This window comes from Papaver somniferum, chromosome 1, assembly GCF_003573695.1.
Source record: "Papaver somniferum cultivar HN1 chromosome 1, ASM357369v1, whole genome shotgun sequence".
NCBI classification, from domain to species: domain Eukaryota; kingdom Viridiplantae; phylum Streptophyta; class Magnoliopsida; order Ranunculales; family Papaveraceae; genus Papaver; species Papaver somniferum.
The window spans coordinates 61656093-61728181 of NC_039358.1; the positions used below are offsets into that span (position 1 = coordinate 61656093).

The 72089-nt window shown below is 36.3% G+C and overlaps 2 protein-coding genes and 1 long non-coding RNA gene across 4 annotated transcripts; all 3 read left to right on the forward strand.

The window, feature by feature from the left end:
* The first annotated feature begins 13773 nt into the window (after positions 1–13773).
* On the forward strand, positions 13774–20426 carry LOC113288774. The gene is made up of 3 exons (XR_003330703.1): positions 13774–14112; positions 15845–15929; positions 19685–20426. It is a non-coding gene; the product is annotated as an uncharacterized LOC113288774 (long non-coding RNA).
* A 6649-nt stretch (positions 20427–27075) lies between these two features.
* LOC113288781 (CDK5RAP1-like protein) lies at positions 27076–30042 on the forward strand. Its single transcript, XM_026537901.1, has 3 exons — positions 27076–27450; positions 27569–28635; positions 29481–30042. The coding sequence occupies exons 1-3, from the start codon at positions 27146–27148 to the stop codon at positions 29984–29986; spliced, it is 1878 nt and encodes a 625-aa protein (XP_026393686.1). The 5' UTR covers positions 27076–27145; the 3' UTR covers positions 29987–30042.
* A 9999-nt stretch (positions 30043–40041) lies between these two features.
* Positions 40042–46029, forward strand: LOC113288788 (3-epi-6-deoxocathasterone 23-monooxygenase-like). 2 transcript variants are annotated; one of them, XR_003330705.1, is made up of 9 exons: positions 40042–40784; positions 42390–42717; positions 42909–43058; positions 43168–43449; positions 44587–44676; positions 44770–44848; positions 44929–45041; positions 45164–45332; positions 45481–45605. XR_003330705.1 is itself a non-coding variant. In XM_026537912.1 (9 exons), the coding sequence occupies exons 1-9, from the start codon at positions 40525–40527 to the stop codon at positions 45805–45807; spliced, it is 1515 nt and encodes a 504-aa protein (XP_026393697.1). In that variant the 5' UTR covers positions 40042–40524; the 3' UTR covers positions 45808–46029. The 2 variants fall into 2 exon arrangements, 1 of the variants encoding a protein (XP_026393697.1); XM_026537912.1 differs by lacking the exon at positions 45164–45332 and adding an exon at positions 45720–46029.
* Positions 46030–72089: the final 26060 nt, after the last annotated feature.

Consider the following 72089-nt stretch of genomic DNA (forward strand, 5'->3'; position numbering starts at 1 on the left):
CGAAATAATTGAGCGAGATAATCACATCATTCGGAAGAATCATATTCTGCGAAATTCTGACACATTCTACGAAATTTTGAATCATTCTGCGAAATTCTGAATCATTCTGTGAAGTTCTGAATAATCTTGCGAAATTCTTGAATAATCCTGTGAAATTCTGAATAATTCTGCTAAATTCTGCGATATTATTGCGAAGTTCTGCAATATTATTCCGTATAGTTTTGTAAAGTACTTGTGCGAATATAATGCTTATGTGATGATTATGTTATGAAATGTGTATGCGATGTTTATGTTATGAAATGCTTATGCAATGCTTTTATGATGCGGGTATGATGTTTGTATGATGAGAATGCTTATCTATTGCAATGTATAACTAATATTTGCGTTACTTAGCTCATTTTGCACGCTAAAATTGATGTAGCTTTAAATTGCCTCCATTCTCCATTTCTCTGCCATTTTCTTTAGTGTATGCATTCCTCTTCGTGTAGTTATTGTTCCTCGCAAGTTCTTAGTTGTGTTTCATCTTTCTTTTTTCCTGGACTATTAGTATCTCATAACAGTATGATCATAATATCAAGTATGCGGCATTTTCACTGCCTCAGTTTCATTTCCATGTACATATTCGCAAGCTTGTTTGCTTACATATAATCATTCTCGCAATCTTACTTGCTTACTCATTTTCTTATGTGGTCTTATTTTGCCTTCCTAGTTAAAGGTCTTATTTTGCCACCTCTTGTCATTGCGACAAAATCGCAGGACGTCTTTGCACTTTCATGCAAAAACCCATTGATCTTGCCTTAAATTTTTCTTTTGTATTATTCCCTCTTCAGGATTGTTGCGACAATATGACATGCCTAAATATTCTTGCGAAAATAAAGCCCCATGACATTGCCGTCTTACGACGGAATCGCAGGACGTCTTCACACTTTCATGTAATGACCCATTGATCTCGTCATATCTTTTTCTCTAGTATTATTGCCTCTTAAGGATTGTTGCACAAATATGACAAGCCTTAATACCCTTGCGATTAAAAATCCTCATGACATTTGCGTCTTAAGACACTTATCATCTCCCTAATGGAGGGTTCCGCCCTTATCTCCCCCCTGGTTGCCCCTTCAAGGAGTCGTACTTCTACCATACAAGGTTAGCTCCTCCCATCCAGTCTTAACAACAACCAGTTGTTTTCGCAGCCTCTTATCCCTTTTTCCTATATGGCTTATGGTTACGAGACTGCACCCTAATTGGGGTTTTCTTCGGGTCGAGTGCAGTATAAGCCAAGACTTGTCAAGAATGGAAAGGTACGCTCCAGACGCCCCTGGCACTATTGACTCAACCGTGTACCTCGGCGCCTTGATCAGATTCTGCACTCCTTAGAAGCCAACCTAGTCGTCCAACCTAACAAAGCTTAGGTTAAAATCCAAGGTACCTCTCCTGGATGGGCTTTATTGACCCCAAATCTCCATGACTCAGGTTCCAGGGGCGGTGTAACCTTTTCGCTGAGTCATGCAACAGGTACCCCCTTCTATGACGTACTTTAGGTCTTACATTTGCCTCTTGCGAAATTTTATTCGCGAACTAGGGTGTACGCCATAAAGGTTCGCCTCTATCTGCGAAATTTTATTCGCGTTTCTTGTTTCTCTTTTTCGAAATGTTCGCGTTTCTTTATTCTCTCATTCATCTTTTCATTTCTGTCATCTCTTTCATTCATTCTTTCATTTCTGTCATCTCTTTCATTCATTCTTTCATTCTCATAATATTATATCATTTGAAGCAAAATAAATATTCAAGAGAAATTCTAATACATTGTAATTCTGAAATCTTTGTAGTTGTGAAATCTTTGTAATACATTTCTTTTATCAAAATTTCATTTAATTGCAAGTTCAAATCGTTTTTCTTTGTTTTGATTTCCTTTGTATAACTTGTTTCGTCTCATCCGATAAACATCTTTCATGGAAATGATCCTAATGAGGTCTTATGCAGCCTGTTGATGGAAGGTCTTACTAGCCTGTTGATGGAAGGTCTTATTTTGCCTCCTACTACTCTCCATGTTAGATATCATTCTCATTTGAAACAAAGCAAATTTTCAAGAGAAATATATAAATTGATCTTGCGAGATTTTTCTCGGTTTCTTTTGTAATTGTGGAATCTTTGTAATTCTGAAATTTCTGTAATTCTGCGATTATACCGCCTTTTGTAAATCAAATCAAAAATCTTTTATTTTCTGTAAAAGAAATATTCTAGAAATATATAAATCGAATTTTTTCGGTTTTTTTTTTTTTTTTTGTAATTTTGAAATCTTGAAATCTTAGTAATTTTTGTAATTTTTGAAATCTTGAAATTTTTGTTATCGTGCGATTGAATCGATTTTTGTAAATCAAATCTAAAATCTTTTTATTCGTTCTTAGTATAAAGTAAAATGTTCAAGGAAGTGGTACTTATATTTCATGTGAGTCGTTGTTGTTGTCAAAGAAGTGAATAAATGCCTTGAAATGTTGAATTTCACGCAACAAAAAGAAGTGTGAGAAGTGAGACTTCAACCCTTGACCTGCTTCTTGGATTTTCTCGCACCATACCAACTGTGCTAAGTCTCTCTTGCGAAGTAATCAAAGTTCTTGCGAAGTAATCAAATTCCAACTGTGTGAGAGGCACTTCTGTATAAATTTCGCGTAACAAAAATAATCATGCGAGAAGCAAGAATTGATCCCGCGACCTGCTGCTTGAATTCATGCCTCCTGACCAATTGTGCAAGCGTCTTCTTTGCGAAATATCTCTGCGAAATTATCATCAACTTTCTTTTGTGCGAAATAATCAAAGAAATATATGTGCGAAAAAATACGCATGTGTTGGGACTTGATCACACAACCATGAACTCATTAACTTCGCAAATGACCAATTGTGCTGCCTCTTGTTTGCGAAATAATGAAACAATATTGCAAAATTATTCATTTTTTTCGCTCTCTGTAAAAAAGAAGAAAACTATGTTCGCAGGTGAATTTGAACTTGCGACCACGAACGCACATAATGCTCTTTGGACCAATTGTGCAAGAACCTCTCTGCGAAATTAACGCATAACTTTTTTCCTTATTCTTTTATTCTCCCATGCAAATGAGAAGAAAATGAAAAATATGTGTCTCTGCAAATTCGAACCCGCGACCTATTTGTTGTTCGCTCTATACTTTGATTAGTTGTGCTTCATATCTTGAATTTATTCTGATCTTCTTCTCATTTTTTATCATTATTGATTGTTGTTCCTTCGCATATGATGTTGTGTATTCTTTTACTCTTAGAAGCTGAAGTTGTATTCATTATTGTATTCTTTTATTATTTCATGATGATTTTCTCTTCACCTCTATTTCATCGCACACATTTCCATTAGATTTATCTTATAGTAGTATTGAGACTTCGTTCATTACTCCTTGTCTTTGCTCCATTGTAGAGAAGATTAAGTTCCATTTCTTTGCATTGCGAACTTGTGGAACCATTTCTTCGCGTATTAATAATTTATGCTGGTAAGATCTCCAATTATGCATTGCTGCGAACAACAAATCAATTCTGTGAAAAATCTAGAGAAGTTTGTACTAAGCCTTGTCTTGTTTCAAGTGCTTTAGCTCTTTGTTCGCACGGAATGTTTCCCACTAATTTCTTCTTCGTGTACGTCTTAGAATTTATCTGCACCTAATTTCTTGTCCTCTCTTGGTCTACCTTTCATCCTTGAGTTTCCTTGCTTTACGCGATGCCTTCGCTCAGGTGAAATTAGGTGATGTTACTGCAAATCGGTTCTTCGTCTCTTCGCTACATCCATGGAAAGCACCACCATCAGATTCTGTTTTGTATCACCATCAGCACTTTTACGTGTATTTTGTTGTGGAAAGATGATTCTTCGCTCTTGTATAGATACATATCAATTGTTTAGGCTTTTCTTCTTCGAACCTGTGCCATCTGCATTGAATACTTTCGCACTCAAAATCTCCCACATATAGAATTTTGAACATATAAGTAAAGAGATGGAAAAGATTTTGTTCTGTTTGAACAATCAATAGATGATGATTCGTTATATTTCGCTCTTTGTATCACCATGACCTTTGATGCGGCTCTAACATCTATGTATCTTTTTCTTTTGATTTTGTGAACTTCTGATGGTATTTCTTGCTTGAAGAGCAGAATTGTTCGCTGGAGTTTCCCCTTTTGACCCTAAATTTTGTAGATCTAGATGCACAATAGCTAATTTATTTGAATCTCCTTCAAACCAACAAGAAACAGGTAGTGTTTCTAGCGCCAAAATGTAGTTGCAGGAAATCCTACAACACACCCCTTGTAATAATTTGTAGATCTAAACATAGAAATGATGATAAGAATGCTAAAATTGTAAAGAGACACAAGGTTTATGTGGTTCGATCAATATGATCTACATCCACGGGGTTAGGGATCTTCACTATGATTATTTGTAATTACATCTTGATTACATGGAGACTCCATTAATGAGTATTTGGAGCTCTAGGTTCTTGAAGGAAGGAAGAAGAATGAGATAATAACAATACAACCAATTCTACTTTCTCTCTCTACAGAATGTATCCTCTCCTAAAGTGTGTCTCTCTTTCTGATTATCTCTCTCCTTTCTCTCTCTTGCCTTTCTCTTTATATATGTGTTTACATAGTGGATGACAGCTAATGTACAACTAACATTTCCCCTAATTTCGGATCTGGCTTGCGGTATTTTCGCAAGCTTACAAATGTAACATTCGCAACATTCCTAATTTTCTCAAGATCATCAAACTTTTCTCATGTTTAAGTTGATGTCATCTGTTATGTCGTTTCTGAAATCATCCTGCGATGTCTTCGCGATGTGTTGTTAATAATTTCACAAGCATATTCTTCTGTGCCAGATTCTGATCCTACAAAAGAAGTATGCATCTAAGATGATTAAATAAATCTGATCAAGTTCTTATCAACTCATGTTAGACCCGTACATACTGTTTTCTAACTAGAGTTCAAGTCAAGCAAAGAAAGGAGTTTCAGGAAAAGACAGAAGATTTCGACTCAAAAATGGAATCTCAGTAGAAATAGGATTTGTCAAAGAAGAATGGACTGATCTCCATAATTAGTACATGCCCAAAAGAGTGAAAAATAGTTATATTTTCAATCCTATCTCAAAAGGGGATCTCTCAAGGAAAAGGAAAAGGAATAGGAATTAGAGCAAAAAGGGGAAATTAAGACAATTTGGCTCAGATAAGGAAACCTAGGCTTTTCCTCCTTCAAAAAATTCCTTTAAGTCGTGGTCAAGATCTTCCCCACTCGTGTAAAAACACTTTCCAAGACCAATGGGACGTTATCCATTCCCTCGGAATTTTTCAGAAGAAAAACTTGAAAAGAGAATTAGGGTTTTGACCAAAAAGCCCTAATTTCAAGAGTTCGACAAAGAAAGGGATTTCTCCAAAAAGTAAAGAGCCAAGCCCCTCACACGAGAAAGGATGCTTCTATATAGTATTGGGACGTCACATATTATCTCGGAATTTTTCGGAAGAGAAAATTAAAAGAGAATTAGGGTTTTGACGAAATAACCCTAATTCTGGAAAGATTGATGAAAATGGCTTTTTCTTCTTATAAAAGGAAGCCGAGCCTCTCCCCATTCTATTGGAAAATTATATACACCTATTTCAACCCTTTTTTTTGTCTCATCACTATTCAGAAAAAAAAAACGAGCTCATAAGGGATTTTGACCGAAATACCCTTATTTCACAATTTTGAGTATTTTCAAAGAAGAACGCCCTAATACATCCAGAGACCGAACAAGCGCTCATATACTCATTCCAAAGGACTCATACACGTGATTATTAAGTTCTCTAAGTGTTCAAAGAGGAACGAGATTGAAACTGAATCTAAAGGCAGAATTTCAGAGAAAATAAAGGGAATCTAGCTCAAAACGGGAAATTCGAGTTCATGATTTCCAAAAGCAAAAACAGCAACGAGCCAATCTCTCTTTAAAGATGGGACTATGCCTAGGGAAGATCCATACCTCTCCCATTCCAAAGAAAAATCAAGCTCATAGTGGTTTTTGATGAAAATACCCTTAGTTTCAAAAGTATGTATTTTCTCTAATAAAGAGGAGTCTGATTGGCACAAGGAATTAAACAATCTCTCATCACACAAGGTGCCGACCCCATAAGATAGATGCACACCTTCCAAGCCTCGTCAAGCCTCTCCAGAGTGTATGAAGGAGTCAGACGCAAAATTAGGGTTTAGGCAAAATACAAGTCTGAATTCAGAACTTCTCTGGGACAAATATTCTACATTTCCGAAAATGGAGTCCAGATTTTCTCATCATGAGTAACCAAACTCATGGATATTCAAGGATTCGTTCAGGTCTCTCATTCCTCTAGAGAGTCGAAGCTCAATTTTTATCCAAAAGAGAACAATTAGGATTTTGAACAATTATGCAAGTTATGCTCAGCCGCAATCAAGACAGCAGGAAAGACCGGTTCATCAAATCCTAATTCAAAGTGTTGGCGTATTTCAAAACATAACTATAAGTCATCATTAACTTGCGACCAAGTTTCAACTCTATCAAGGTATTTGCTTCAATCTCAATAATTGGGGACTAAGCCCTATCTCTCTTTCCTATGGGTGACTGCCGAGTAAGAAGGTACCATATGCAGACACAACTTCATACACAAGATTCACGTAAACCAATCTTTGCACACCTAGCATTTTGACGCAAGGTGGATCTTCCAATTAGATAACGAGACATCCCATGACTTTCAATTTTCATTAACTCAAGATATTATCTCCTTTCTACTATCCTATCCCAGCTTCACGGCTCATCACAACATTCGTCTACACGAGCAACGCTGAAAATTAGGGTTTTAACCAGATAAATCCTAATTGCAAATGGATTTCATAATGACAACACTACAACACTCGGATAAAAACTACCCAACATTAATATTCACGAGAAATTCCAAGTACAGAGTCGATTTCAAGTTCAGAATCAGAACAAACGAAGACTAAGCATAGATTCAAGGACTCTACAAGTCTAAAATAACGAGTGATTATAACTTCGCATCGCCTCTATCTATATACTCACCATAGAACAATCAAGTTTCTACTCTGAGTAGGGGACTTAATGTAGATGGTGAAACTTTGACAAGGGGAAAAAGCGTCATTTCAAGACGATAGACAAAACTCAACTCTCACGGGAGAGATTAAGCCCTTATTCCTCAAGGAACCCATAGCCACGATTTCTAGTATACGTCCTCGAGAGACACTGCTGGTCGTGATGCCATGACTCCTAGCACACATCCTCGACGAGATATTGCTGGTCACGTAGGTTTTATAGAGTGTAAAACTTCCCCAGTAGACTTATGAACCACAACAACCACAATTCCAGCATGTCATCGAGAGAAGGAGCTGATTGTGATGCCATGATTCCTAGTATACATCCTCGACGAGATACTTCTGGTCATGTAGGCTCTGTAGACGCGTAAAAACGTCCCCGGTGGACTTATGACCCAGAGCAGAGATATGTGTGTCTCCTGCAAGCACGACTCACCCTATTTGAGATCAAGGACTGATTCCTAGTATATCATCGCGAGATACACTGGTCATGCCTGCTATAGGCTCTACTCGACTTACTGAGGTTTCTGAATAATTCCTAGGACATTCCCGCGAGATACGATGGTTATTCTGCCTTCAGGCCCTTTCGACAGAATCCTAAAACATCTTTTCGAGATACACTGTTCTTGTTGTCCCCATTATATGGACACACAGTTGATTCCTAGCACATCTATGCGAGATACGTTGGTCAAAGACAAGTGAGCGAAAGTCTCGCAGAGGCATTAATCGGGCGTAAAAAGCCTTTTCTCTCTATCTAGAACGAGTCCCAGCAGAGAGATTCAGATCCGTTAAGAAAATCTTCATAGAGATTTTTATTCGTCTACAAAATCTCGGAGAGATTCAAGTCTCTCTGCAAAATCTCGGAGAGATTCAAGTCTCTCTGCAAATTCTCGGAGAGATTCAAATCTCTCTGCCAAAATCTCGGAGAGATTCAAATCTCTCTGCAAAATCTCGGAGAGATTCAAATCTCTCTGCAAAATCTCGGAGAGATTCAAATCTCTTAAGAAAATCTCAGATAAGGCTGAATATTCCCCATGGTAGGCACGAGCCTCATGTAGGAATAAAGTCTCCTCTCTATACGAATTCAGAGTTATCCCATGCCTTTTCACGTGACTCATCCTAGTCATTCTTACAAATCGGAGAATATCTCTCTATCTCAGCCAAATCGTCTAAAGAGAATATTTATCTCTTTCAACATGTCATCACGAAGGATGAATCATCTTCATACAAATGTGGGGATAATAATTAGGGTTTTGGTCTGGCGGTCTACGACACGTGTGTGAAATACCCGACTTATTTCTCATCGCAGAAGAGAGTAAAGGCGGTGGAATAATGAGATAAACTCAACCTAGCTTATCTCTATTTATTCCTGGAGAGTCGGGAGAATTGCTCCGCACGGCATTAAAAGCGGTCCTTATCTTCACCGAACTGAGATTAAAGAACTCATCTATAAATATGTCCTCTATTTTTCCAAGCTACAATCATCTTGCTCATAACCTTTCAGAGTAATTCTTCTTCAAACCCTGAAATTCTCTAATCTCTCTCTTCATCAGCTTCCCTCCCTAAGACCAGCCCTAAACTTCTTTCCTATGACTGTAGCAGCCTTTGAACGACCACTGTGCATGGTTTAGGTGAAGACTGTTCGTACTCAACCTCCCGTAACTCACTTTCAGAAACCCTAGAATCCCACTTCTAACTTCTCTCAGATTTTAGGTAATTACAGGATCACCTTGAATATCAAATAATATCTTTGAACAATTAAAGATAAGAATTATGTACATGTTCTCGACATCTATAACTTTCCTATTTGGCAAACCCTAATTCCAAATTCACACAAAACCATAAAGTGATATGTGAATGTTGAAAATCGGTTTTGCTCTTGGGACCTATTCTACCATGACTCCTAACATAGGTTAAGATCGGTTCTACTAAGTCTCCAAATATATGTAGGGATCGGTTCTACCATGACTTTCAATAATATCTAGGATCGGTTTTCCCAAGATTCCTAATATAGGTAAGGATCGGTTCTACTAAGACTCGCAACAATAGCTAGGATCGGTTCTACCATGTATTCCAAAGTAGGTAGGGATCGGTTCTACCTTGATTCTCAACATAAGTTAATATCGGTTCTACCAGAATTCCTACCTTAATTTCGAATTGTTCATCCAATAAATCTTCATAGAAAACCGACCAAAACACCTATTGATTTCTTTTCGATTACAAAACCAGTTTCGTATATGTACTTCTTTTAAACATATGTAATCAAGTATAATTTCATATAATAAAATAACACCTATATCCAATACACAATCAAGTAACGAGTTACATAGATTATGTCGATGTCGCATTTACGAAGTTCAAAAGGTAAACTGATACTTTGTAATTAAATATTTTTCCTTGAAACTTTGATCATACTAATATGACCAAGTCTAATACTAGAGTATTAAATATAACCTCGCAAGTTGTGTTTTCAACCTTAAACGACTTGAAAGTAATGATAGGAATGGAAACAAGTCAAGTCAGTATCACTTACCTCAAGTGGAAGGATGATGTCTTCATTGTAGTCGATACATCTTCACGTTCTTCAGGTCTTCAAGGTAATACTTCTGTTTCTCAATATTCTTAGACATTTCTAGTTTAACCTAAACGAAGTTGACTCTAGTACGTTTAATCAAGCGACTCGTAATTGAGTTTTGATACTAAAATATGACAACCAAACTTGACATACCAATGCTTGATGGTTAAACCGAGCAATACGCTAACACCTATACTTAAGAATTCTTCAATTAAAACAAACAATATCGGAGATAATTAATGCATCAAACCCTCTTCCAACTGGAAAAAAATCCATTATGATCACCATTCACCATTACCGGTATTCTGGCAAAAAAAAATCACACTTTTAACTAATCAAACCAAGCAGGGGAAAACCAAAAATTTGAATAAAAAACTCCCGACTAACAAAGTCATATGCGTAAGATATATCCAACATTAGCCCTACATTCCCACATCTTCGCTTCACTTTCATCTCATTTACAAGTTCAAAAGCCATAACTACTTGCCCTTCGATACTTTTTATCCTAACATAAGCCACCTTCTAAGGAGAAACTAGTTTGTATCAAACCACCCACCCTTGTTGTTATGATTTTAATGAAGTTTTGAAAATGACATTGCTTAACTTAACGGGCCTAAATTGATTGTGTTTTTTTGCACCTTGGACTTTGGGTAACATAACTAAAAAAATGGATTTGAGGCCTTTTGATATGAACGCACAACTGAGAGATGTGGAAACTAATTGGGGGATATGATAATAAGACACAATAGGGATATAAACGTAAATCAAAGTACCCCCATATCCAGGTAATTTAGATAATTCTTAATTCGCCCCTCACTAATCATGTTTAATGGTTAACGATAATTAACTAAGTTAACAGATTAGTTTGATAATGATTAGTATAAATCATAATCGCTTCACTTGGGTGGGAGTAGAAGGAACATTTTAGAGGTAATAGGAATTTGGTTAAAATGAGATAGTGAACAAAGAGATGTCTCTAAGTCTTCTGAACAAGGGTTGTATGTTGAATCTTCAGCTGATCTTGCATTCACCATTGTCACACCTGAAAAACAAAGTGCCGACATAGATGAAGTATTAATACCATCCCGACAACCGTTTTACCGTCAAGGTCTTCATAGTTTAAGCCATGCCGACAAATGTTACAAAATGTACACAAAATTGGTACTCCAAACTTACCGTGCCGACATTGTAAGTTATTTATCGAGCTCACCGGCACTATTTTTCAGCATTGAATACTTTTCAACTAACAACGCTGACACAATTTTTAGGAACGGTCTTCATCACTTCCGGCATGGCCTTCATCACTAATACAATGTCGGCGATGTAAAAAAAAAAGAACTCGAATTGAATACTTATCTTCATCACTCCCGGCATGGTCTTCATCACTTCCGGCATGATCTTCATTACTAATATAATACCGGCAATGTAAAAAAAAGAATTGTTTTCAAAGTGAGGAGCCGACAGAGAAGGGGAAGAGAATTTGAAAGGGAGTGGGAATATTTAGGTCTAATTTAGTTTTTATTTGTTTTAAAGGGTAATTTAGTATTTCCTCCCCTAAAAATCACCCCTTAGCAGAAACTATTGGATGGGGATATTAATTCATATCCCCTAATTAGTTTCAATATCCCTTCATTGTACGTTCTTTGGTGTGAATCTTCTTCTCCAACAGACTGAACTGCATTCGTGAAGTCCCTCTTAATGATATGCCAAGATTCTCTGTAAAAATACTTGAAAATCTATCATGATTAGGAGCACTCTCTGTATCCTTTTCAAATATAGGCCTTTTGATTTCTTCTTCATCAACAATAAATCTAACTTTACTTGATCTTTATTTGGGATGACATTAGAAATCACTTGAAGCAATGAATAACCATGTTAATATATTGATATTGAAATTTATTTTCAATGAATTTTACCATAGCATCATCAATCTCATCCTAATCAGACACAAGTAAACCGTTCTCATCTTCCGTTTCACAAATCAAGTTTCTTGATTGTCTAATCTTCAAATAGTATGAAAAAAGATGGTATTAGCAAATCCTTCATTGTTGATCCATCTAACTCTGGATTTTATCTCATCATAGTATTATAGTGCACATCTTTCACTGTAATCATTTTAAGATGCAACTGGATGTTCTAATGACTTTCATAATGAGAATCACTATATGAGATTAACATTATAGATTTTACTCTTTCCTCGGTTTCTTTTATCTTCATATGCACATTCCCAAATATAGCCCATTTCCATTCCTTCAATATTAGCTTCAGTTTATTAAATTTTTTGTATGAAAACAAAGGCCCGATCACCACCTAAAGCCTCACCCCAGCTAACTTCAACTACCTTCATAAATCCAAGGTGTTGTAATCACATAATTTGAAATTTGTGAGGAGCATGTTTTGGTTTTGGGATGTCGATATGAAAAGACGTGGGTACCCAAATACACCACAATCTTTAATTTATCCACCTATAAGTCCTCTTACCGAAAGTGATTGTCTATGGACAAAGTCGAGACAATACTACAAATCGGTATTCACACTTTGTGTGATCGTCTATGGATACGAGATCGAGACAATACACCAATCAAAGTGTGATTACTTGATAATAGGGTCGGACTTAACCAAACTCTATAGGATCACTATCAAGTAATACGGAGTTAACGTTTGTTTATTTTACTTCTAATTATAATAAACAATTATAATTACGAAAATAGAAAAGTAAAAGACACAACAATATTTTGTTAACGAGGAAACCGCAAATGCAGAAAACCCTCGGGACCTAGTCCAGAATTGAATACTCTCAGAATTAAGCCGTTATACAAAATCTAAACCAACTTCGTATAGTTGAGACCAAGCAACTAAACCAAGTTCACTTAGTTTCTTCAGTATCCATGCGCTTCCGACATTCAATAAGTGCATGCACTGGAACAATTCCTCTGGATCGTATTCCAAACATTAAAGGAACAACAAATATGTTTGGTAACAACTCTCTTGATTCTTTCAGATGAAGATATCTCAAGTCATATGCAAAGGCTCTTTCGTTTAACTAATAAACTCCTTTGTCTAGTTAGATCAATTTATCCAACAACTACCGAAGTAGCAGAGTTTATATTTGCAATCAATTAATATAAAATCAAACAAGAAACTATAAGGTGATGGCGATCTTACATAACTAAGCAATCAAATAAATCCGATTCTAGTTGGATCCCAGCCGATCAAGGTTTCTGCACACCCAAAGATATAGAAACCAAATAAGAAATTTTCTTTGTCTTCAAATCTTCTTTAATCTTCAATAAACACCTGCACAACACCACTTGAATCTCTTGTGATCAATTACACACAGAACGGAGTCTGTTAAAAATGGGTTATCACAAGACGTCTTTAGATCTACAAACAGTTCTAAAGATCTCGTCGATACTTCGATCTAGTTTGAGTGAATCTAATATCAGAAGAGAAGATTCTCAAGAATAAACAAACTAGGTGCAATCAAAGTTCAACAGCCGTTAGTCGATTAAATCAATCAAAAACTAAAATAAACTAAAATTATCTAGTTTCCCACCAATGGTACTTGTAGAGCTTCTTGATCCCACAGAAGTCTTTAAACGAACGGTCATAAGAGATTTTGCCTAATTAGGGTACTTTCCTCTCCGGATAGACGGCTCCACCAGAAACAAAAAAAAGATGAAGTTTGCCTGGCTCTTAGGATAGTTTGCTAGAAATGCGAACTTGGGTATTTATAGATGTAAAGGCTCTCAAGCACGTCAATGCTATTAGACTAGTCAAGAGACGAATTAACCGCTAATAACTCGACTAATTTGAGACGAACCATAATTAATAGAAATTAATCTAACAACGATCTAGAATCGAAATTTGTACCGCTAGATAGAACTCGAAAAGTTATACGAGGTGGACTACTCGAACGTGTCAATCGGATACCGGACGAAGAAGATATCATCAGATTTGTATGAAGGGAAAAAATAGTCATTTTGTATCTCAACTGCTTGGCTGACCTTTTCAATTCAATGGGTGCCTTTATAATTTTCGTTGGCCTTATCTCCACCAAATCGTGTCGAGGAGAATTCATTCTCTTATTTTCTTTCTTTCTCTTTCTTTCTTCTTCCCTATTCGTCTTCTCCTCCTCTCTGTCGATTCATCTTCTGCGATTCGAGATTAAATCTCTCGAGAATAGTTCTTTTAAAGCTTGTGGTTGTTGAATCTAGGGAGTTGGTATTAGTGTTGTGGCTGATTAAGCTTAGGCGGAGAAAAACTTGATGCTGTTGTAGATCGAAGTTAGGGTTTCTGAAAGATGAAGTTTGATTGAAGAATTATATGGAATTAAGTATGAAATCAACTAATTGAAGGTGGGTTTTGTGCATCGAGAGCAAAGAAGAAGAGTTGGTGTTCAATTCTCGATTTATAGGGAAGAAAAGGTAAATTGAAGATTTAATTTAAGCTTTCAATTTTGATTGATTTCCTTTATGAAATTGGGATTGTTTCGGTGTTATGTTTCATGGGTTTGTTTTTGATTAAGGTAGAGAAGATTGTTTAGGTTTAATTTTAGTTTCTCTAGGAAATCAGTTTTAAAGGTTAGGGTTTCAACGAACTGAGGATGAAGATTAGGATTTCTGAAATAGGTATCTCAGATAAGAATGATGAACTGAGAAGTGGTGGTTGAAGTTGAGTTATTGATTTAGGGTTTTACGATGAAGAATTAGAAATCAAAGTTTGAGTTCATAATTGGGGAATCAAGTGAACAGTTTTTGGGAAGGATGATGAGTTGGTAAATTAGGGCTGTTGTTGGTGATTAAAAATTAGAAGTCGGTGACCAGAGGATGATGAGGATGGGTGTTGTTGAGTAGATAAAGGATTGTATTACAGAGCACTTTTGGTGAAGAAATTGAAGTGGAAAGAGATGAGTTGTAATGAAGTGACAAAAGGTTGATTGAATGACTGTTAATGGTGTTGGAGGTATGTTATGGAACTGGTTCTTATGAAGCTCAGAGTTTTGTTGATATGGAATTAGATGAATGTTAGACAGGGAAGAATCCGTGGAAGAGATTATGGTAGTGATAGTGGAAATGATATTGCAACAAAAATGAGTTGAACTGAAGTGATCGACGACATTGGTGTTGTTGGTTGTTGAAGCTGATGGCTGCAATTGGGTTCGAGTCATGAGGTAAGGAACTGTGAATAATGAGATTTGCAGTGGAGGACAAGATGAAATGAACTGATGTTGTTGGTTAAGAATATGAAGAGTTGATGAAAGCAATGATTGAAGTATAGTTGAACCAATTATGTTAGTGTTGTAATGGAATTTGTAGCTGTAGTAAATGGAGCTAGTGAAGAGATTGGATCCGAGGTAGTGATGTTGAACTGAGATGAGTTGAGGCAGTCATTGTGTTACTACAACTGTTGGAATATAAATGAGCAGGAGATTGTGTTGTTGGGTTGAAGATGTAGTATTAATCTGAGTTAAGGGGGAATGGATTTGCAGTGTGTTTAGTGTTTGAAGTTGAGAGTGTAATGAGTATGTAATCAAGATAATAGTTAGAATTGGTGTAAGAGTTGTAGATGAATGTGCAAGCAGAATGGTTTTCTGTGTAAGGTTCTTGCATGTTAGTCAGCCAGTCAGCTCAGCTGACTCAGTGTAACTGAATGAGTTGAATCAGTTCGACTCAGAGCAGACTTAGTAGACCTTGACCGAGTTAACCCATTCACTTGACCTTGACCGGTTAACCAGACCTTGACCTGTTGACCTGACCTTGGACGTTAACTGTCAGTTGACCCAGTGACCATTATTGACCGTCAGTTAACCCAGTTGGACCAGGCCTTAGATTAATGAGCCGGGTTAGTGGACTTGGGCTTAGGCCTACCTTTCGTAGTTTGATACTTTGGACCCTTTATGGTCCGAACTAGCCTTTGATTCCTTCTACAAAGTTGTAGATATTCATAAGACATATCTAATGGACTATAGAACCAATCTAATTGGATTAGTAAACCTTTGATATGCTAAAGATAGAGAATGAAAGGTCTAGAACCATTAATGGGCTTAGAACCATTAGATAGTTCACTTAACCTATAATTAGAGAATTGTACGAGATTATGATTTGAGCATTGTATGAGCCTTTTGGCTAATTCTTATAGTGCTTATGTGATTAACAGTTAGTCGTTATTAACAACGATCGACTCAAAGGATTAACCAGTGGATTGAGAATCTTGAGGTAGGCGAGGCTTGTCTTCAGAACAGGTCGGAACTCTTGTAACTCTCTTATAATCATTAAGTTACTTTTTATGACGAGCATGAAGTGTCTTATTATTTTTGAGAAGGTTTGAATATAACTATATGTTCTGCAATACATGTTTGAGTGCAATTGAATGAGTGTTGCATATATGCATTGGTTAGTCTCCTCGCGAGGATTGTCTGTGTTCTCCACGGATTCTCGCTAAGCGTTTACACGTTGGGAAGGTCGCGCACTAGTACGTAGGTGAAGATCGGTACCCAATATTACTATAGGTCAAAGCAACCTATAGATTACATAGACCCTAGAAGTTGTCCGATGGCAGTTGTGGGTTGATATTACTATTTTATACCTATTTTATTATAGGGGGAATGACGCTCTGCCTTGAGGATACATGCGGGACACATCAGGGTATCACTGGGTAGCGGAGAATAATAGTCCCCCAGCTATCGAATATATGTGGGGAGATTGGTCGTTTTCATATCATGCTTGATTGTTCAGTCTTAGTATTTCGACTGGGTTACTATGATCTCGGCTCAGGAAGAAATTCTAGGTTCCTGGTAGGATGGGACCTATTGGGAACCTGTTGTGCGGGGTCGAGTCATAGTAATCAAACCTTCTTATATATTTTAGACTTAGATGGTGGCATCAGAATTTATGAGGAGTACGCATTCCACGAAAATATCATATGGTACCCGGATTCGTGCTATCATTTGAGACTGGAGTTATTCTAGCATCGTCTCCTTCATTAAGTGAGACGAGGTTGGGATGACACATTTTTAGGTTACTTTATTTCATCTCCGTAGATCCGTCCGGTGGTGGATCTTTTATAGATATTGTAAATGGACACAATATCTGGGGAGGTAAGTTGGAGTAATCTTCTGCTTTGTGTTGTGTGTAAGTGATGTACAAATATTTTCTCTAGTATAATTGTGAAGTATGTTAGTGATTACTTGAATGTTATAAAGGTATCCACTGAGCCCCCTTTTTGGGATGATGTGCACTCGTTCTCACTTCAGTTTTTTCAGTTATCAGAAGAGTTGGTGCTCGTGAAGATGTTCGTTTTCTTAACTTAAAGATTTACGTTGATACGAATCATATGAATCACTTTAGATATGTACACTCTGTTGTAACTCACAAATACATTATTTTATTGATAAAACTTGAGAGATTCTTCATTTACATTTGCTTGAGTGACGGGTTTAGTTTTGGGTTGAGTTTTGTATCAGATTTCTAATTTGGAATTTAATTATAGGATTTAGAGCCTTAATGCCTCATTATATATTTGATCTCTTAGATTAATAAGTAGCTTAATTTTGGGGCGTTACAAACTTGGTATCAGAGCTCACTATTAGATCTTACATGAGCGACAACAGGATTAGCCAGTGACAGATAGATTGTAAGACTAGTTTAGTACTGAGTTGGGTTTGTGAGATAAATCTTAATCACTAAAAACAACCAAGAACTAAAATATTTTTGAATTGATTGACTGTTTTGTTCAGCATGATGATTGCTTGCTTCTTGTTTTGTGTGTATATATTTATGAAATAAAAACTGTAGGATGAAACCAGTTACATGATAGTTTAGAAATTTCAATAGAGAAATAAAGATTAGTTAGTCTTAATTATTTAACACCTAAATAATCTAGCACTGGAGAATAGTGAGGTTTGTAATTCTGGTGTGTTTGTGTTGTCTTTGTTCGTAGGAAACCATCGTCGGGTCTTGCTAACCTGGACATGCCAACTACAAGCATGGATTACTATTCATATTATGAAGACTTGCTTCTATTAGTGAACTGTTAGATCCCAAATTTTGCTTAGAAACTAATAGAATACATTCTCTTGTATTTAGAACCATTAATCTATTAAATTAGAAATGAAGTTAAATTATGAAAGTAATTAAGAAGTTAGACCATTAGTGTTAATAATAATACATGATAAAGGGATCACTAATAATCATAACAAAAGTAATATTAACACTTATCAAATAGTACTGTAATGAATTTTATCTAATTAAAATCTCATTAGTAAATATTTAATGATTAAAGTAATAATTAGAATCAAGTAGCTAAAAAAAATTTATTAGTAATTCAGATTTTGTAAACTAAAAAAAATAAAATAAAAATACATTGTGCATTGAAACCAGATAGATAATATAAGACTTATTAGATTAGACCTAAGAACGTGCGGATATATTGCATAAATTAAAAAGACTAAAATTCTTAGTAATCTTATAACCAAATTTTCTTTAGTTCAATAGTTGATTTAGTAGATCATCAAAATTAAACAAACATACACGAGGAAGTAGTAATAGTATATGGATGCTTAGTACAATAATAGACTTGAAAGAAAATAAATTTGTATGTTAATATGATACTTTAAATTAATAGAAATATCTAAGGACTATTAAAATACATTACAATTTTACGCAGACTTAAATTGAAATAATGATAAGTTATCAGTGTTAATATTTAACAAGAAATAGTATACAAACTCGATATGAATAAATAAAATCAATTATATTAATCTTTACGTGAATGTAGAGTTATATTTAGAAAATTAAGATTTAGTTATCAACTGAACTATCAAAAAACTAATAACGATGATAATAAAGATATGGAGATTAGTACTGCTGATAATAGTATTTCAATAATTATGTTACTAGCAAATTTAAAAGTAGATAATATTTGGATAATTTATATATAGTATAATAGTAAGTTAAATATTTGATATTATAGATTTACGTGAAATCAAATTTGGATTAGCTATATGAATAAATGTATAACAAATATAGAACTACCTCAAATTAATAAATTACTAAATATTAAATTATAATCTTAGCGTGAAGAGCTTAGACATACTTATCTGTTAGAATCAAATTTACCGTAGTGAGCATAGAGACAATTTTTATTATGAAATAGAAAAATTAGTATTTTGAACTTAGAGCTACAAATTATAAAATTCTAGTTGTAGAAAGCCATATATGTTTGTGTTTCTTTTCTTGTTGTTTCGAACTCATTTTAAATGAGTTATCCTTTCGCGCGTTTGTAAGTATGAGCAGTACTTGCATTTAGTCGAGATGGGGAATTTTGAAGATTCAAGAGGATGGATCGATTCTCGATGACGAAAATTATATAAGGTGGGGAGAATGTAAAGTCCCTCAAGCACGTCAACGCTATTAGACCAGTCAAGAGACGAATTAACCGCTAATAACTCGACTAATTAGAGACGAACCATAATTAATAGAAATTAATCTAACAACGATCTAGAATCGAAATTTGTACCGCTAGATAGAACTCGAAAAGTTATACGAGGTGGACTACTCGAACGTGTCAATCGGATACCGGACGAAGAAGATATCATCAGATTTGTATGAAGGGAAAAAATAGTCATTTTGTATCTCAACTGCTTGGCTGCCCTTTTCAATTCAATGGGTGCCTTTATAATTTTCGTTGGCCTTATCTCCACCAAATCGTGTCGAGGAGAATTCATTCTCTTATTTTCTTTCTTTCTCTTTCTTTCTTCTTCCCTATTCGTCTTCTCCTCCTCTCTGTCGATTCATCTTCTGCGATTCGAGATTAAATCTCTCGAGAATAGTTCTTTTAAAGCTTGTGGTTGTTGAATCTAGGGAGTTGGTATTAGTGTTGTGGCTTGATAAGTGCATATTTCATATATATTTGGTGTCAATTCCATGCTAGTATTTGTTGGTTTTCTTGCAAATTATTGTATATTACGCTTGTTTTCTCTTATTTGTGTTTTGTTAGTTAAATGATCCAAAAGAAGTGAAACAACACTTAATTATGCAATAAAAGAAGATAGCTACAAGTGGAGAAGGGCCAAAGACCAAATTGAACTCATTTTGTAGAGAACGAGAAGACGAAGGCAATGGCGCAAGAACGGAGTCATTTCGACATCGTATGAAGAATTTATGGGCGAAAGAAGAATGAAGCTGGAACTAAACTGTCAGTCTTCCAGGAATGACAAGTGAATGAAGATAGCTAAGGGACACCCTCCTGTTAAGGGGCAGTCATCTTTCAAAGAAACTGCTAAAAGCAGTCACGTCTTTTACAAAAAGGGAAGCCAGAATTCAAATATTACTGAAGACCTCTACCTTATTACTCAGGGCACTCCTTCTTCCCTATTGGTAAACAAAACACATGGAATGGCAGTCAGAACTTGATGATCAAGATAATGGTGGATTTTGAATAAGAGATATTCGAGTTTCTGAGAGCATCATTTGGTTTCTGAAGGTGAGACAAAGCTTGGGTAAGTGACTGATTTCCATAAATCAGTGGTGATCGAGTTTGGGGAGAAATCAGGCGAGACAATAATGATGAACTGCTGTCAGGGACGGAGGAAGTAAGAGACAAATGGGGTCCGTCGACCCCACTGATTTTTGAAATTTGGTTAGATTAGGCTTGGTTTGTTCGTAAATATTGCATCCTGTGGGGTAAATATGATTGAAAAATTGAGATTATAATGGGGTCAAACAATCTTTTGTTGCTAATGGGGTCAAAGGGTCAAACTAACTCATTGATATAAAATGATATATTCTGTAGTTGAGATTAGAAAAACTTTCTTTAGTTGATCTTAAACTTTTTGTTGCTAATTGTGATTATAAAAACTATGGCAATTTAAAAGATAACAAGCAAATTATCGTTCTTTTTTTCTGTAGTTGATTCAAAAATGCGATACTCCATGAGGCCAGAGTAAGAGCATCGGAACTCATCCATCTCAACAATTTTGTTTTCTATTCGAATTTACAATATGTATATTCATAAACACTTATCCAATCCACTTCTCTTACGATGTTTCCGAGCATCCGAGCTAGCTGAATTTACTTCTGAACTAAGACATTATGGAACCTAAAATATGGTTGGAAGGTTAATGCGGTATATTCGAACCTAAAAACATACTCTCATAAAAGACGATGAGATGGCTTCTGATGTATTAATGGAGTTAATAAAACTCCAGGAGCACTTGTACTAAAAGTGAAATGCGACTAAAAATATATTTTTTTTGTTGCTATCAGGGAAAAAAAATTGACCCCAGAGTCCAAATGTCTTGGCTCTGTCACTGACTGCTGCCATTATCGGCCATTAATGGAGAGGGTCTGTTGGAAGAAATGATGAGATTGTGATGATGGAAGAGATCGAGAGATCGAGTTGGCCTCGGGTGGAGCTTTGATCGAAAGAACAGAGGGAAGATGGAGCTTGTTGCCATCGTGACCAGAAATCGAGAGCTCGAGTTTGACAGAATAACTGGAGCTGAACAAAGACAGCGAATGAAAATGGCTCGGTGATGATTGATGGAGATCGAGTTTGCGAAACAGAGTGATGAAGTTACCAGCGTTGATCGACGATGAAATAAGAATAGGTTGCTGCCATTAACGGTGATTGACAAGGAGTAATGAAGAATGGAGTTGTTAGATGACGTCATCCAGGGACCCACTTCTGAAGTTTAAACCCGTACAAATCAGAAGAAAAGAAAAAGCGAGCACGTGGTGGAGCCTGACTGCAGTAGTTCTGCAGATTGTCGACGCGTTTTGGAGAAAAAAATGATTTGGTCTAACGCGGCTAACTGTAGCTGGATAGGTCGACGGTGCAGATGAAGATACAAATGGTTACTCAGAGGATCGAACGGATCAGAAGCCATACACACGCTATTAGAATACATCGCGATGCACTCAATTATCAGCAGGATAAACTCCGCCGACTTTTGTTCTCTATCATGTACGAGTTTTGTGGATCCGCTACAGTACGGTGTCTAATTTTTAAAAGTTAAAGCTTAAGAAAATAGCCAAACAGTATGTGTGGGATGAGCCCTACTTGTGGAAATATTGTCCTGATCAGATTATCCGTAGGTGCGTACCAAACTCTGAATTTCAATCAATTCTGTCTTTTTGTCATTCTTATGCTTGTGGTGGTCACTTTGGTTCTAAAAGTACCGCTCTCAAAGTGATTGAGAGTGGCTTTTATTGGCCTACCCTATTTGAGGATGCATTTTCTTTTTGCAAATCTTGTGATAGATGTCAACGAACGGGCAATCTAGGTGCTCGAAATCAAACGCCACTCACACCGATTCTTCATGTTGAGATTTTCGATGTGTGGGGTATTGATTTTATGGGCCCTTTTGTTAAATCGAATGGAAAATATTATATACTTCTTGTTGTGGATTATGTTTCGAAATTGGTGGAATCTAAAGCCACCCCTACTAATGATTCTCAAGTTGTTTGTGAGTTTGTGAAGGAATATATTTTCTCTAGACATGGTACACCAAGAGTGGTTATCAGTGATGGAGGCTCGCACTTTAAGAAATCCTTCCATGCTTTCCTCAAGAAGTACAACATTATTCACAAGGTTGGCACGCCGTATCACCCACAAACTAGTGGGAAAGCTGAAATTTCAAATCGTGAAATCAAGTCCATTCTGGAGAAAACTGTCAATACTACAAGAGAAGATTGGAGCTTCAGGCTTAATGATGTACTTTGGGCGTATAGAACAACGTACAAAACACCAATTAGTATGTCTCCATATCGGTTGGTTTATGGAAAAGCTTGTCATCTCCCAGTTGAACCTGAGCATAAGGATTTTTGGGCGGTAAAGATGTACAACATGGAGTATGATGAAGCTAGGAAACAAAGGAAGCTACAAATCAATGAGCTAGAGGAAATACGTAATGATGCTTATGAGAGCTCTCGTATATACAAGGAAAAGACGAAGTTATTCCACGACAAAATGATTTCTCGAAAAAGTTTTGTTGTGGGACAAAAAGTTCTTTTATTTAATTCTCGTCTTAAGTTATTTTCCGTCAAGCTAAGGTCCCGATGGGTGGGACCATTTGTTGTTACTAATGTTTTTCCTCATGGTGCAGTTGAAATAACTAGTCCTAAAACTGGGAAAGTTTACAAGATCAACGGCCATAGACTGAAGCCATACTACGAGAACTTCACTACAGTGGATGTTGATGAGATTGAGCTTCGTGATTTGCTCCCTCTGGAGGAGTAATTTGGAGAATGCTAAGTCAGGCTGAGGACGTAAAACTAAGCGATAAATGGGAGGCAACGCATCGGTTTTGTATCTCTATATTTTGTATTTTATTTTTCTTAGCTTTTCATTTCATATTTTGCTTTCCCACCTTGATTTTACTTAGGATGAGTCAATTACATTGAGGACAATGTAAAGTTCAAGTGTGGGGGGAGTATTTTGCATATAGTTAGCTTTTGGAGTGAAAATTTTCAAAATTTTTGCATAAAACCTCCAACTTTTAGAGATTTTAGAGTCACTAGCATATTTCTAGGTATGTTTACATAGAGAATTCTGACCGACATAACTGAAGTTGGAAGTGTTAGGGAGCTACGTTCGGATTTCTTACAAATTGGAGTTTTAAATAATGGATTTAATCATGACGGTGATTCAAATTAGGAGCAGGGAGAAATGCATTATTAGAGTTGTTGATCAATAATTAGTGGAGACTACCTATTTTCATATCAACTGAGGCACCAGACCAAATTTTCTTTATAGCTGACTAAAGAGCTTTCTTTTGAGTGTGTGTCACCGTACGTTAATTCCGGGTAGAATGGTGAGCTACCCAACTTCCCATCAATAGAAGCACTACTCTTTGATCTCTTGAGTGCTAATTTTGTCAATCATGAGGGTGACGTCTATAGATGAAAACCACCTTCTTGTAGTTTGATTTGCAGTTAGCACCATTCTCTCTCTCGCCAACAACAGGTCCATAGAAACACATCATCATCAACAAGCGGAGCGACATCAAAATCTACAAGGAAAGTTGAAGACGTTTGAGGTTTACAAGCAACAATACAAGAAAAGAGGAGATTTCATATCCAAGTAAAGTGACACATAATGAGCAAATTTTATATACATGTTGAAGACTTACATATAAGGAGCGGGATTCTAGCTGATCTCACCCACAACTAAGAGTTGCTACGACCCAAAATCGCAGGCTTTGAGAATAAACAAATCTGTCTCACACAGACAAGTCTATCAAATGATCAATCTGTCTCCCACAGAAAAAACCTAAAGTTTTTGTTCCGTCTTTTGATAATAATCAAGGTGAACAGGAACCAATTGATAATCCGGTCTTATATTCCCGAAGAACAACCTAGATTAATCAATCACCTCACAACAATCTTAATCGTATGGTAGCGAAATAAGATGTTGTGGAATCACAAACAATGAGACGAAGATGTTTGTGATTAATTTTTATATCTTCCTATCGGAGATATCAAATCTCAATCCAATCAATCTGACTGTACTCGTATGATAGAAGATGCAAGATCAAATCACACAACTACGATAAAAGTAGTATCGATCTGGCTTCACAATCCCAATGAAGTCTTTAAATCGTTAACCTGGTTTTAGAAGAAGAAAACCAAAGGTTAAAGGAGAACCGATTCTAGTACGCAAACTAGTATCACAAGTAAGGTGTGGGGATTAGTTTTGCACAATACTAGATGTCTCCTCTATATAGTCTTTCAAATCAGAATTTTGCCTTGGTAACAAAGCAATCAATATTCACCGTTAGATGAAAACCTGATTTAGATTCAAGCTAATATTTCTCAACCGTTAGATCGAAAACTTAGCTTGTTATACACAAATGAACTGCACGCTTCTAGGTTTGTTAACCGTACCCAAATGTGTACATTGTTGGTTCAACAACAGTTAACCAAAAGGTTATCCATATGAGCATTTCATATCAACCATGTTCTTCTTCACCATAACTAGTTCAAATGACTCAAATGAACTAGTTAGAGAGTTGTTCAATTGCAAGGAAATCTTATGTAACTACACAAGACACAATTGAAGCAAAGATGATTTGATTCACTTGAATCGGTTCATGAACTTTTATGGCCACGGTTTGCAAACTGCATTCCTTAGTCATTTTAAAGTTTAAGTTCAGAAATCATCTTCAGATATATAACCTTCTTAAGTTCGCACACTAGGTTTGCGTACTTAAGCAACCGGCAGAGTTTACAAACTCCAGTAGAAAATCTTGGCAAGAGACCTTCCGCCGGTTCGCGGACTGGGTTCGCGGTCTGGTACTCACGCAACTAGTTTGTCAACTCCAGCAGAATTTCTCGGGATGAGAAGTTCGGCAGTTCGCGGACTTGGCAACAAGCCATTCTTCCGGTTTCTCTTGATCGACAAAGTTCGCAAACTTTGGCTCAAGGAATAGGACTTATGCATATATGTGTTTCCACAACAATTCTTATGTCCATTATTGGTTATGTAATCTAAACTCTCATTTCAATTATTGAAACATTCTTAGAGGACGTTATATAGTTGTTACATCATTTCTCGTCAAAGCAATTTTCAAGATGATTGAAACATATCATGACTTTCGTCACTAGGTAAAGATAAACTTGGTCGAAGCGAAAAGCTTACCAGCACATATTTCGAGATATATAGATAGGCGAGGTATACTCGGCTCGAAATACCAAATGTGTATAATCTAAGTTTATATATATAGCATACGACTTTTTGTCTCAAGAAGTAGGAGATAGAGTAGATAGACTTTTGAGTGACAGATAAGTTCAAGTATTCACATACCTTTTTGTCGAGAAGTTCCACCGGTTCCTTGAGTAGTTCTTCTACTTGTATGATGAATCTCCATGAAGTCCTTGAGCTCAACTACACTTTCTATCCTAGTCCGAGACTTAGCTATAATAGACTAGAAATCAAGACTTATAGTTTTGATCACTAACATTGACAAACATGCTTGAGATAGCAACACATGTGATTTCGACCGAGTAATGCTCTAACATAACCTATACGAAGTTGTCTCTAGTACATAATCAAGCGACTGTTAGATGAGTTTTGATTCACTAAAATATGACAACCAAACTTGACATACCAACGCTTGGTGGGTTCAACCGAGCTATGCTCTAACACGATACAACCACCTAACAAAGGAGAATGAACATACACCACCCTTAATTAAGCCCACCTGTACCCCATTCACAATAAAGTTATAATCGATCCATATTAAAACCTGCTCTGTCTAAATTACATAGTATTTTTTTATTGCCATATGTTGACAATTTGACCAAGAAAAATTCTAAAAATTACTTGGTTAAAAAATAAAAATTACTTAGATATTTTATCCCATTTCCTAAAAATTGAATTCTTTTTTACAGCGCGTTCTGTTCGGGGAATTGGGACCTAAGGAATTCCATTCCTATGGAATGAGCTCAATTCCACCAACCGGACAGCACCAAAGATCTCGAAATCGGATTCGACACTTCCGAATTTTATGTTCTTTTTCCTATAAACGGAACGATGGAAAGTAATCTCATTCCAGGAATCCAATTCCTGGAAGTGAATTACCGTGTAATCTAAGTTTCTTGCCACAACTCTCCAAAAACTCAAATTTACTTTTTCCTCTTTTTTCCCTTCTTTCTCACTCCTTCTTCTTCATCAAAAAACCCAACAACAACAACCTTTCTTTGCTCATATCGGTCCATTTTGGACCGGATCTGAGCAAATTTCTTCACTATTTCTTGTTTTCTAGGTTAGTTAGTAATTTTTAATTTAATTTTTATTATGTTTTCTACTTATCTACACCATTATGGTGGTTTTATCTACTCTTTTGAGGTTTATCTTCGCTTTAATAGCGGTTCTTGGTTATTGGGTTGGGTTCTAAGATCGATAGTGATGCTCTCCAACAAAGAAATCTTCATCTTCATCGGTGATTTCTTTGACGACGGAAACTTCATCACTAGTTACAAGAGATTTGAGAAAATCACTCCTATTTTGCACATGTATTTCTAAAGAAGGTAAACAAACTAAATGGTTGGGATTTACTTCCGAGAAAAACCATTCTTCCTCCGATTTAATCGGATCTTATTCATACTTGTATTTGTCTTACTCCCGTAATCCTTCTCTTTCTCTTATCGGATTTTTCGGTATTGTACTTTTACGATATGTTCTTGTTACGTTGTATTCTCTTATTTTTTGATCTTAAACTCATTGTAACCTCGAATTTACATTAATGAAAAGCTTCCTTATAACTTGAACGTTGTTAGAGTAGTCCAGTCCCCCAATGGGCCAAAGCTTACTTTGTTTGATACGGAAGTAAGCTAAATCCCAAAGTATGACCCAGGCCTTAGATTGAGGTTGCGACGGAGAACTGGAACAAGGTGAAAAACCGTCCATCTCTGTTGCCCTATCCATTTCTTGCTCTGAATTCTCACTTCTCTTCTCATGGCTTCCTCCGTTTCCTCCTTCTCATCTCTTCTAAACCAACCACATTCATCAATCTTCATCAAAATCCAGAAATATCGTTATCTGAATCTCTGTTTCCTCTCAAACAAATCCCATTTTAACCCTTCTTATTCTCCTCTTCGAACACTCAGATGTACTTCTTCTCTAAATTTTCCCCGAAACTTCTCACAACTCCAACCTTCTTCTTCTTCCACCTCCAATAGCAACATCAAAAATGGTCCGACTCTCCATGATTTCATGTCTCGTGCCGTAGCTGCTGCTTCAGATGTTCAACCAGCTGCACTGTAAGTAGCTAGGGTTTTATTGGTTGAATATGTTACATTTAGCTGATTTTTTCTTCTGATTAATCACTTAGGGTTCAAAATTATTGCCTAATTTATTTTTTATCTGCACTATTTGTAGTCCAGTTACTCCAGTATCTACCTCAGAAGTTCTACCGAGGGGTCGTATATACCATGAGACATATGGGTGTCAAATGAATATTAATGATATGGAAATCGTCTTAGCAATTATGAAGAAATCTGGATACGATGAAATTGTAGCAGAACCCGAGAGTGCAGAAGTCATTTTTATCAATACTTGTGCAATTAGGGACAATGCTGAGCAGAAAGTGTGGCAGAGGCTTAACTATTTCTGGTTTCTTAAGCGACAATGGAAGGGAAATGTTGCTACTGGAAGGTCTCTGTCAAAGCATCCTCCTAAAGTAGTTGTGTTAGGGTGTATGGCGGAGAGGTTGAAAGATAAGATACTTGATTCAGATAAGATGGTTGATGTCGTTTGCGGACCTGATGCTTATAGGGATTTGCCGCGTTTATTAGAAGAGGTTGATTATGGTCAAAAGGGGATTAACACTCTTCTTTCCCTTGAAGAAACTTATGCTGATATTAGTCCTGTTAGAGTTGCAAAGAACTCAATTTCTGCATTTGTGTCTGTGATGAGGGGTTGCAATAATATGTGCTCGTTTTGCATTGTGCCTTTCACTAGAGGCAGAGAGAGATCCCGTCCTGTAGAATCGATCATGAGAGAGGTAGGCGAGCTTTTGAATGAGGGGGTGAAGGAGATAATGCTTCTTGGTCAGAATGTGAATAGCTACAATGATGCTTCTGGCCTTGAAAGTGATGCTGAACCAGACGCTACATGGGCATTAAGTGAGGGGTTTTCCAGCAGGTGCAAGGTCAAGAAGACGGGATTGCGCTTTGCTGATCTTTTGGATAGACTGTCAATAGAGTTCCCTGAGATTCGATTCAGATATACGTCTCCACATCCCAAAGATTTCCCAGATGAATTTCTGTATTTAATGCGAGACAGGCATAATATTTGCAAGAGCATCCATTTGCCTGCTCAAACAGGGAGTACAACAGCACTTGAAAGAATGCGCCGGGGATACACCAGAGAAGCATACTTAGATCTCGTGCAAAAAATTCGGCGTATCGTACCTGATGTTGGGATTAGCAGTGATTTCATATGTGGTAAGAATTAATATCCCACTAGAATTTTTTCGTAGTCATATCTCAGTTGTCTTATGACTTTCTTAGCGGCCATTTAATAAATCTGCACTATGTGCACCATAGATTCAAACACTGTCTCTGAACCTTCATTGAAGTTATACAACACAGTTATAGAGAATTTCATTGAACTAGTCTCTCGTATAACACTAACTGATCTGCTTATACACAATTCTCAACCACGTCACTTTTGTAGCCACCTACCTTTTTTTCTAGACCGTATTTGTTGGTATTTACTCAATCAGAAAAAGTGTGTAGGCCATGACTGTACTTATTAGAACCCTTGAACTAGTTGACTTCTGATACTGGATTTCTTTGGTGATTCTTCAAAATCAGGACATGGAAACTATTTTATTCTTTTGTATTCCTTTTGCTATATGGTAGGGAAATCTGTGTGGAATCTGAGTTCTGGCTCAGCTACTTTATTTGTTAAGTTTGATTTTTGGTTTATGAAGGGTTTTCATTTTTTATGTAATATGAGTTTCCTACTTCACATCTGATTTTCTTATCCCTGTATTTTGCTTTTGAACCAAACAAATTGTATATTACTTTTCTATCAGTAAATGTTTCCTTTACCCAAATGCTGAAGCCTTGAACCATTTTTGGAAATCCATATTTTTCAGCATCAGATAGTGTCTCTTTTCTATGCATTTGAGCCTGTCAGAGCAATATACCGTACTAGCATTTTGCTTACTTCACACTCTGATGCCCATGCTACACAAATTGACTTTAGCTACCTGATAGCTTATTTTGGTTGCTGAAGTGGGGCTTCCTTTCGGTATCTTACTTGAATTTATACCTCTTTACAGGATTTTGTGGAGAAACAGAAGAAGAACATGCTGACACAATAAGCCTCCTAAAAGCTGTTGGTTATGATATGGCATACATGTTTGCATATAGCATGAGAGAGAAAACCCATGCCCACAGAAATTACACTGACGATGTACCCGAAGATGTGAAGCAGAGAAGGTTGGCTGAAATGATCCAGACATTCCGTGAAACGACTGGCCAGTGCTACGACTCCCAAGTTGGAACCGTCCAACTTGTATTAGTTGAAGGACCTAACAAGCGAGCTCCAGAGACAGAGCTCATTGGCAAGAGTGACAGAGGTCATAGAGTAATTTTCAAAAATGTTCCAATCCCACATTTCAATGAAAATAGTGAGAAACAGCTTGCAAAAGTTGGTGATTTCGTCGAAGTTCGGATCTTGAAATCAACAACAGCTTCACTATTTGGAGAATCACTTGCTGTAACAAAATTAAGCTCGTTTTATGAGAGTCCAGATGTAGCTGTTGCTTGTTCAGGCAGAACTTGATGACTTTTTGTTGTTGCATCTATATCTATATACATTTCCCATCTTCATAAGGCAAATTGTTTTCCACGGCAACAAGCAGTATAGTAGTGGCATATCCAGCTTCAGTTTTTAGGAGTAACCCTCTTTGGGATCCACAGAGAATACCATAAATAAATGTTTTTAAGTTTATCTGATTACCCATTACAGTACTTCGCTTCGCTGTTATTCCCGGCTAAATTACCGGTCTGCCGCTGCGGACGGACTTGTTGATTCTTTTCTTTTCCAAATGGTCCACACTACTTTCATATGATTTGGTAGAAAAAGGTATTGTGGACGTGATAGTTTCAAGTGCAACCCCATCCATCGTCTCTGGCATTTTCAAATGCCAATATATTCTTTTCCCCACTCTTCCCAGATATCAAACCAAAATAACATGGATATGAATGATAGGGGAAAAGATAATCATGCTGTGAAAGGTTGCCTTCCATCTTTTGGGGTTTGTAGGGTTTAGGCTCGATGGACAGGTTGCCTTCCATAAATCTTTTGGGATTCTATATTTTGTACATACAAGGTCCATTCCTATTGGATGGGCAACTTTTAGATGTTGTCCATTTTGCTCCCATTATGGAAAGAGTAAATGTGAAAAACAGATAAACAAACCAACAAATTTGAGAGGTTGCCATTGCGATCCAAATAAGAGACGCGCAGTTTAAACTAAGTTGTTGTATATCTTAGTGACTAGATCTAATGGCTTTTTTTGAATTTTCTGAAATACTCATATCTCATTCACTTCGATCACACTTTCTTTACACTATCCTACACCATCTCTAATCTTTCACAAAATTTCCCAAATTCATATTTGTATCTAAAAAGGCAAGCGGTACGCAACAAAAAAAAACCTTCCAATAAAGTTTTCGGTTCAAGTTTACAATGGACGAAAATGAATCAGTACGCTATAAATGGTTGCTAGTAATGAGGAACACGTTTTATAACAAAAATTTCACCGAATTTTGTGAAGAAATGGGTAACATACATCATCGTGATAGTGATGGGTTATCTTGCCGTTTTCGTACTATTAACTTTGATCATACAAATGTACCGATGCGGAACAAAAAAAAAAAAAACGGTGAGGGCACTCCAGATGTGATAAGAAGAAATTCGTTTCTCAATTTCCAAAAATTTATAATTCGTGTACTCTTTTAGTAAAATTATTTTTCCCAACCTTGCAGGAAGAAAATGTTGAGAAGAAAAATTTATAATCTCAAATGTCTGCTTTCCCTAACCATCCATGGTTGGTTACTAGGATATATGCTACTCCACAACCACCGACAAGAAAAGATTTTTGGATGAACTTCAACTCTATCATCCCTGAGCATAACCTCACATGGCTATTGATGGGAGACTTCAATGACATCACATGTCAAGAGGAAAAAAAAGGGTGACAACCCTGTCACTACGTCACAAACTCAACACTTTCTAAATATGATTAATCTGAATGGTCTCATTGATCTGGGATTTCAAGGAGACCCTTTCTCATGGTCCAATAGGCAAGTTGGAGATGCTTTCATCATGGAAAGACTTGATTGAGGGTTATGCAACCAGCTGTGGCTTGATACTCATCCTGGAGCACTAATTAAAAATTCACCTCGTATCGCCTCAGACCATGCACCAATAACCATGTTAAGAACTACATCATTTAGAGTGGAACACATGTGGTTCTTACATCCACACTTCAAGACCACAGTGGTAGAATCCTGGAGCCAAAGTCAATATCCATCCTCACTGCTAAACTTGCTAAGAAAGCTACAATATAGGCCACATCTCTGAGGCAATGGGCCAAAGTAATTTTTGGGAATCTTCCTTTACTTATCAAAGCAGCGGAAAACTCGATCCAACATGCACAACACCAATGTGCCATATTATCAGGCCCTTCATTGATGTTTTGGCTACAAAAAGAACAGAAAGCTCGAAATACACATCTGGTTTTCGCACATTGCCAAGAAGTGTACTTGAAACAACATTCTCGAATACAATGGTTGCAACAGGGAAACCTAAACACAAAATACTTCCACACTCAAGACTCGATTCACAGAAGGCATAACCATATTCATCAATTCATGACGGACCAAGGTACTTGGACTCAAACACCTCAAGAAGTAACTGATATCATTGTTGGTTTTTTTATAATCAATAAAGGGCACCATCAACAAAAATATATTGGAACTTATTCGAGGATATTCATCCAAGATTAACGGCCAACCAATGTGGGAGGCTAACCACCACTCCAGCTATGAGGAATTCGAGATAACAATGAAATCCATTGGGTCAGATCAAGCGCCAAGGTCCAGACGGATATATGGGTAAATTCTATAAAGAACTACTAGATATCAATGGAACAGATTTGTGGGCTATGGTGGAACATTTCTTCAAGCACAACCATCTCCAACACCCAATAAACGGCACCAACATCGTCGTCATACCAAAACGTGCAAACCTAACTAGTCCATCCCATTTCCGACCAATTGGATTATGTAACGTGGCCTACAAAGTGATAGCCAAAATCTTGGTAAAAAGATTGAGACCTATCCTTCAGTTCTTTATGAAAAAACGGGGGTCTAACAACCACACCCAATATTTCGTTTAGGCAATCTATATGTACTAACTCCAATATAATTCCAAGAGAATCATCTAGACAGTCAGACTCAATCAAGGAAAATATATCCAAGAGTTATATCTCAATTTCTCAAATCAATCTGCAATCGAACAAACAGGAATCTGTGAGCCGGATCAATATGAGAAATAACTTGGATGGTACCAAAGACTAATATCCAAGCGTCAATCAATTTCAATCAACGACCAAAGGTTGGATTTACCAAGTGATTGAACTACGCACAACCTGTGATATTTCAATTACATAGAAAATATAATGCGGAAAAGAAATAACACAGACACCAGAAATTTTGTTAACGAGGAAATCGCAAATGCAGAAAAACCCCGGGAGTCCGGGACCTAGTCCAGATTTGAACACCATACTTTATTAAGCCGCTACAGACTCTAGCCTACTACAAGTTAACTTCGGACTGGAATGTAGTTGAGCCCTAACCAATCTCAAACTGATTAAGGTACAGTCGCGTTCCTTACGCTTCTGAATCCCAGCAGGACTCTACGCACTTGATTCCCTTAGATGATCTCACCCAACTAAGAGTTGCTACGACCTAAAGTCGAGGACTTGATAAACAAATCTATCTCACACAGAAAGGTCTATTAGAATAGATAAATCTGTCTCCCACAGAAATACCTACGAAGTTTTTGTTCCGTCTTTTGATAAATCAAGGTGAACAGGAACCAATTGATAATCCGGTCTTATATTCTCGAAGAACAGCCTAGAAATATCAATTACCTCACAACAACTTAACTTTATGGTAGTAGAACAAGTTATTGTGGAATCACAAAGAATGAGACGAAGAGATTTGTGACTACTTTTTCATATCTTACCTATCGGAGATAAATATCGAGAAAATCTTAGAGAAGATAGTACTCAATACGATAGAACAAAGTAAGATCAGAGCACGCAACTACAAAGAAAATAATTGGGTCTGGCTTCAGAATTCCAATGAAGTCTTTAAGTCATTAACCTATAATGGTTATAAGAAAAACCTAGGTTAAAGTAGAATCGACTCTAGTCGCAACTAGTATCACACTGAGGTGTGGGGATTAGGTTTCCCAATTGCTAAAGTTCTCCCTTATATAGTCTTCAAATCAGGGTTTGCAATCAATGTTACTTTGGTAACAAAGCATTCAATATTCACCGTTAGATGAAACCTGATTTAAGATTCAGTCTAATATCTTTCCACCGTTAGATGTAATTTAGATTGTTACACACAAATGAAATATACATTCATTTAGATATGGGTAACCGTACCTAAACGTGTATATTGAGTTGGATCCATAACAGTTAAACGAAGTTAGCCATATGAACACTTTTCTCTTAACCTTGTTCATCTTAACACTTATAGATCAATTGATAATTAAATGAATCTAATTTTGTTACTCATAGAGTTGTTCAATTGTTTATATATTCTCATAGAAGTACACAAGACACAATTGAAGCAAAATCGGATTGATTCAAAAGAATCAGTTCATGAACATTTTAGCCACGATTTGCAAAGATTGCATTCCTTAATTTATTAATGTATTTGTTCATTAGTATGAAATTATATTTAACCGATTTAAGAACTTGTACCACTTAAGTTTGCAAACGGGTATGCGAACTTAAGTTCCGGACATTGGTCACAAGCCAACAGTTTACAAATGGGTACGCAAACTTTATCTCTAGACCAAATTCAGTTGAAACCGTTTGCGAACGGGTACGCAAACTTGGTTCCCGGACTTCAACAGTTAAATCAGTTTGCGAACGGGTATGCAAACTTAAGTACCCTGACTTAAACAGTTGAATAAGTTTGCGAACGGGTATGAAAACTTCCGGTCCTGAATTCCGTCAAAACAGTTCGTACACTAAGTACACAAACCGTAATGTATCCAGACATGGTTTTAGCTATTAACTCCCATTTCAATCATTGAAACATTCTTAGAAGATGAAAATATTTGTCTCACACAAACTATTAGCTTATAAGCAATTTTCAAGTGATCAAATGATCAATACGAAACATTCCGAGCCTGACTGTCTCACACAAATCATGTAAGATGTTACTAGGTGATTTTCACATAATCATATTTTGACTTTCGTCAAGAATAATGGTGAACGTTGTTAAAGCAAAAAGCTTACCAACACATATTTCGAGAAAGATATAAGCGAGTTAAACTCAACTCGAAATATGAAATGTGTATAATGTAAAGTCTATACGACTTTTGTATCAATAAGAGATAGAATATAATAGACTTCTGAGTGATAGATGAGTACAAGTCTCCACATACCTTTTGTTGATGAAGTTCCACAAGATCCTCTTAGCAGTTCTTCATCTTCAATCGATGAACGCCGTGGAGTCTAAAGCTCAACTACATATTCTATCCTAATCCGAGACATAGCTATAAGTAGACTAGAAATCAAGACTTCTAGTTTTGAAAATTAAACTTGACAAACAAGCTTGAGATAAAAACGCTTGCGAGTTCGACCGAGCAGTGTTCTAACACATTATAAGCCCGTTTCAAAGTGCATTTGTACCAAACAGGGCAATCCATGATAATATTGCCATCGTTGCAGAGCTTTTCCATCATAACAGATCCTCACCACCTACCAAACATCCAAATAAGGCTATGAAATTAGATATCAAAAAGGCTTTTGATAGTCTCGACTGGGGTTTTGTAAAAGCTACGTTCACAAAGATAGGTTTTCCAAGCAAATTTCTTGATTATGCATCTCGACGGTCACATATGCTATCAACATCAACGACACGGATCAAGGCAACATCCAACCAACTCGAGGATTACGACAAGGCGACCCATTATCCCCATACATCTTCATCATATGTGCTGAAATATTATCAACAAATCTAGGGAAACTTGAGATGCAATGGAGGTTAGAAGGATTGCGAATATCCAATAAAGGTCCACTTATACTGCATTTAATGTACGCTGATGACTTGATCATCACATGCATGGCCAAGCCTGAACCTGCTCTACATTGCAACAAATCCTACATGCATACTCAACTTCAGCGAGGCAAGAGATTAATAGAGACAAGTCGAGCATCATTCATCATCCAAAACTATGGACAGATACAATCCAAGAATTGGAAGCAACTTTTCACATATGTCCCACCTCGGAACCACCTAAGTATGTGAGGGTCACTTTCATGAAGGGAAGATATTCAGCACGTATTCAAAGAGTGTTGAGGTTTTATTTACTTAAATTGAGAGAAAATAGATATGTGTAAAAAGTATTGTGATTTAAGGTAAAAAAATAATTGAGTGATTTAAATAAACCAAGAAAATCATACGTTAGATGTTGGCAACAGAGGCTAAGCCGCCTGCGGATAGAGCTGAATCCCAAAAGGCTGAAATTCAGCTTATGGCGTCTGATGTTCAACCGCGCATCCTGACTTTTACTACGGGTATCTAGTTTTTATTCGATGCAAAAGTAACAGTTCATTAATTAGTTTTCGAAACACAACACCAGACTGACTACATCTTCTCTTACAGTTTAAGCTATATCTTCTGGGATGATATCAAAAAAATCAAAAGATGATTTTTCAGTTCTATCTTTGTTCGCTATTACATGAGCTGCACTGTTTCCTTTTTATTAACATAACTAACAGTATTCCTATTACCAAAATAAGTTTTGAGCAAGTGCTTCATCTCTTCTACTATCCCCTGGTTCATCCGATATACAAAAGGGATTGTATTGTTGATATAGTTAACTACATTTAAACAGTTTGATTCAAAGACAACATTCTCCAAGTCCATATCTTTGACCCATATGATTGCTTCATTCACGTCCATGCATTCAGTCTGTTCTGGATCTACTCCTCCATTGAATTGTCTGTCCCTGATGCTCCAACAAAATCCTGTACAATCACGCAGTATTAGCCCAATTCCAAATGTTTTTGAGAAATCATTAAAGGAAGCATTTATATTAATTTTCGGTTGATTACATGTTGGTGGAGACCATGTTTGAATATTGCAAGCAATAGTATTTGTGTTTTTGTTCTTGTGACTCACATAACAAAGACAAATAATATTTCTAATACTTTTTAGATTAAAAGAGTTGTGTATCTTCATGTTTTGAAAAATTTTGATGCATCTGGTTTTCCAAAAATACCAAGTTGTGATCATCATATTGAGAATCCCAAATTCCCATGATTCCACAACTCAGTTGTAAGAATTAATGAAACAACTGATTATCTAATTCTTAATTGATATATGATTAGTATAAATATTGTGAACACTAATATTCAAGGCTAGCCAAATGGGTCTTGCTTCTTCACGATCATTAATTAAGTGTGCAGATACTCAACTTCCTTATTGCATAGGGGACAAGTTTTCTTAACGCCGTATTTATAATGGCTTAGTTTTTCTCTAGTTGGGACAATGTCTTTCAGACATTTCCATATGAAAAGTTTCACTTTGTGTGGAGCTTTAGTTTTCCATAGTTTTTTCCAAACCTGCTTAGGAATGAGTTGATATTGTTGATTCATGTGATGATAATCTGCAGTTTAAAGCCTGATATTTGGTTCCCAATACATGGTATCTTCACCAACCTGAACTAGATGCATTTTAAGAATGAGTTCTGCAGTGCTTTCATTGAATGGAGATTTTATGAAAGGAATGTCCCGTTTTCTAGGATTTTGAAAAATTAGATCTGAAACATGGACAACTCTGGCTGACTCTGGGAAGTCATTATTAGGAACATGAGGTTCATCTAAACCTTTAACCCATTTATCAAACCAAACAAGTGTTTTATTTCTACACCTAATGTCCCATCTATGAAATTTCCTGACATTTTTCAATCCTTTTTCTATTCCTTTCCAGATTCAGGAGGAGTTATTGTGAGGGCTCTGAAGATGTAAGAAATCACAGTATGGGGAATATTTAGGCTTGAGAATTTTTGACCCATAATTGATCCTCCTCTGTGCATAATCTTCATGCTAATTTTGTTATTAATAAATTATTATATTGTTGTAGATTCTTAAATGTCAGTCCTCCTTCACTTTTAGAATGACACACTGAATCCAAGGCTATAAAATTAATTTCTTTATTATTGTTATGACCCCACCAAAATCTCCTTTGAATTGAACCAAGTTCTTGCAGTATATGCTTTGGTAATCTGAAATTACTCATGTAATGAGCTCGAATAGAGTTTAAACTGCTTTTATTAGTGTTGTCCTGGCTGCTTGATTAAGAGTTTTAGAACTCCATCTTTGTAGACTGTTCTGAAAAGCATCTTGTTTGGAGTTGAAGGAAGAAGTTTATGATTTTCCTAGGAGAATTGGTAATCCTAGATACTTATCTGATGAACAAAGTTTCTTGACTCCAATAGTATTAACTATTTGGATTTTTTGTTCTTGAGATATATCTCATGCTATAAATGTTGCTGACTTGGTAAAATTGATCATCTGACAAGACAGTTCAACAAAATCTTTAAGAATTTTAAGGATATGATGAATGCTGGCAGGGTCTTCCAAAAAGAAAAGGAGGCAGTCATCTGCACAGAGTAATTGGTTAACTGAAAGAGCATTGTTGACCACTCTAATACCTTTTATGATCTTATTTTCTTCAACAGAGTTCAAACTTCTAGTGAAAAACTCCATTGCTATTATGAAAAGATATGGAGATATAAGGGGTCTCCTTGACGAAGATCTTTAGTGGTAGTGTAAGACTCACAAGAGCTGCCATTTAGCTTAACAAAGATGGAAGTAGTAGAAATATATTGTTGTATAAGAATTCTCTAGTCTTCACAGAAGCCTAAAGATTACAACATTTTATCAAGGAATGGCCACTCTAATCTGTCGAAATCCTTCAACATATCTATCTTAAGAGCAACTTGTCCTAATTTTTTCCTTGATTTGTTCATTGAATGAATTATTTCATGGGCAATGATGATGTTATCATTCATGAATCTTTGTGGAACATAGGCTGCCTGGGCTGGGGAGATGATTTGTCCAATGAGTGGCTTCGTACGGCTTACTAAGGTCTTGGAGATGATCTTGTAAGTGACATTACATAGTCCAATTGTCCTATAATCATTAGGAGTTGATGGATGTTTGGTTTTAAGGATTGGATTAGACATATAGTCATTTTATTCAATTGATTCAACATTTTTTTGGTAGAGAAGGAAGTCTTTCACCATCCTGACCATATCATCTTTTACTATATGCTATTGAGAATGAAAAAATCCTACTAGATACCCATCAGAGCCTGGAGCATTCCAACTTGCTATACTCTGAACAATACTGTGAATCTCATCTATAAAAGGAATTTCTATTAGAGATTCATTTTCTTCTTGAGTTATTATTGGTTGTATAAGATTGAATGAAGAGTGTTGCAGAGTTGGAGCAGTAGTTGTAGCTATTGCAGAAGTGGGAATAATGACCAATTCTTCTCTGGTGTAATACTATTTACCGTTGTGATCTCTAAGAGCTGTAATATTATTTCTGGATCTTCTCCTATTAGCTAGAGAGTGGATGTATGAAGTGTTTTTGTCAGCATCTTGAATCCAATGATCTCTTGATTTCTATTGCCAGAAACCCGCCTCATTTCTTTTCCAATAATGTAATTCATCTATAATATTATGAATTTGAGAACTAACTTGGTCACTGTGAGGAATACATTGAAGATGAAATATATGACTTTTTAGCTGAGTAATATGTTGATTAATTTTCCAAAGTGCTCTCTATTCCATCTAGCCAGACTTTTCCTAGTATGATTGAGCTTCTGATTTAAGTTAGATTGTGAAATAGTATCTCAAAACATTGAGATTAGTTGAGAGCATGTAGGATCTGCGGCTATCTAGTCCTACCGCAAAATACATTTTACCATAGTGACAATTATTTTACCTATCTAGCCCTACCGCAAAATACATTTTACCATAGTGACAATTATTCTACCCATCCACATGTCTAACCAAAATACTTTATTTGCCAAGTTCACAGGAACTTCCCTAAGTAAAAAAGAGAGTTGCTTTGCACTCTCATGTGTTTAAAACGACGTTCTCGTGCAGCAAAAATTCAATAACATATTTCAGATAACAATCAGCATAGACCAGCATTAAATCTATGATAAGCAAAACTACCTCCTTCTTTAGTTATAGGGAACAATATTTCAAATGAATGTTAAAATCTTGCCAGTTTTCATATCTAGGTAAAATGATCTTGTCAGCTTGTTCTGTTACTGTTGGAATTTCAATTGAAACAGACATGTATCAATTTTGTTTAATGAAAATTCTTTAGAAGGTTTTGTTTCCATTCCATTGTATTGATTTTAAGTCCCCAAAATCCACTGTGTTTGTTTGGATAAGTTACCTAATAGAGTAAAGACAAAATGCATAAGTGTGTCCTATTATCTTTACTACAAATAGAGACCCACCCCCTCCCTACCCTTCATTATCTCACACCCCCGTCTCTCTCATTCTCTCTCTCTCTGGTAGAACCATACTGCATGTAAATGTAAAGATGGGCTAAGCTAGATAGGTAACTAATTAATGGCGTAATTAAAGAAAAAAAATCATTTTTATTTATCAATAAAGAGAAATTTTTGAGTGAGTTGGGACTTGGATACTGCTAATAAATGGTGCTATTAATGAAAAATCTTCTTTCATCTTAAGTTCATGTACAAGAAGAGATTTGCATGAGTTGGAACTTCAAAAGTTCAAATACTTGATTTATTTCCTTATCTGAAAGAGAAAAAAAGAATCCATAACTGCTGGAATATTTCTTGTTTCTTCAAATTTAGGGGTCTTCATTTTGTGTTACATATAGATATGTAACCAAAATTTTGATAGCTATATAGGAGAGCAGCCAGTATTAGGGTTTATAATTAGGTGCTATAAGTTCTTGAGTTGAGTAGTAATACAAACTACAGTTATCTTCTTTTGGGTGGGAGAAAATGATGAAGAGCTGGGTATTATTAGGATTCTGGGTTCTGGTTATTATAAGTGTTGGATATTGGTGGTGGAGGAAATACAGTAGCAAAAGGATGAAGAAAAAAGAAAAACAGCAAGGAGAGATTAACAGTCATGGTGATGATGGTGGTGGTACAATTCCAAAGGGAAGTTCAGGATGGCCATTCATAGGAGAAACTCTTGACTTCATTTCTTGTGGATATACTTCTAGACCTGTTAGCTTCATGGACAAACGCGTACCCTTGTAAGTCATTCATTATTCATCCGTTCATCTCTTGTTATTTTCTTTTCTATATTCCTCTTCCTCTTTTAATTCGTTTTAAGTTATGGCCGGAATATCACAGTCTTTGTTAGAACATAGGACTAGTTTACACGGCGAGTTATCCCGGTGGCAATAAAACACCTTTAGGATGGACCACGGTTAGGTAAGTTTTATAGATTTTCAGAGTAATTAATCCAGGTTTCTTAGAGCATCTTGACTAAATTCATGATGATTTTGATTATTAAATGCATAGTTCTAAATACTAACACTATCATTAACTATTAGTAAATCAATAAATTTAGTGGTTAGGTATCATTTTGTTTAATTAACCAGCTAATGACCACCAAATAATTATTAGTATTTTTCTACTTTTTCACTGTGCTTTATTCGTTCTATTGCTGTTTTTATCACAAGATGATAAAATTGCTGATGAATTAATAGGAGAATTATTTTTTTGGAAAGAAGCTTACAATAGGAGTGCAGTTATTTCTCTGCAATCCTAGAGAAGTAGATATACTAGACCTAATATTACTTCTTCAGGCATAGATCACTGTCTCTTAACTGATGAGTCTCCTTCATATGACCTAACTTTCTCTTCTTATCTTTCTTTTTATTTCAACAACAAGAAAAAAAATGAAGAAATTATTGTTGGAAGGGGGAAAATATACAAATATGAAAAGAGAAGTCATTCTGACCCTAATCAGTAAGTTCGCGAATGATTCGCGAATCATTCACGAATTTTTCCGTATCACGAATTTTACCGTCTTATTCACGTACGTTTGCAACTCCGAACCCAAGTCGCGTATTATGTGGCATTCCCGGATTATTCGCGAATCATTCACGAATTTTACGTATCCCGAATGATACGTCCGCTTAATTCGCCATAAATTCTTTAGCTTTTACTTTTCAAAGACTCCATTTTTTGGGCTTTACTGCCTCCCGAGCATACACGACCGAATATTAGACGTGTTGTAATTTTTAAGAAACAAAAACGACTGAACAAATTTGAAGGTGAAGGTGAGAGAGATCTCAAACTCACTAACCAAGCATCTAAACCACCATACGACGTCCTCTTGGATAACCAATGTTGTATATATTATTAATATCATCATATTGAGTTTATTTTTTCCTTAAATAACTCACACATGCATAAAAATTGGTCTATGACCTTATAAATACAAATTATTTGTTATATATAGATACCGAATTTTCAGAGCCGAACTCACATTTACAAATCGAATTATACACGTACGTATGCCGTTCCGAATTAATGACGAATCACGTCCCGTTGACCGAATTTTGGACCGAATTTGGATTTTACAAAACCGTATAATACTCGTACGTTTGCCGTTCCGTACGTTTGCCGAATCCCGAATTGCTAACTAGGATTCTGACTCCTTTATGCTTCCAAAATGCAGTTGTTGTTGTTTACTACAACTTTTATACATAGCATAGGTCATGTATAACCTCTCACTACAATCATTTCACACAACATGCCAACATGGGGGTCCTTGATTTCATTCATTTCATGGAATCCATTAAAAATCTTAGTAATTTTATTGATTAGTGTTCTTAATTTTTTTGCAGGTATGGAAAAGTATTCAAGTCACATCTTTTGGGTAGACCTATAATTGTATCAACAGACCCTGATGTGAACAAATTTGTTTTACAGAACATAAATGGGAATACATTTGTTCCATACTATCCGAAATCTATTACAGAATTATTTGGTAAATCTTCGATACTCCAAATGAATGGTATTCCGCAAAGAAGAGTGCATGGGTTGATTGGTGGTTTTCTTAAATCGCCTCAGCTTAAAGCTAGAATTACAAAAGAAATTGAGAATTTTGTTGGTCTCACCATGAATACTTGGACGAGTAATCGAACAATTTACATCCAAGAAGAAACCAAAAACGTGGGTACATTCATCACTGTATGCTTCATTTTTACCATGACAAGTTATTTTCTCGACTTAGTTAAGCCGAAAATTCAGAAGTTAATTTGGGAACATAATTTTTTTGCATGTGACACTTCTCCGTTAGGGGGGTCGTAAAAAGAAAGTGATGAATTCTATTGAAGATTTTGCTTGTGTTTTTTTCTTAACAGATTACGTTTCCGGTACTGGTTAGGGTTTTGATGAGTGTAAGTCCAGGGAAAGATATGGAGTTTCTGAGAAGAGAATTTGGAGAATTCATTAAAGGCTTGGTTTGTTTACCTATTAAACTTCCAGGTACCAGGCTATACAAATCTTTGAAGGTAACATAACAAAAACACCCACTTCTAGTTTTTCATTTACAAAAATGATATCTACAAGAGTATTCCAAATAGTGTAATGCATGCTGTTTTGCATGTTAATGTCTTTTAGGCTAAGGAGAGGTTGATGAAAATGGTGAAAGAAGTACTTGAGAAGAAGAAAATGAAGATGGAAACAAGCAAAGATGAAGATGAGGGTTTTGTTGTAGCTGATGCGGCAGATGCTTTGCTGCTTGATTCTGGAGAATCTAATGATATGCAAAGACTGCCACTGGATTTCATAAAGGGCAATCTAATTGAGATGATGATCCCTGGTGAAGACTCTGTCCCTATGGTTATGACTCTTGCCGTTAAATATCTCAGCCACAATCAACTCGCTTTACAACAACTAAAGGTCAGTTTTTACACCTACAAATTTTAATCTGACTCTTGATTGCTCAGTGGGCCCCGAATGTCGGATTAACTATTTGGAGTGGGTGGGCCCACAGGGTAAATGTTTGACTTTGGGTAAATTCTTGCATGGAAATAGTCCAACATGCGCACGAGTGCAAACGTAACGGAATTTCGGAGATACGGAAATGGTGTCGTTAGGACCCCGCAGTAAAGAAAAATGTCTTTTTCGGTTTTTACATTTTGGTCCAAATTTTGGTACAACTTTTTATTGCGCTCGTGTTCGTGTTCTCATGTAATCACAGGACCACGTACGTCGTACACCTCATCCCATTATGACGAAACGAAAGTACTTGCAGATGGTGGTTGACCGTTAGATCAGATGATCAACAACCCTAATTAGTCGGATATACGTAGTTATGGTGATAATTATGACTAGTAGCCAAGGAAAGATGATGGTCCATCAAGTGGGGACGACTAGGGCTGCACAAACGGTAGGGTGGGTAGGATATGGCCTATACCCGCCACCCTACCCGTTTATTGGCGGTTAAGAAAATCTTTACCCGTCACCCTACCCGCCAAATAGTAGATAGGGTAGGATACGGTTAAAAAACTGGCGGGTAGGGTAGGGTTGGCGGGTATGGGTAGGGTATGTGCACTCCTAGTAAGAATTGCTCGAAGACCAGTAGAGTAGGATAATTTCGAGCTTTACCCGCCACCCTACCCGTTTATTGGCGGTTAAGAAAATCTTCACCCGCCACCCTACCCGCCAAATAGTGGATAGGGTAGGATACGGTTAAAAGACTGGCGGGTAGGGTAGGGTTGACGGATATGGGTAGGGTACCCCTAGGGACGACTGTAAGTAATATCTAGGGAGGCCCATCTTATATCACGGTGTCATTCTAGTGTACCCTTGTAATTAGTCTCGCACGACAACTTTGTCCCCTTAATAAACACTGAATAAAAGTTATTGCAGTAAATTAGCCAACCGTGTCATCAACCAATGATTTTATCACTATGTTACAGTGATATCAAAAGATATTATTAACATTAGTCTCAAAGGTTGTTGAGTGAGTCTTTTGATTATTTGTATCAGTATCGACAGTATTGACGTTCGAGTATGTTTATGATTCTTATGTAGGATGAAAATATGGAGTTAAAGAAGCAAAAGGCTAATCTTGGTGAAGATTATGTTTGGACTGATTACATGTCATTGCCATTTACTCAAAATGTGAGTTCTAAATTGGAAAACAGATATGATTTTAAAGTAGTTTAACTCTTAATGATGTTTATAGTTTATGTTGGATCCAAATTATTATTACAGGTGATTAGTGAAACTCTGAGAATGGCAAACATAATCAATGGGGTCTGGAGAAAAGCTCTCAAGGATGTTCAAATCAAAGGTAAAAAATAATTTACAGATCAAAGGAATTTAATTATTAACTTATCTACTGAACAGAATTTATGAATTAATAATTTGCAGGTTACTTGATACCTAAGGGATGGTGTGTGTTAGCTTCTTTTAGTTCAGTTCACATGGATGAAGAGAATTATGAAAACCCTTATGAATTTGATCCTTGGAGGTGGCAGCAACAGGTATGTTAATTCACATATGCTTAGATGATTATGTTTGGTTAATTAAATTCAAAAGAAGTCCACTAATCAATATTCCAATGTGTCCAGTACTTTTTGAACATGTATGGTAATCATTTACGCAGAGTTAAAGTCCCATAAATGTTGAATCAAATTATATTGGCTTACTCAATTCTTGTTAGCATTCCGATTCCAACACTTACGTGAGGTGCTTTGGTCAAAAAAGTCTCCAAAAAGAGTAAAGCAGCCGCTTCGTATTCAAAAAGCCTAAAGTGAGAACAACACTCCAACTAGGTAGTCGCCACTCAGTAGTAGTACTAGTTGCAGTCGGATTTGGATTCCAATGATGAATCTATGCGCTTTATTTGCTGCTACTTTCTGGGTTTAGGCACCACCAATTATGCAACTAAAATGCAAGTTTTCTCTTGGAAATTATTCACAGAATAAACAAGGAAGAAGTGGCAACTGTTTTACACCATTTGGAGGTGGTCATCGACTTTGTCCGGGACTTGAATTCTCAAGACTAGAAATTGCGATCTTTCTGCATCATCTTGTAACTCGTTTCAGGTACACTAGCAGACTAAATTACTCACTTGCCTACCGTCATAAAAGCATATTAGAGCATCCAATTTCCTGAATGACCTTATATATTAACTGTAATATGTAATTTTGTTACTGCAGATGGGTGATTGACGAGGAAGATTATATCGTCAACTTTCCAACTGTGAAGATGAGGCGAAAACTACCAATCACTGTCACACCATTATAGTTATACATGGTCACCTGATGCAGAGGGTATGGTATATGTATGGGTCGAGTGTGTTTTTTTGGGGACATAATGGGTTCAGTTTTATCTAATCATTATTAGCATAGGCCCAGTTTCCATCGTTCAAAAAACATGTCATGTAAAAAGTCTGTAAGGGAAAAGACTGAAATGATCAAAATCTAAAACAGACAGCAATTTCTATAAATAAAAAGTGGATCGTTCCATGAATGAATGAATGGGATTGATCATCAAAGGGTTGTTGATAAGGGTGGGTCTCCATTGTTGCTTTCTAAATTGACATGAGGTAGGAATCCAAGGGGGCGCACATAGCATGGCATGTTTAGCTGCGATTTTCCTACCACCAACTGATGCGACGTTTTTCAGCTTATTGGCACGGTTGGAATCTTCTGTAACAGCACTGAAAAGGGATCACAACTAAGCAACAACCGAACTAGAATATGACCCATGCCGTCACAGTGTTGCAGTTAAAGCATGGAAATCTAATTTCTTGTTATTTGGGTGTCAATTTTTGGTTGTTCAATTCGAAGTCCTAACGGAAAATTGGGTTATAGTAGTGGATGGAAAAACATATAAGAGTGGGGGTGCTCCCAACTTCAAAGATCTTTCAGTTCTTTTAGACAATAATTCGACATTTCCCAATATAAATTAGTGGGTATAACAGGTTAATGAATTATGCCTTTAGGATTCAATGAAGCCTAACACCGTGATCAAATTCAAGGATTGTACTTCTTTGATCCTGTCAAGAACACACTGTTTAACACCGTTTAACATTATGATGATAACATTAGAGCAGAAGAAAACAATTAGTTTTGATGATTTTTTCAAAGAAACAAACACCGGTATTAGAGGAGTTGCATGTCCATTGGAGATGTCTTTTCATCTCCAACAAACACCTTTAAGAGGCAACCATGTGGCTACTGGGAAGAGATGCGTCCATTCAAATTCCAATGAAATTGGAACTAGGTTCCCAAACTAAAACCAATCCTAGTGGTAGCAGCAAATAAAATGCATATGTTTACGAAAATATTCAACACCAACTCCTAACCTTTTTTTAAACCGTGAATGGACTCATCATTTGGAAGTGTCCAAGTTAAAGTCATAAGTGTTCTTGAACAAAATATCTTTGTGGATAACATGCAAATCGTTATCCCCATAGCAAGGCAGAATCAAAAATCTTGCTACAGGGATGTAAGTCTAGCTAGGGGATGCAATTAAGCATAAACAGTTTGGATCTCAATTTCTTTAAAAAAGAATCAGGCTTGTATCCGGTTGAGTTGAGCGTGCAGCATCGACCTAGCTTTTTCCTGCCTCATAATTCTTGCTAGTAACTTTGTTATTCCTACGATTATATTGTTGGAATTTTTGAGTCAAAAATTATTTGTGAGTGAAAGTTGTTTTCAAATTTTAAATTCCAAGAGGTGTGTTTGAGTCATGCCTCTTCATCCATTAGACACTTAATGAATAGGTGTCAAGGAGAGTCACCATCGAATATGGGGTGTTACTTATTGTAGATGGGGAAATTCAGATAAGGGGCAAAAGTGTCACTTCAAAATCAGAGGAAAAATGGTACTTCTTGTTAGAGCGTTGCTCGGTCGAACTCACAAGTGTTGCCATCTCAGGCTTGTTGTCAAATTTAGTTGTCAAAACTATATCTTGATTTCTAGTCTACATTTAGTCAAGTCTCGGATCAGGATAGAAGTGTGTAGTTGAGTATCGGTATCACTGCGTTCTACCGTTTGAAGGCGAAGATCAGCAGAAGCCCTGGAGAACTTCTTCATTAAAGGTAAGTGAAGATTGAATCACCTATTACTCAAGTTTTCACCTTTCTATCTATGAGACATTATCGCATGACTAAATTAGACAGTACATGCATAACAGAAATTTCGAGTCACGTTTATCTTGAATATATCATTCTCGAAATATGCTAAGCTTAAGAACATTTGTTCATACTTAATGAATTTGGTTAAGAACAATTTATTATTTATGACCTAATTATGATTCAAGATTTAATCATTTGAAAATAGCCTGGAATAGTGATATGTGTCATTGATGTTATTCGAGAATGTTTCATATTGATCATTAGAGAGATATATGACTACTGTAAATCTGGATACAGGACAGTATGCATACCAGTTCACATACTGGAACAACTGTTATGAGTCCAGAGCCGCAGTACATGTACCGGCATAACTATAATTTGGTGGCGATTTTTTGGTAGGCATACACGGTATCCATACCATAAAAAGTCTGTGAATTCGTGAAAGGTACGCATACCTAGTATGCAAACCGGAAAAGATCTGTTGGTTTCAAAACCGGAAAGGTACCCATACCCAGTATGCATGCCATGAAAAATTTGAGTTCCAGATCTTGTTTTTGTCTTAAGGGTAAGCATACCCGGTACACGTACTGTGACAAGTGTTAGAGCACTGCTTGGTCGAACTCGCAAGCGTTGCTATCTCAAGCTTGTTTGTCAAGTTTAGGTGATCAAAACTATAAGTCTTGATTTCTAGTCTACTTATAGCTATGTCTCAGACTAGGATAGAATGTGTAGTTGAGCTTTACACTTCACGACGTTCATCGATTGAAGACGAAGATCTACCGAGGAGAGCTTGGAGGAACTTCATCAACAAAAGGTATGTGTAGACTAAAACTTATCTATCACTCAGAAGTTTATTCTATTTTATCTCCTATTGATACTAAGTCGTAGAGCTATATAGACTTTACATTATACACAATTGATATTTCGAGATGAGTTTAACTCGTTTATATCTTTCTTGAAATATATGTTGGAAAGATTTTTGCTTTAACTACGTTCATCATTATTCTTGACGAGTTAAGTTGGAAACGATTTATTTGTTGGAAACTAAATAACGAGTCAAAAGATGATCATGTGAAAATTTCCTTGAAATATCCTACATGATTTGTGTGAGACAGTCATTTGATGTAGACTCGGAATATTTTGTGTTGATCATTCAATCATTTGAAAATTACTTATAAGCTAATAGTTTGTGTGAGGAAGCTATTATCGTCTTCCAAGGATGTTTCAATGATTAAAATGGGAGTTTAGAACAATTAACCATTTTATGGATATAACACAGTTTGCATGCCAGTATGCAAACTGTTGTAGTGTGATTCAGGTCCATGAACCAAGTATGCATACCAGTATGCGAACGGTTTTAACTGTCAAAGTACGGGAACCAAGTTTGTATACCCGTCTGCGAACGGTTTCACCTGAGTTAGGTCCAGAACGATAGTATGCGTACCCATTTGCGAACTGTCGTACATGACCAATGTCCGGAACTTAAGTTTGCATACGCGTTTGCAAACTAAGTTGGTTTAAGTTCTAAAATCGGTTAAGTATGATTTCATACTCATGAAAAAATACTTATATAAATTAAGGAATGCAATCTTTGCAAACCGTGTCTAATATGTTCATGAACTGATTCTTTTGAATTAATCCGATTTTGTTTCAATTGTGTCTTGTATACTTATGGGAATATAAACAATTGAGAAACTCTATGAGTAACGCAATTAGATTCATTTGATTATCCTTTGATCTAGAAGTGTTAGATGAATGAGGTTAATAGAAAAGTGTTCATATGGCTAACTTCGGTTAACTATTATTAATTAATCCAACTCAATATACACGTTTAGGTACGGTTACCCATATCTAAATGAAGGTATATTTCATTTGTGTATAACAAGCTAAGACCATCTTACTTGGAGAGATATTGCTTTGGTTTTAAGCAAACTTAGCTTGAATCTTAAATTAGGATTTCATCTAATGGTGAATATTGATTTCTTTGTTTCAAAGATATCAAACCCTGATTTGAAGACTATTTAAGGGAGAACTCTAGAAACTGGAAAACCTAATGCCCACACCTCCTGTGTGATACTAGTTTCATACTAGAGTCGATTCTCCTTTAACCTAGTTTTTTCCTAAAACCATTATAGGTTAACGAGTTGAAGACTTCGTTGGGATTCTGATGCCAGACTGAACTATTTCTCTGTAGTTGCGTGTTTTGATCTTACTTGTTCTATCGTATTGAGTACTATCTTCTCTAAGATTGGCTCGAGATTTATCTCTGATATCTAAGATATAAAAAGTACTCATAAAGTTCTTCGTCTCATTCTTAGTGATTCCAAAATAACTTGTTCTACTACCATATAGTTTGTGAGGTGATTGATATTTCTAGGTTGTTCTTCGGGAATATAAGACCCGATTATCAATTGGTTCCTGTTCACCTTGATTTATCAAAAGACGGAACAAAAACTTCGTAGGTATTTCTGTGGGAGACAGATTTATCTATCAGAATAGACTTTTCTGTGGGAGACAAATTTGTTTATCAAGTCTTCGACTTTGGGTCGTAGCAACTCTTAGTTGTGGGTGAGATCATCAAAGGGAATCAAGTGCGTAGAGTCCTGCTGGGATTTAGAGGCGTAAGGAACGCGACCGTACCTTAATCGGTGTGAGACTTGGTTAGGGCTCAACTACATTCCAGTCTGAAGTTAACTTGTAGTAGGCCAGTGTCTATAGCGGCTTAATACACTGTGGTGTTCAAATATGGACTAGGTCCCGGGGTTTTTCTGCATTTGTAGTTTCCTCGTTAACAAAACTTCTGGTGTATCCTTTATTTCTTTTCGGCATTATATTTTCTATATAATTGAAATATCACAGGTTATGCGTAGTTCAATCAATTGGTAAATTCAACCTTTGGTTGTTCATTGAAAATGATTGACACTTGAACATTGGTTTTTGATACCATTCAAGTTATTTCTCATATCAATCAGGCTCACAAAATTCTATATGTTTAATTTCATGTTGTATTGAGAAATTGAGATATAACTCTTGGATGTTTTTCCTTGATTGAGTATGGATGTCTAGTTGATTATATTGGAATTATATTGTGGTTAGTCCATACAGATTGCCGAACGAAATATTGGGTGTGGTTGTTAGACCCCCGCTTTTTCAATTGGTATCATAGCAGGCAAACACGTTTAGCACCTCATAAGTTTTTGTTTGTAACAATCTGACTCTATGGACAGTAGTGTTATCTCTGACAAACGCATCACCAGAGACAAAAGTTATGTTTCTATGAAATCTATTAAAGGGAAAGACTTGTCAATCTCGCATATAGATGAACATTATGTTCCCACGAAACAGACAAGTATTGATATGTGTTATCCTGATTATCTTACTAACGAGTCTGACTATGAAGTAGAAAGGGAAGCAGCCCAAGAAAGTGCAGCGATTCTAAAACTTGTTAGAATCCAGTCAGCTGAAATCAATATGCTGAAACACAAAGTCAATATGATGATTGGTATGGTAAAAGATCGTGATTCTCAATTAAGGGTTCTTCGTGAGGAAAATATTGTAGTTTGTTCATCTCGAACCTTACTCGAGGCTAAACTTAACGAAGATGCCCTGGAAATAGAACGTCTATTGAATAATCTCTTTATTCAATGCAAATGATGCTCTATGGAGTCCACTATACCAATTGCTTCTGACTTAACACTGATGTTAGAAAATATGACTACAAGTAATCATGTTTCTCTAATGAAACTTGTTTCAGAAGCAAAATTGCAAACCCTTCCTATTTTTAAAGAGGTGCTTGGGTCGTTCACTGATCAAGGAAACTCGACATCTCATGGAAGGAAGAAATCCTTTAACGATGTTGCTAATCCTACACATTCTAATCACCCTCGTGATCAGAAAGTATGTCTCTTTTGTGATTCAAAAGGACATGTTCAACGAAAGATAAAATTGAGGTTGAATGACAACTATTTTGGTCGACTTCCACACACCTTATATTTAATACTCAAAGGTGTAACTGACATTCAGATGTCTAAACCTATTGGTTTTAGTACTCTCCCTGTGAATTCTACCAGGAATGTCAGTTCAATCTGCTCATCGAACGTTCAAACTAATTATAATATTAATACAAATCGGTCAAGGAGATTTCAGAAAGATCCATCTCAACTTAAGGTGAAGGATGATGTTCAAGATGTGAGAAAGGCACCGGTATGTGAAAACAACAATGGAGATATGCAGGACAACCTAAATATGATAATTGAAGGATACAAGGATCTTATCAACAGGCTGTCAAAATCCTCCAAACAAACTTCTTCTAGTAAGGATTCAAACTTAGTCTCATACTTTGATGATAATAAGTTTTATGATACTTTTTCACATCAAAAATGGTTTCTTCCGAAAATTAGAAGAAAAAAGAGGATCAACCATGAACAATATTGATTTGATGAGCACAAAGCTCATACTTGTGTTAATTAATCACAAGGGTTGAATTCTTACTTAAAAAAATCATGTTGAGTAAGATATGCTAATAATCAGGTATACTTATTGGTAAAATGCTTTCTGATTAGTTGAGTTATTTTCTTATCGTTCATAGTTAAGTTATTGTCTACAGATAGTTTTTCCTAAGTATCGTTTTGTTTCGAGAATCACTTCGATTTTCTACTTTTTAATCTTGAAAAGTTTTTTTTTTAAATTGAGTTATGAGCTACTTTTCTGCTCTAAATTTTCCTCCTGTGAGAATATAAATTTTATTGAGCCGAAAATTGTGAAAGAATATTTTCACGTAGCAAAATTGTGTTGTGTTTTGTTTACCTTGTAAATAGGTACTTTACATTCTTTTAAGTTTTGTTTTGGGACCACATTGGTTTTCGTACGGGTATCCACATTGACTTGTCACAAACCAATTTTTAGAAACCCTAAAGTTATTCCCTAAGAAACCATTTAAATACCAACCTATTGAGTCACGTACGCATACTCTAGGTTATTTCGTTTTTGTCAAGAATGTCATCACCTTCTCGCACTTGTGTTTTTGTAAGAGTTTTTCTTGATAAAGGTATTGGTTTAGGGTCCAAAGGGAAGAAGAAAAGAACCCTAGTAGAAGTTGATGATATCAAATATCAAAAACCTGATGATTATTCTGATGTCTCATGCTTCTATGCTTATACTCATCAAGATGTAGAGAATGATGAGATGGTTTCGGCCGAAGTGGTTCATGATTTTCTTAAATACTTTGAGGAAGAAAAATTGCAGCTCGTTGATACCATGAAGGGTCTTGATGTGTTATGAACTAAGTTGAAAAAAGGTTAACTCTGACCTTTTTCTCATGAAGACACGTGTTAAAGATCTTCTCAATGAGGATATCTTCTCCGAAGAAGCAGTGGATTAGAGATGGCAAACGGGCGGGCCGGGGCTGGCTTGTTGCGGGTTACACGGGTTCGGGTTAACACGGGCCAAAACCCGCGGGTCGATATTCTTCACGGGTGGTCATTTCTTCAACCCGCGCCCGTAACGGGTAAAGCTTGCGGGTTTACAGGTTAACCCGGCTTGTTTAATTAATGTTGAAATTAAAACTTAATTAAGTTAATTTGTGGTCTTATTTAAGATTTGACCATCTTCAAATCTCTAATCAACACAAAAACCATACAAAGATGCATTCAATTTCAACATAAAAATCAAAGACAGATCCATTCAACACAAATCAAAACCCATCTTTTTTGTTCAGTTTCTGAAACTCCATCTTCTTCTTGGATGATTGAATCCCCACTTTTTAGCTGGTGTTGCTTCTGCTTGTGCTCCTCCCCTCTCGATTAGCGGGAAACAATCCACCATTACTCACCAACGACATTGTCATACGTTTTGAAAACTGAAATTGGGGTTTTGGTCTCTGCAATTGATTGAACAAGGAATCAGAGATGATAGAGAAAGAACTTTTTTGTCCATCTTGCAAATGTACTGCAAGTCTGCAAACAAGAGATAAAGAAACAAGGCTAGTGTAAATCTACTTTTACAGTGACAAAGCATGGATTCAAAACAACTCTAGGTTAATTAAATCAAAGTGTACAACAAACGAGACAAATATGTTGTGATAGTGGAGGAAGTATACACTTCTCAATTAGCAAATCCAACATAGTTAACTTGCAGAGACATTGTATACTACTAGTACATTCATATCCCCATTCAACAACATCAATTTTATGTAACCAAATCAAACAACTAAAATGAAAATCAAATTATACACAACCTAAAGTTTCTCAGCATTACAAAATCTTACCTAAAGCTTGCTTCCTTAACCTTACTATCCATTAATCCTTGAGTATTACCACTAGGTTTCCTCAATCCAGAACCACTAAATACTACTTGTTTCGTAATTGGTCCATCCAGTAACTAAGAAATGCAAAAATTATAAATTGGGTGTGGGTCTCTTTGAAAATCAATTATAATGATAGAAATCTAATCTTTTCTGAATTTACTTACCCCTTGATACACCCTGACAAGCCATGCATAAGCTTAGACCCATTTGTGATTTCAATTTCATGGTGTCCTTCAAAACTTTCCCTGTTCAAAACCCATGAACGAATTTATTATTAGATAAAGTTATTTAAACTTGCAGAGGAAAAGAGAGAAGAAAGAAGGTGATACCTTTGAAGATGAGTTTTTGAACTCTAGGGAGAACATTAGTGAGAGATTGAAGTAGATATTCAAGATATTTAATGGTTGATTCTATAGAAAGTGATTATGCAGGCTGTAACAGCAACAAACCCTAACTCCTTCATTTCCCTTCTCTGTCGATTCAACATAAATCCAATTAGTAATCAAAACCCTGTAATCTCATAATTCAAACCCCTAATAGTGAACCTTACTTTCTTCTCGGATTCACTTTATTACCATCTGATATTCTGATTCCATCTCTATTTCACAGATCCACCTTCAACTGATTTCAAAATCAAATTTAAATAACTCACAACTTCAAAAACTTGATCTAATTATCTTCAACCTCTAGGGAGCACTAGCAACACCCTGTGAAATAAAGATGGAGGTGGTGAGGAGGCGCAGTGAAAAAGAATAGACAGTGGAGAAGAAAGAGAAGAGGAAGAAGAAATGAAACATTCTCTAGGGTTTTTGGATTTTATATCCTAAACGAACGAATCTGATTAATTCTAGATAATCTGACGGTGGAATTTAAGCATAACTTATTACTGTAGACGGGTTACGGGTTGTACCCGCGGTTTTGCGGGCCGGGACGGGTTAGCCCGTTTTCCCACAAGCCAGCATTTCTACAACCCTAACCCGGCTTGTTTAGCCACCAGCCGAGCCGGGTGCGGGTTTTTTACGGTCCGGGCCGGATAAATCCGCGGGTTTTGGCTTGTTTGCCAGCTCTACAGTGGATGTTGTCAATCACAAGCCCAAAGGTCTCAAGACTCGTGTTGGTTCCAGAAATGTTCGTTAACTCATGTTTGAGTTTTCTTTTTGTTTTATAGGAGTTGTTTTGTTTATGTCTAGGAAATTTCTTATGAGAATTTATTCTTGTGTTTTTAAGAAGGATAACTAGGGTTTGAAATAGCAATTATTGTGATTACGCATAGTTATTGCCAACGATTTTCATCTTTCATTGTTTTAGATTTATTGATTTTAATTCTAAGTTATTTGGAAGATGTTTTTGCAGTATTAATATTTATGGTTTTATATATATATATATATATATATATATTGCAAACATATTATGGGATATGTGTGTTTACGTCCGTGAACTATGATTATCTCATATATGTCAAAAGTTAAGTCTATTATGTCTTTATGAAATATTGATAAGAGATAGAATGAACTTTTGAATATTCCGCAGTATTGATCTTTCCCTGATTCACCTCTATGTGAACATACTGTATGGCTCCGTAAGTTTTCTTATGTTGAGCATTTACAATTAAATTAATCATTAAGATTCTCTATTTGAGTTTACTGGATACAAATTCATGTTTCATGTGATTTGTTAATGTCCAAAGAAATCCTTCTTTTCTTGTTAAAAGTAAGGTCGCTCTTGTTGTTCTTTCGAGAACGATATTTTATGGGGGAGAGTTCTTAATTGAAATTGTGCTTAATTACCAAATCTTTGTGGGGAGTGCGGTTGTGGAATATTGTAGGAGTTTTCTTGTATCTTTATAAACTCCTTGATGAATACACTAAGTTTTGACTATGTGAAATCATTGAAACCAAGTTGATATGTTCTCTTTTAGTCATGAAGTATCTCTATGAGAATTTCATTATGATCCCACTAGTTTTCGTACCTTTGCCAATTTATATTGACAAAAAGGGGGAGAATTATTTTGTAGTTCACACTACATACATATGGTTTACAGATAATTATGTAAGGGGGAGTGGTTTTTATTGTGAGATAAAGTATTAACGAAGGAGGAGTGATACATATCACCATAGTATTATTGTCAAAGTTGTGATACAATTGAACTTTGATGTTATGTAATAATACTATGACACTGTATAACAATGATTGATTAACAAATATTTTTCATATGTTTTCTTATTGTTATAGCTACAAATCTTCAACAACAATAATGTTGAGTGGAAGACGTTCAGAATTACTGGAGTACTTGGAGTGACGAAGAATCCAAGGAATATTGAAGAACCAATGAAATCAAGCATGTTGGATGAGAAGATACAAAGTTTATTTATTTTTTAATCCATATGTATTGATAGTTTTGTCATCAAAATTAACAAAGGGGGGATTGTTAGAGCACTGCTTGGTCGAACTCGCAAGCCTTGCTATCTCAAGCTTGTTTGTCAAGTTTAGATGATCAAAATTAAAACTCTTGATTTCTAGTCTACTTATAGCTATGTCTCGGACTAGGATAGAATGTGTAGACTCCACGACGTTCATCGATTGAAGACGAAGATCTACTGAGGAGATCTTGGAGGAACTTCATCAACAAAAGGTATGTGAAGACTAAAACTTATCTATCACTCAGAAGTTTATTTTATTATATCTCCGATTGAGACTAAGTCGTATAGCTATATAGACTTTATATTATACACATTTGATATTTCGAGCTGAGTTTAACTCGTTTGTATCTTTCTCAAAATATATGTTGGAAAGCTTTTTGCTTTAACTACGTTCATCATTATTCTTGATGAGTTTAGTTGGAAACGATTTATTTGTTGGAAACTAAACAATGAGTCAAAATATGATCATGTGAAAATTACCTTGAAACATCTTACATGATTTGTGTGAGACAGTCATTTGATGTAGACTCAGAATGTTTCGTATTGATCATTCCATCATTTGAAAATTACTTATAAGCTAATAGTTTGTGTGAGACAACTATTATCGTCTTCTATGGATGTTTGAATGATTGAAATGGGACTTTAGAACAATTAACCATTGTCTGTATATAGCACAGTCTGCATACCAGTATGCAAACTGTTGTAGTGTGATTCAGGTCCGAGAACCAAGTATGCATACCAGTATGCAAACGGTTTTAACTTTCAAAGTCCGGGAACCAAGTCTGCGTACCTGTTTGCGAACGGTTTCACTTGAGTTAGGTACGGAACGACAGTATGCGTACCCGTTTGCCAATTGTCGTACATGACCAATGTCTGGAATTTAAGTTTGCGTACCCGTTTGCAAACTAAGTTGGTTTAAGTTCTAAAATCGGTTAAGTATGATTCCATACTCATGAACAAATATATATATAAATTAAGGAATGCAATCTTTGCAAACCGTGGCTAAAATGTTCATAAACTGATTCTTTTGAATCAATCCGATTTTGCTTCAATAATGTCTTGTATACTTCTTGTACACATTTGATATTTCTAGCTGAGTTTAACTTGCTTACATATTTCTCGAAATATGTGGTGGTAAGCTTTCGCTTTAACCAAGTTCATCTTATATTCTTAACAAAAGTCAAAAGATGATCATGTGAAAATCGCCTGGTAACATCTTACATGATTTGTGTGATAGAGTCATTTGATGTAGACTCGGAATGTTTCGTATTAGTTATTTCAATAACTTGAAAATCGCTTTGATACTAATAGTTAGTGAAAACAACTATTGTCATTCTCTAAGAAAGTTTCAATGATTGAAATATAGGTTAGAACACTTGACCATAATTGGATTACAGACATAGTATGCGTACTTGCATATATGTTGATCCAAGACCGGTATAGTATGCATACCCCTATGCGTACTGGGAAGGTCCGGTAAAGTCTGGGAGCCTTGGTATGCGTACCCATACGCGTACCAGCGAACTCAGTTGAAGTCCGGGAACTTTTGTATGCGTATCCGTACGCGTACTAATTCAACTGTTGTTTTGGATGTGTGATAGTATGCGTACCCGTTCGCATACTGTCGGACAAAGTCCAAGTCCGGCTACTTAAGTATGCGTACCCGTTTGCATACTTGAGTGAGTTAAGTTTTAAAATCGGTTTGTTCATGAACTAATACATTTATATAATAAGGAATGCAATATTTTGCAAACCGTGGCTATAATGTTCATGACTTGATTCGAGTGAATCAAAATCAATTTTGCTTCAATTGTGTCTTGTATACTTCTATCAGAATATAAACAATTGAACAACTCTATAACTAGTTTCATTTGAGTCATTTGAATTATTTGTGGTTAAGATGAATAAGGTTGATAAGAAAGTTTTCATATGGCTAACTTCGGTTAACTATTATTGAGCCAACAAGGTGCACACGTTTAGGTACGGTTACTATTAGAGAACTGCTCGGTCGAACTCGCATGCATTGCTATCTCAAGCATGTTTGTCAATGTTAGTGATCAAAACTATAAGTCTTGATTTCTAGACTATTTATAGATGTCTCGGACTAGGACATAGTTTGTGTAGTTGAGCTTAGACTTCACGGCGCTTATCACTTGAAGACGAAGAACTACTAAGGAGAGCTTGTGGAACTTCATCGACAAAAGGTATGTGGAGACTTAAACTCATTTATCACTTGGAAAGTCTATTTCTACTCTATCTCATATATTGAGACATAAGTCGTGTTACGATATAGTTTTCTCTATACACATTTGAGATTTCGAGCTGAGTATATCTCGCTTACATATTTCTCGAAATATGTGTTGGTAAGATTTCGCTTCGACCAAGTTCATCTTATATCATGAGAAAATTGCCGAGTAACATCTTACATGGTTTGTGTGATACAATCATTTGGTGTAAGACTTGGAATGTTTCGATAATGATTATTTCAATATCTTGAAAATTGCTTTGATGCTAATAGTGTGTGAAAAAGGCTATTGTATTTATAAAAGAATGTTTCAATGATTGAAATAAAGAGTTTAGAATCTTGTAACCATCTTTGGATATAAGCATAGTGTGTTCGCACATTAGTGTATAAGTCCAAAACCGGGAACCTAAAGTATGCATACTTGTGTGTGTACAAAAAGGTTGTAGGAGATTGGGTAAGTATTGATAGGTGTCTAAAATACCTAATTTTATATCTAGTATTTATGCTTTCTTTGCTATTGCGTGTAAATTATGTTATGTGTGCTTTTGAGTTATTTAGGTGATTTGGAGTCATTAGAGCAAAAAGAAGTGGAAGTCGCTTAAATCCAGAATTTCGTATTACCAATGATTATTGTGGGAGCTTGAACTGTCAGTTATTCAAGACTCACAGTTGAGAGGAGAGTATAAGCAGCAGGACATCCCTTATCCCAGGACTGTGGTGCAAATAGCCGTCCCACATCTAAAAACATAATTGTGGTTCGACTGTCTCAGACTCTCGGACACATTCAATTCTTTTACATCTGAAATTGAAAAAGGAGGCGTAGCCATAAAAAAAATGGAGAGATATCTGAAAGCTATGATAATTTTGCTATCAGTCGAGAGATGAAATTGAAAGAATCAGGGAAGATGAAGGTCTTGATATGGAGAACAGTCAGTATCTGTCGTCAATTAAATGGGTTTTGGTTCGAATCTGAGATGGAAATTCGTGGTAGTTGTTGTTGGTTTAGGAGATGGAGAAGAACAAGACAGTGGTGGTGAGAACTGGGGTTCGATTGGAGATTAATCAGGTCTGTAAACAATGGGTTTGTGTTGGATTTGAAGAATACACAAAAGAAGAGAAGATTGAGCTGTTGGTGTTGTTTCAATGGGGTGTTGTTGGTCTAGAATGCAATTGACAATGATTAAGATGGTTTCTGCCATTGATGGCGGTGACTGAAAGATGATGAAGTGAAGCAGTTGAAGCTTAAATGTGCCAGGAGTTGAAATGAATAGGAAAATGGCTCAATGGATTGGTGGTGTTCATGTGAAACTGAGAATGGTGAAGGATGCAATTGTGTTGGGAGATTGCAGGTGGGAGAGATGATTTTCAAGGGCTTACTGAGATTGGAGGTATGGAAGTGAAGATGGTGGTACGACTACAGATGATTATCAAGGGTTTGCGATCGATTTGGTTTTAGGGTTTATGATGATGTTCATGGAGGATTTGTGTGTGCAACTGAACTAGTGTGAAGCTAGAGAACATGGGTGCTATTGGTGCTGCAATTCAGAGATGGACTGTAGCTGAAACAAGGAAGGGTTTGAGCCCGAGAAGTTGTTCTGCTGGTATTTGAGGCAATGGTTGCAGGTGATGGTGGTGTTAGAATGGGTCTGCGGCGATGAGTTTTACAGGGAATTGGCAGTGGTGATACTGATTTCAAGGCTGCTGCTGCTATTGCAGTAGCTTTAGCTGTTGTCATATGATGTACAGTGAAGAATCTGGTAAGAATAATGCTCATGGAGGAAGCCGAAGTTCGTTGCAGTTGAAGTATAAGATGAACGGGTACAGGCTGAATACTGTATGCTAGCCATGGCGAGCTGCTGCCATTTGAAGTTGAATCTGCAGTGATGCAGTGGCCTGAGAAAAGTGTTGTTGCAGAGAATGATATTGAGAAGATTGCGTCGCATAGTGGTGCAATTGAAGAAAATGAGTTTGTAATGGGTTCTGATGACAACAGTAAGAGGGTCTAGTCTATGCAGCTGGTGCTGAGATGCTGCCATGGATGTGTGGGTTGAGAGAGGACTTCGAGTCTGATGAAGAGTAGAAGCTACTGTTGCTTGCGAGAGAATGAATGAAGCTTTGTAGGCAAATGGGAAAATGAAATTGAATGACTTAGATATAGTTTGGACTGTGCAGGGGTGAAGAATGAATTCTGGCTGGGAAACTACACAAAGACAGCCATAACTCGGCTGGGTTCCGATTCAGGCGAGTTAACCCGTCGATTCAGGTGAGCTGACTCAAATGAACTTGTTGGAATGGGCTTCAGTAGTGGGCTCAACTTCACGGCTAGGCTAGACTTGGTTAAGTTTTTGCAACAAATTGGCATGAGATGGAATGCACAGGAATTTTACTACTTGGACACCTATAAAAGAGAAAAGTCTTCTTATTCTCTAGGTGATCTTCTTCTTCACCTTTTGCCTAGGGTTTATGGAAACTCCTCTCTTTATTCTTGTTATGAACTCCATGAATATGAGCTATATTTTATTATTGGTTATGGATTAAATTGATTTCACAAAGCATGCTTCTTTTATTAATAAATTAGTTTTGTCTCACAATTATCGATCTTGATTCACTATATATATCGTCATGTATGACTTGAATATTTGTTTAGTTGAGTGGACAATTAATTGAACTTTATTCACATCTAAAGCTATTTTAGGGTGTTTCATACGTAAAAGTGATGCATCTTGGATACAAGTAGCACAAATATGGTTATTGCTTGTAGTGATATATCCTAGTAACTATATGTGAATCTTGACCTTTGTTAAATCGGATTAGTGTTTTTACACGTTCGATTGCATTGATTAGCCTAAGTTCATAAACCTTAGTGCATCTAGGAAATTAAACTTGATTAGTGCTTTTACACGTTAGGTTGTTCTCTTAGATAGAATTCATATTCGCATCTTTTAATGTGTTTGTTGATGACAAGAGGGAATTAGCGGGATATTCTTGCGATCAAGGTATTCTAGGGATTTTGATAATGAGAGATTAAATATCAATTCTAGTTATTAAGACAAGAACATGTTAGTGAATGAAAACGAAGTCCTTAACCAATACTTTCTCATAATTGATTTGTATGCTTTACTTTGCTTTGTTTGCTTTTATTTTATTTTAGATATATAAAAATCAGAAAACCCCCCTTGTTTTACATAGGAAACCGAAACAACTTGACAACCTCAGTCCTCTCTGTGGGAACGAACTCTTTCCTACCAATTACCTATATTATTGTAGTTAAGTATAAGAAAGTGAAATTATATCTGTCGGCTGACAACCGGTCAAATTTTGGCGCCTCTGCCGGGGAGGTAGCGGTTGTCACTTGTTTTTGGTTTCTTATTTTCTTGTTGTTTTTTTAGTTTTGTTTTATTTTCTGGTTTTTAACCATGTTTTGAGAATCGTGTTTCAGGTACTTATTTCTCATGGATGGAGCATATTGGAACAATGGATACGGTTTCCAACAATCTCAACAACATGACAACTTCCAACAATTCCAGGGGTATAATCAAAACCAATTCATTGGCTATGACCAATATTCCATGGATCATTATGGTTTTCCTCAACAACCTTATGGCGGGTATGTGTGTGAACAACCACAAGGATGGGAGGATTCTTATGCTTGTGAACAAAAAGTATCTGTCTTTCTAGACAAAGTTTCCAACTTTTTACAAGAAGAGTTTCAAAAAGATAAAGAAGCTACAGAAGTGCAACTCCAAGAACTTCGTGAAGGTATTGCTAACTTACAAAGAGGTATTGATCAAATCAAAGAAGAAAGGTATGAAGAAGAACTTTGTTTTCAAAATAATAACTATTGTAATGTGCCTGTGGTTTGTGATGAATATTTGATTGATGCTAATGTTGAAAAGGGCCAACCTTTGGGGTCTTTCGTTGATAATTGTGTAGCTACGTCAACTCTTGATCTTAATAATGATCATTTGCCTATTCAAAAGGATGAGTTTGAGGTTAGCAACACTAAATTCAACGACAACCAATCTTATGTTAGCTATGAAATTGACAATGATTGTGAAGATACGTCGTTTGAAGCAACTCATGTTGACATTACCCAAAGGTGTACAATGGAATTCTAGGATCAAGATGAAGATGAAAAGGACTATGATGACACTTGTGTAGATTACTCAAGCATTAATCTTAATAATGATGAAGAGCCTATTCAAAGGGTGGAGCTTGAGGATGCTGCATTTTTGAGTGTTCTAAAAAAGTTTCTTATAATAAAATTTGGATCCGCAAAAGAGTATGTGCCTTAAAATGAAGAGGAGTGTGTTGAGAATGAAACCGATATGACCAATATTTTGGAAGACCCAATTCATCTTGCAAAGAATTGTAATGAAGATGTTGATGCCGAGACTTTAGTTAAGGTAGAAACGGATGAAGAATGGTTGCAAGGTTTGATTGTGGACCATGATATAAAAGAGGTGAGTAATTCACTTGAGTTTTTCAAGGATGAAGAGGATTATGTGATACAAGAGATTGTGCAAGGTTTGTCTAACCCTTTGCATATTGTTTTTTCTCCTTTACCTCTTATTGGTTTGAATGTATGTGCTTCGAGAATATTGTTGAATGACATTATTTCTCGATTTCCACCATTAGAAACATTTGATTCTCATACTATGGATGTTTGCAAAAAAGAAACCATAGAAGTTCCTGATTTTTATGTTCTTTACATACTTCCAAGTATAGAAAAGAATAAGTGTGGGGGAAACTTCTATCGGTTAATAGCTTCGTTTATGTTCTATGAAACTGATATTTGTGTGAAGCTAGTATTTGCAAAAAAGGTTACGTGGAAGGATCCCCAACTTTTCAGATTGTTGGTGTATGGGGAATTCGTCTTGCAAGTCGGACTGATGACTTTAAACCAAGCGCTAAATGGGAGGCAACCCATAGGATGAGTATTTCTTGTCTTGTATTTATTTCTTGTCATTATCATGTTAGAATTTCCCACCTTTACTTTCTTTGGACGATTCAATTTACATTGAGGACAATGTAAAGTTTAAGTTTGGGGGAGTGGTTAAGCATTTGCATTGTAAAATTTTCAAATTTTTTGTAAAATAGTGAATAAGAAAACTCCAACATGTAGTTAGTTTAGAGTCACATAGTATACATGTCGCTAAGATTACATCGAGATTCTCATAAGAGTGACTGAACTTAGAGATGACAGAGAACATGATCGGGTTTCTTACTTGTATGAGAGTTAAAGTTGGATTTAACCATCCCAGTGGAAAATGAGGTGCAGATTGAATTCGGTATTAGAGTAGTGGTCCCCTATAGTGGAGACTACCTATTGTTACATCATGTGAGGCACCGACCTTCACTTCTTTGTACCTGTCTAAATATGTGCTTTTAGAGTGTGTGTCACCATACGTAAACTCCGGGTAGAATGGTGAGCTACCCAACCTCCCACCAATAGAAGCACTATTTTGATCTCTTGAGTGTTATTTTATCAATCATGAATGGTGCCATCTGATAGACGCATTTATGTGTCTAATATAGCTCATTTGTATATATTGTTAGTGCTCGATATCGTACTTATTTGGTTATTTTATTTATTTGTAGGTGTTTTTGGAAGAATAAGGCTTTGTGGCGAAATTGGCTAAAAATGCGGCATTTGGACCTCCGTTGATAACATGCCGGAAGCGCCCCAGAATTGTACCGGAAGTACCCCAGGAATATCCCGGAGGAACCCCGAAAAAGTGCGGAAAATGTCCCAGAGAAATCACTATACGAACCCTCGATTTTGGATAAGGGGTAACCTAATTACTAAGGGGTGACCTATTTCCAGGCAGCTACTAAAGGGAGAACAGCACAGGATAAGGGCACCCACCTTCTTCACGTTTTGAATTAAAAAAATGGCGGGAAAATGCATGCAGCGTCTGGCAGATTTGAAGATCGAATTTTGGACGTGATTTTAGGAGATTCAATTGCTGTATTTGGTACGTATGGACTCTGCATGACTAAACAGGCCTGATACAATCAATTGGACCCAACCAATTGGGCTAGAATGGCCGGGAGAAGTAATCAAAGTTCAAACATGACACGTACTTTCTGTTCAAGTTTCAAAGATTTGTGAGAGATATTTGGGAGAGTTTGACGCTGGAAATTAATGTATTTAGTCTTGTTCACGTCTTAAGAAGAGTTTGGTACCTATTTTATAGCTAACAGACGCGTACAAACACTGGAGAGGTGATTATTCTCTCAACAGCGCCGAGAAGAAAAAGAAAAGAAAAAGTCGGATTCAGTAGAGATTTTTGGGGATTAAAAGACTATATAAGAGTTTTTTCAAGTCATAGAAGGGTTAGAAACCCTTAGGAGAGAATTGGGAGTAGAGGATAGACGAGAAGAAGAAGTTACAGGAGATATTGCTGCTGCTGCTGCTGCTGCCATTGAAGATCCTGAAGAACACGAAGAACAGACTCACATAGTCAGTCGTTCTTTAGCAGTCTTAAATAACAATACCAGTGTCGTTGTTTTACAGCAGTAATGGCTTATCGTTTACAGCAGTCTTAAAAGCACTTACCCCTTTGTAACAGTGGCGCTGTAACACCATTACAGCGTTGCAAATTTCTGTTTCATCTTATATTCATCAATAAAAACACCTATTTTAGCCATGAATTCATCTTGTGAGTGTGTCTTTGGGATGATGAGCTAAACCCATTAGCCGAGACGACGGAGGAAGCCATTGGTCCATATTGATTGGTATAATTCTAATTTTATTATTTATTTGCAATATTATTATTTGATTATTTGCATGGAATTGAATTTGAAATATTAGTTTTTATTGAATAGTTGTGAATTATTTTGATGAAGCATGCTGGGTTTTAAAAACTTTTGATGTTTTATACTTTGTGATTACAATTATTACTTCAAAAATATATTTGAGGCAAATATTAGAATTATTTTTAAAGATAGAATTGCATGAATATTATTTAGAATTTACTATTTAATTGGTCAATGGTGGAATCCTAGTCTTGGTATTTTCTCTAAAGGTTTGAACTATTTTATTTATTTGCCTGTTTAATTTAAATCTATAAAAATTGTTTTCTTCACAAGTCTGAAAAGACCCAGTTTTTACCACTACTACAATCACTATTTGAAAACCATCACCATCGAATTGCTAACTTACATACCACTTGTATTCTTGTTCGCAGTTAGCACCATCCACTTTATCTCTCTACACCAACAGGTCCATAGAAACACCATCATCATCAACAAGAGGAGCATCACAAATTCGAAGGAAAGTTGAAGACGTTCAAGGTTTACAAGCAACAATACAGAAATGAGCAGATTTCAGATTCAAGTAAAGCAACAAGACAAGGAGAAGAATTTTTACAAGTTGAAGACTTTATGTACAAGAGCGAAGATTATCAAGATGAGAGTTCAAGGAGTTTATGATATCGAGACATACAATTTGTTAAGAATCAAACGGTAAAGTACTTACACCATGGCCTTTGTACTTGCATTTTTTTTATTTTATCATATTTGTATATTATTTTCTCTTGTTCCGAAAAAAAAAAAAAAAACTGGGACATGGTCATTTTATGCTAAGTCCCTTGTCAAAAAAAAATGAAAAAAAAAAGAAAAAAGAAAGAGAAAAAAGAGACAAGAGAAAATTTTGTTAGGTTTATTATTCGTTTTACTATTTTGTTTTGTTTTTATTTTGTATTTGTTTTATTTTTCTTGTCTCAATAAAAAAAAGAAAGAAAAAAAGAAGAAAAAGAAAAAAAAAAATAAAAATAAAAAAAAAGAAAGAAAAATATTTTGTATTATAAATAAAGCCAATGGAAGAAGAAATATCCATAATGAAGTTTCAAGCAATAAGGAATTAGAGGAAAGAATCACATTGTCAAGATTTTACGAAGTTCAAGAATTATCATCGACAGTTGAAGACCGAAGACGTTTCTATGGATGCTGTGAGAGTGGTGCTAGCTGCACGTCGAACGGATAACGAGGTAAGTAAGCATATTCCCATCTTCGTTAAGTGGTTGATTTCCTTTCTTAAAGATCATCAGAAAAATGGGTTTTCAAAAATGAATAAAAGATGTTGGTTTTTCAAAACAATTCGGAGGGTTTTTTCCTTCCCACCATTTAAGGTGTCGCGGGATTCTCTCTTCCTTCCTACCTGGACACATGTGTGACCCATAAAAAAACTATTTATTATTGAGAGCAACTTCATAAAACCCTTTCTTGTAAGGCAGAGTCGAGGCTTTTGATCACTCCAAACTCGAATTTCTTTCGAGAAGGGATGGTTATTTCTCTCTCAACTTTTAAGGATGAGATTGTGTTCATTTATATGTCTAACTTCTTATGACTAGTGTGCAGAATCTCTATGTCTTCTTAGCGCGTTGGATGCTATCATTTCGGAGAACAAGTAAGTTGGAAAAGTAGGTTTTGTGGGTATATCTCTAGTAAGCCCTCACGAGACTAAAACTCGTCCACTAGGGACACCCAGGGGTTTAAAGGCCTGTTATTCATGCTAAGAGTAGCCGTATCCTCGACGGGATGGAATTGTATGTATTTTTAGAATTATTTTTTTTGATTTGCTCGAGGACTAGCAAAGTCTAAGTATGGGGGAATTTGATAGGTGTCTAAAATACCTAATTTTATATCTAGTATTTATGCTTTCTTTGCTATTGCGTGTAAATTATGTATCTTATGTGTGCTTTTGAGTTATTTAGGTGATTTGGAGTCATTAGAGCAAAAAGAAGTGGAACTCGCTTAAATCCAGAATTTCGTCTTACCAATGATTATTGTGGGAGCTTGAACTGTTAGTTATTCAAGACTCACAGTTGAGAGGAGAGTATAAGCAGCAGGACATCCCTTATCTCAGGACTGTGGGTGCAAATAGCCGTCCCACATCTAAAAACATAATTGTGGTTCGACTGTCTCAGACTCTCGGACACATTCAATTCTTTTACATCTGAAATTGAAAAAGGAGGCGCAGCCATAAACAAAATGGAGAGAGATCTGAAAGCTATGATGATTTTGCTATCGGTCAATAGATGAAATTGAAAGAATCAGGAAAGATGAAGGTCGTGATATGGAGAACAGTCAGTATCTGTCGTCAATTAAATGGGTTTTTGGTTAGAATCTGAGATGGAAATTCGTGGTAGTTGTTGTTGGTTTAGGAGATGGAGAAGAACAAGACAGTGGTGGTGAGAACTGGGGTTCGATTGGAGATTAATCAGGTCTGTAAACAATGGGTTTGTGTTGGACTTGAAGAATACATAGAAGAAGAGAAGATTGAGTTGTTGGTGTTGTTTCAATGGGGTGTTGTTGGTCTAGAATGTAATTGGCAGTGATTAAGATGGTTTCTGCCATTGATGGCGGTGACTGAAAGATGATGAAGTGAAGCAGTTGAAGCTTAAATGTGTCAGGAGTTGAAATGAATAGGAAAATGGCTCAATGGATTGATGTTTTTCATGTGAAACTGAGAATGGTGAAGGATGCAATTGTGTTGGGAGATTGCAGGTGGAAGAGATGATTTTCAAGGGCTTACTGAGATTGGAGGTATGGCAGTGAAGATGGTGGTACGACTACAGATGATTATCAAGGGTTTGTGATCGATTTGTCTTTAGGGTTTCTGTTGATGTTTATGGAGGATTTGTGTGTGCAACTGAACTAGTGTGAAGCTAGAGAGCATGGGTGCTATTGGTGCTGCAATGCAGAGATGGACTGTAGCTGAAACAAGGAAGGGTTTGAACCCGAGAAGTTGTTCTGCTGGTATTTGAGGCAATGGTTGCAGGTGATGGTGGTGTTAGAATGGGTCTACGGCGATGAGTTTTACAGGGAATTGGCAGTGGTGATATTGATTTCAAGGCTGCTGCTGCTATTGCAGTAGCTTTAGTTGTTGTCATATGATGTACAGTGCAGAATCTGGTAAGAATAATGCTCATGGAGGAAGCCGAAGTTCGTTGCAGTTGAAGTATAAGATGAACGGGTACAGGCTGAATACTGTATGCTACCCATGGCGAACTGCTGCCATTTGAAGTTGAATCTGCAGTGATGCAGTGGCCTAAGAAAGTGTTGTTGCAGAGAATGATATTGAGAAGATTGCGTCGCAGAGTGGTGCAATTGAAGAAAATGAGTTTGTACTGGGGTCTGATGACAACAGTAAGAGGGGATAGTCTATGCAGCTGGTGCTGAGATGCTGCCATGGATGTGTGGGTTGCGAGAGGACTTCGAGTCTGATGAAGAGTAGAAGCTACTGTTGTTTGCGAGAGAATGAATGAAGCTTTGTAGGCAAATGGGAAAATGAAATTGAATGACTTAGATATATGTTTGGACTGTGCAGCGGTGAAGAATGAATTCTGGCTGGGAAACTACACAAAGACAGCCATAACTCGGCTGGGTTCCGATTCAGGCGAGTTAACCCGTCGATTCAGGTGAGCTGACTCAAATGAACTTGTTGGACTGGGCTTCAGTAGTGGGCTCAACTTCACGGCTAGGCTAGACTTGGTTAAGTTTTGGCAACAAATTGGCAGGAGATGGAATGCACGAGAATTTTACTACTTGGACACCTATAAAAGAGAAAAGTCTTCTTATTCTCTAGGTGATCTTCTTCTTCACCTTTTGCCTAGGGTTTGTGGAAACTCCTTTCTTTATTCTTGTTATGAACTCCATAAATATGAGCTAGATTTTATTATTGGTTATGGATTAAATTGATTTCACAAAGCATGCTTCTTTTATTAATAAATTAGTTTTGTCTCACAATTATCGATCTTGATTCACTATATATATCGCCATGTATGACTTGAATATTTGTTTAGTTGAGTGGCCAATTAATTGAACTTTATTCACATCTAAAGCTAGTTTAGGGTGTTTCATACGTAAAAGTGATGCATCTTGGATACAAGTAGCACAAATATGGTCATTGCTTGTAGTGATATATCCTAGTAACTATATGTGAATCTTAACCTTTGTTAAATCGGATTAGTGCTTTTACACGTTCAATTGCATTGATTAGCCTAATTTCATAAACCTTAGTGCATCTAGGGAATATAATTCATATTCGCATCTTTTAATGTGTTTGTTGATCACAAGAGGGAATTAACGGGATATTCTTGCGATCAAGGTATTCTAGGGCTTTTGATAATGAGAGATTAAATATCAATTCTAGTTATTAAGACAAGAACATGTTAGTGAATGAAAACTAAGTCCTTAACCAATACTTTCTCATAATTGATTTGTGTGCTTTACTTTTCGTTGTTTGCTTTTATTTTATTTTGGATATATAAAAATCAGAAAACCCCCCTTGTTTTACATAGGAAACCGAAACAACTTGACAACCTCAGTCCTCTCTGTGGGAACGAACTCTTTCCTACCAATTACTATATTATTGTAGTTAAGTATAAGAAAGTGAAATTATATTTGTCGGCTGACAACCGGTCAAATTTTGGCGCCTCTGCCGGGGAGGCAGCGGTTGTCACTTGTTTTTGGTTTCTTATTTTCTTGTTTTTTTTAGTTTTGTTTTATTTTCTGGTTTTTAACCTTGTTTTGAGAATCGTGTTTCAGGTACTTATTTCTAATGGATGGAGCATATTGGAACAATGGATACGGTTTTAAACAATCTCAACAACATGACAACTTCCAACAATTCCAGGGGTATAATCAAAACAAATTCATTGGCTATGACCAATATTCCATGGATCATTATGGTTTTCCTCAACAACCTTATGGTGGGTATGTGTGTGAACAACCACAAGGATGAGAGGATTCTTATGCTTGTGAACAAAAAGTCTCTGGATTTCTAGACAAAGTTTCCAACTTTTTTCAAGAAGAGTTTCAAAAAGATAAAGAGGCTACAGAAGAGCAACTCCAAGAACTTCGTGAAGGTATTGCTAACTTACAAAGAGGTATTGATCAAATCAAAGAAGAAAGGTATGAAGAAGAACTTTGTTTTCAAAACAATAACTATTGTAATGTGCCTGTGGTTTGTGATGAATATTTGATTGATGCTAATGTTGAAAAGGGCCAACCTTTAGGGTCTTTCGTTGATAATTGTGTAGCTACGTCAACTCTTGATCTTAATAATGATCATTCGCCTATTCAAAAAGATGAGTTTGAGGTTAGCAACACTAAATTCAGCGACAACCAGTCTTATGTTAGCTATGAAATTGACAATGATTGTGAAGATACGTCGTTTGAAACAACTCATGGTGACATTACCCAAAGGTGTACAATGGAATTCTGGGATCAAGATGAAGATAAAAAGGACTATGATGACACTTGTGTAGATTACTCAAGCATTACTCTTAATAATGATCAAGAGCCTATTCAAAGGGTGGAGTGATGTAGTTTTGAAAGTAGTTGTAAAGTTCGTTCAACTCGGACTCGATAAGATTGGGTTCTAGACTTAAAAATAAAAATAGAAAATATATATACAAAAGGTTTGTCACAATGTCGAGAGAGACTGAGACTCAGGATTCCACCAAATTCCATTCATGCGACTCAAATAATAATTCCAATCAATTATAGTTCAAATAATAAAAATATGGACTCTTGTTATTTGCCAAAAATAGATTTTTGAAAAGCAATGACTGTAAATCAAAAGCATGATGTATCAAAAATACATAGACCAAGCATACACCATCAAACGAAATCACACCCATTCAATAAAAATCATAAATCGATTAAAAATCAATGCAAATAGTCATAAAAGAATTATTAGAATTACCACATGCGTGAAATAGGGCTTCCTCCGTCATCCCAGTGTTTGGGTTTAGCTCCTCATATTAATCACTTGCTCAAAATACATGTTTATAACCCAAAAGTTGATTAAAAGAATGAAAAAGTAATAAGCAGACAGTTTGCAACGTTTATAAGCGTTACAGACTGACTGTTTCTGTTACAAGCGGAACTGTTACAGAACGATAAAAGCTAAGTTTTGTAGACGGACGACAGTTTTCTGCGACAGTTAGGTGAAGGTCGATGTTCCTCGTGTTCTTCCTTCTACACCAGCAGAAACGAATGCCTGTAACTCTGATTTTTGTTTCCTGTGGTTCTCTAAATTACCCCAAACTGTTCGTCCTCCTTATTGGGGACCTAAGCATCCTATTTATACACAAAAGGGTCATTGAATCTTTCCCAAATCTCTTCGAAATCTCTTCTTTCCTTCCTTGGCAGTTACGGCAATAATCTCTTCCTTAATTCGTTTCACGCGTTTATGAGCTCTCCCAATTATATCAAACTCCTCCTTAGATAGAATATGTATTTTTGGAACGAATTTCTTGCCTTTAATCTCTCTGAATGTCCAAAAACAAACTCGACAGGGCCGTGTTTCCTTATTCACCTCTGTTTCCCTTTTCCGGCCATTCCAGCTCAATTCGATCGATCCAATTGCTTCTAGTAAACTTTTCTAGCCATGAGAAGTCCAGCCCAATCAATTTCCGGTGTTGAATCTCTTTAAAACTGCCAAAGCTTCACGTCCAAAAT

What these genes read in the sequence shown, in the direction of transcription:
- LOC113288781 (XM_026537901.1), top strand. Translation starts at nt 27,146, where the DNA reads ATGGCTTCCTCCGTTTCCTCCTTCTCATCTCTTCTAAACCAACCACAT. An exon ending in GATGTTCAACCAGCTGCACT is followed by an intron (nt 27,451 to 27,568) that starts GTAAGTAGCTAG and finishes CACTATTTGTAG; the next exon opens with TCCAGTTACTCCAGTATCTA. An exon ending in TAGCAGTGATTTCATATGTG is followed by an intron (nt 28,636 to 29,480) that starts GTAAGAATTAAT and finishes ACCTCTTTACAG; the next exon opens with GATTTTGTGGAGAAACAGAA.
- LOC113288788 (XM_026537912.1), top strand. Translation starts at nt 40,525, where the DNA reads ATGATGAAGAGCTGGGTATTATTAGGATTCTGGGTTCTGGTTATTATA. An exon ending in TCCAAGAAGAAACCAAAAAC is followed by an intron (nt 42,718 to 42,908) that starts GTGGGTACATTC and finishes TTTTCTTAACAG; the next exon opens with ATTACGTTTCCGGTACTGGT. An exon ending in GGCTATACAAATCTTTGAAG is followed by an intron (nt 43,059 to 43,167) that starts GTAACATAACAA and finishes AATGTCTTTTAG; the next exon opens with GCTAAGGAGAGGTTGATGAA.